General features: G+C 37.7%; 1 pseudogene; it reads right to left on the bottom strand.

The window, feature by feature from the left end:
• Positions 1–36,218: 36,218 nt before the first annotated feature.
• On the bottom strand, positions 36,219–68,177 carry LOC103351998 (ubiquitin-associated protein 2 pseudogene; annotated as a pseudogene).
• Positions 68,178–72,089: the final 3,912 nt, after the last annotated feature.

Here is a 72,089-nt window from a genome sequence, read left to right as displayed (position 1 = left end):
GGGGAGAGGACCAAAGGAATTTCTGATTTATAGTTGCTCACTCAGAACTATAGGTCACAACCTGCTAACAATTAACACTGAATTTGGGGGCAATCTTAATGGACTGAGGCCTGGACCTATGAGATATAATGTAACATCCATGTAGATAGTGTCAGAACTGAATTAAATTATAGGACATTCAGTTGGAATCTGATGGAGAATTGGTCATTGATTATCCATGTTTTGGGTAAAGAAGTGTTATGTGTAAGTGTGCCAGTAAAGAGAGAAAACCATTTGTTTTCTTCTTAAGACAGAGCTAGGAATATAGAAGACATACATTAAATAGTGATGATAATAATAAAAATGAATAAAGAGTTCAAAGGATTGGGTGAGAAATTGATATAATTATAAGTTTGAAGAGGGGAGTGAGCTTATGTGTAATCAGAGTGTCTGAGGAAGAAAACTAAAACTATGAAAAAGAACAAATATTCAAATATATTGTTCAATGAAATTCTACTGGAGAAAAGATCAAAGGTACATATAGAAAGAACTGTGTAAGGGACACTGTGTGTTTAAGACAAAGTTGAACCAGATGGTCAATTCTGGGAAATGTCCTAGTAAAGTTATTGGTTGTTAAAGATAGAGGAGGAAACATATGAGCAGTCAGACAGAAAGATCAAGTTATGTATAAGGAGAAAATAATTAAGCTAGCCTCTGATTTCTCCACAGAAAAATTCCCCTCCCAAAGATGGTGATGCAACATCTACAGGGTAGTCAAAGAGAAAAAAATGTGAGCCAGTGATTTATATCCAGTTAAACTGTCCTTCATGTATAAAGACAAGAGACAAATGGTTTTGAATTGACAAGATTACAAAGACTATTTTTTCTGTGAGCCTTGTTGGGAAAACTGAAAGGAGACCAATTTGAGGCAAAATAGTGATGACAAAGAAAATTAAACCAAAAGATAGGCAACAGACTTGGAATACATTTGACTGTATAACTAAGACCAAAACAAAAATGGGAACAGAGTGACAAAACAGAATATAAAATTATGTACCTTTCAATATGAGAATATATAATTCATACCAATAGGGAGGGTTATGGAAAGAATATAGAGGTAGAGTAAGTGCACTGATTGCCACATCTGTAGTAGATGGGGAAGAAAAAGAAGTCATTTAAATACAATAAGATAGAGTAATTGTTGAGACAAGAAATAGTTTTATGCATGGCTATGCAGAAGAAAATCCTGGAAAAGTTTATTATTGAATTAATTTTTATTGTAAAATAAGAACAAAGATTCCTTTACTATCTGCAAAGGTAAAGAGAGGTATATGACCAATTTCAAGAAAAGATTAAAGTTGGTTCAGAAAGCAAAACCAAACTGTTGTAGATATAAGAGATATCTGGTAAAATTTACCAGTAAATGCAAACAAACAAACAAAAAGGTAAAGGTCAGGTTCTTGTTATAAAACAAGGTAGAATTAATGCAAAAAAAAAAACATTTAAAAAGACAGATGGACACTTTAAAATAATAAGGGATGATATTCACATTTAAGGTAAAATATAGTTGTATATCTAGCCCCAAGGAACATAGTAAGAACATTCATAGATCAGAAATCATAGGAAACAAAAGGCGAAATGAACAAAAATATACTAGTAGTATGAGAATTCTCTTCCAGTCTATGTCAAATAAAAAGAACAAAAAAGTAAGGATATAGAAGAAGCAACTAATATAATTCATAGGTAACTTTTTATATATAGGATGTTTAACCTAAAAATAGAGAAGGGAAAACCATTTCAATAAACTCTACAACACTCACCGATACTGGTATAATACAAAATATGTCTAGAAATGTGTAAATCTTTTTCTATCTTCATCTAATAATTTTTGAGAGTCAAAGACGAAATACAAAATTGATCTAAATTTTTCTCTACAAATAAAACAAATATAATAAGAGAGATACATCATCAGTATGCAAGAGATATACCATGAAAGCAGTGCTCAGTGGAACATTCTGCACCATATATATATATATATATATATATATATATACACATATAGTTCCCCCAAACCAAATGCTGAAATGTTGAGTGTTTAGAAAGACCTGTGTGAGGTGGTTAAAAGACAGCCTGAGATGTCCTTGTCCCATATGGAAGAGCCTGGGTTTGAATCTTGGCTCTGCTGCAGGTTGTGACTCCCTGCTAATGCACATCCTGGAAGGCAGCAGGTGATGACCCAAGTCCTTGGGTCACTGCTACTCATGTGAGAGAGGTGGATTGAGTTCCAGACTCCTGGCTTAAGGCTGGTTCAGTTCTGTGTGTTGTCTTTTTTTTTTTTTTTTTTTTTTTTTTTTAGGAATCTGGGGAGTGAACCAGCCGATAGAAGATATTTTCTCTCTCTCCCTCCCTCCCTCCCTCCCTCTGCCTTTCAAATATAGTAATAAATAGGTGAAATTTTTAGAACATCTTGAAGGCCAAATATATGAAATAAGAAGGAACAGTACATGAGGTCAGAGAGGCAATGGCCGCAGGGGGGTACGATGGGGCAGGCATATCATATAGGGCCTCTAAGTTCTTTGGATTTGAGAAAGAAGCCATGCATGGGTCTGAGCAGAGGAGCATCATAATATCTGAGTTATGATTTAAATAGATAGTGTGGAAGGAAGGCAAAGGTGGAATCTGGGAGTCCAGTAGGGAGGATTATTGTAGTGATCTAGATAAAAGATGTTTATGGCTAGAAAACGGTTTTAGCACTGAGGGCAGTGAGAAGTGACCGGGTTTAAGCTGTTTTAAAGAGCCAATAGAATTTCCTACAGAATTGAGAATGGAGTATGAGAGAAAGAGAAGTCTAAAGAATGGATTCCAGGTTTTGGCATGGAATAGCTTCTGGTTGGTGACATTTGCCATTTATGGAGAAGGGGAAAACTGTAGCTTTTGTGGAATGGGAGAAGAAGGATATCAAGTTTAATTTGGAAGATGTCAAATTTGAAATGTCTGTTAGACATGAGTGGAGATTTTGAGTAGGCAGTTGGAAATATAAGTCTGGTCTTCAGAAGAGCTAACATTACCAACTTGGAAGTCTTAGCCATATAAATGGTATTTATTGGATAAATTCAGTAATGATGGAGGTAAAAAGGGTACCTGCACTTTTGGCAGCGTACCTGTACAACACTGGGGGCAGCATATGAGGGTTCAAGTGCTTGGGTCCCTCCCACCCATGTGGGAGACATGAATTGACTTCCTGGTTTCTGGCTTTGGCCTGGCCCAGTCAATCTCAATCTCAATCTCTCTCCCTCCTCTCTCTCCCCCTCTCTCTCCCCCTGTCTCTCCCTTCCTTCCCCTCTCTCTCCCTCCCTCCCTCCCTCTCAAGTAAATAAACTTTAAAAAAAAAAGCTATATTTTTTCTGTTATAGGATAGGCTTCGGACCCTTTTCACAATTACTCCTGTGAAAAATTTAGTCAATTCTCTATCCTAATGAACACAAATGCACACCATTGTGCTCATTGTTCATTCTGAATTGCTATGTGTTAGCTACAAAAAGGGGATAGATTCCCATTTCAATGAGCAAAGGGATTTGTACATGTATACAAGGTGATAATAATCTAAAGGAAGTTGCCTGTAAATTTACTTACCGTGTATATTTTCTCTGTAGATGTAATTAAGCTGTTAGAAAGAAATATTTTCTTTAATGTATCTATTAGCAAAATGTTAATGTACTTCCCAAGTATTCTGCTTGTTACTTCATTCACAACTTAAGTTAAAAGACGAAAGAGCAACAGATTAATATTGAAAATGTAAGAACCAGTTAAGGTAGACTCTCCTAAGACAGCTTATGGGAATATATGATATAAATACACTATGGATATTTGGATCTATTTTTCTGACTTCTACTGCCTACAAATCATTCTACTCAGGTTTTTTCTCTCTTTTCTTTTATCTACTCTGTTTCTCCCTCTCTTTGAATTGAAATTTGGAAAACTTAACATGGGAAAAAATTCCAGGATAAGATCCAGAGTGAAGGAGCCATCATGGGAGATTGTGTGTTCAGAATGTTTTACTAGACCTTGACAGTAAGATGATTATACTATCTTACATTTACTGCCTGTCTCTGATTAGAAACTAACAGTGTGCAGAGTTGTTAATCATTGTGTGATCAATCTAATAATTCAATTTAGTTCTTAAGGTGACTGAGAAAATGGATTATACTCAATTTCTTTTTCCTTATTGTCTTATAACATAATCAAGCCAGTTGTTATGTATAATAAAAGACAATGAAAATTGCCCAAAAGCATTGTCAGAAAAGTATTGTGAAAGCATGTCTCCACTGTAAGCAAACTGTCCTGTCATTTACAATATAAATACAAACAAAACAAGGAACACCATACATGCATCCATTCAATTACAGTTATGGAAATGACACTACGGTTTCCAGTATTTTTATTTTATGCAAATCTACTTATATACTTGTGATTTGGTAACTGAATGTGATGCTAACTTCTTTTGGTTTTTATGCCTAAATAATGGTTCTCATTTTTATGGGTAGTTCGATTTGTCATCTTTTGTAATGTAATATGAAACATCTAAATGCTATTTCCAGTGGATTTAATTTTCTGATAGCCATTATAAGTCTTTGAACGATATTATAAATTAAAAATAATTTCCTTTTAAAACTCAACATAGTATCTGTCAGAATAGCTTATTGGGTTCTCTTCTCTGTTCTCCCAAAAGATCATAATTACATCAAGAAAATATTTGTATTTAAATTAATTGCTCATATCACTAGGATCCAAGAAGGATGCAGTCAATTGTGTGTAAAATGAGGAGTTGTGAATGAATATACAAAATCCTCAAAAATATTGAAATGAAAAGAAATTTCTCTTCCAATTCAATTTTCCACAAACTTTTTGAAGTACCCTTCTATTAGAGTGTGGTCATGTACTAGAAATGACAACATGTGTTCAACAAGTGGCAAGAATTTGTCAAGACAGTGGTCCAAATGGAGCTCCCACTGCCCATATTTGGAGCATTTGGAGCATCAGAAAGAATAATAGGGCCGGCGCCGCGCCTCACTAGGCTAATCCTCTGCCTTGCGGCGCCGGCACACCAGGTTCTAGTCCCGGTCGGGGCGCCGGATTCTGTCCCGGCTGCCCCTCTTCCAGACCAGCTCTCTGCTGTGGCCAGGGAGTGCAGTGGAGGATGGCCCAAGTATTTGGGCCCTGCACCCCACAGGAGACCAGGAGAAGCACTTGGCTCCTACCTTTGAATCAGCGCAGTGCGCCGGCGCGGCGGCCATTGGAGGGTGAACCAACGGCAAAAGGAAGACCTTTCTCTCTGTCTCTCTCTCTCACTGTCCACTCTGCCTGTCAAAAAAAAAATAATAATAGAAAGAATAATGGTAGTAATATATTGTATCATAGTAAAGAAAAGGTAATCTATGAGTACATAATAAAACTGGAAAAGAGAGTGGGAGAAGAAGTTTTCTGTACAGATGATTGACTGCTAATAAATATACAAGGAATGACAGAAACAGAAAATTGCCATTTTACAACTACCAATATAATGATTGATTAAGGCAAGGATCATTAATGAATGTAAGGTTATTGGGAAATGAGAGACTCACAGAGTTTCAAAATATCACTTTGAATATGATTAATTTACAAAGGGAAAATGTACCTTTAAATTTGGCAAATCTAGGATTTATCATTTTAGGAACAGATTATATATTTTGGATAAGAACGCTATGTGAGTAATTTTACATATTTTTAGTCATGAGACTTGAGTAAATTGATAGAGAATTTTTTCATTTTAATAGCAGCTTTCTAAAAGAAAGTACTATTGTTTAGAGATCACATTTTATGGTTTTAAATGATGGATGAAAGCAAGAAAAAATTTAGGATACTGGTTCTTCTGGAGAAAAATGGCTGTTGTGATATAAAGAGTAAGCAGTTTCAAAGATACTAGTGATAATCATTAAACTGGGTAGTAAATGCATGTTTATTTTACTTTTTAAAGATTTTTTATTTGTTTGTTTATTTGAAAGGCAGAGTTAGAGAGAGAGAGATAGCAATAGCTTTCATCTGCTGGTTCACTCCCCAGATGGCTGCAATAGCTAGTGCTGGACCAGGACAAAACCAGGAGCCTAGAGCCTCATCCAGGTCTCCCCTGGGGGTGGCCATGGCCCTAGCTCTTGGGCTATCTGCTGCTGCTTTACCAGGTACAACAGCAGGGAGCTGGAATAGAAGTGGAGGAACTGGGACACAACGTGGTACCCATATGAGATGCTGGTATTGCAGGTGGCAGCTCAACCCACTACACCACAACACTGTCACATAATTTTATTTTTAAACTATATATATATATATATGTGTGTGCATGATGCATTTTTGATTTAAAAACAAATGGTAAGGAAATATCTAGCAGACAAATGCATAAAAAATAAAAGTAGGTAATAATTGTAAAGAATAATTCAGAGAGAAACTACCTTTTTCATGCATACATGGAAATTGGTAAAAATCTGCAATTTTAAAATCTATATTTTATACATATTTATAGCAATAGATTTTTATAAACTCAAAATGAAAATATGTTTTATATGAAACGTGATAATTATGCTGCCATTTAAAATAGATTTTAATAATTTAATACAAAATCTAAATTTGGTGGATCTATTATTAGCTATCAATCATCTATAAAGAATAGTTTTCCTTTCTGTCCTCTTTTTGTATATCACTATGGACTCATAGATTATTTTTCATTTAATATGTGATATTACCATCATTATTCTTTTTTATGTTCAAACTTTCTCTGAAGACGATAGCTTATAAATTTCTGTCTAGGTTGTAAAAAAGAAAATAAGGAAGCGTGCAACCAAAACAAGCCTCAATAAATATCCCAAAGTCAAAATTAAAATTATACAAGTCATTCTCTCTGATGACACAACACATTTAGACATTGATAATAATATAATCATTGGAATATCTACAAATGGATCATCAGGGTGGGAATTCAGTGCAGCAAATACTCACACAGTAGTTCTTGGATTTGAGTCCAAGATGTGTTCTCCATTCCAGCTTCCAAGGTGCTAATGTGCACATTGGGAGGCAGCAGGAGATGGCTCAGGTAGTTGGGCCCCTGCCCCCGTCATGGGAGACCAGGATTGAGAACTGGGCTCCTGGCATCAGCCTGGCCCAGTCCTATCTCTTTGCCTATCTATTACAGCCATTTGCAAAATGATCCAGAAGATGGAAGATCATCTTCCTGTTACTATCTTTCAAACAAATTAAATAAATAATATAAATCAAAGGAATCATTGTCATCATGCAACTATTAAAAATAAGGACAGAGTAAGAGAATATCAAAACAAAAAGTCCATAGCACTTATAAAATAACAGCAATGACAGCATGACTTATCAAAATGTACACAATATTACCAAATCTTCATATAGAAAAATATAAATGTCATACCCTTAAGTCCCAGTTAGTATTGCACACCCTGGGAGGCAGAAGGCGATGGCTCAAGAACTTGGATCCCTGCTACCCATGGAGGAGATCCAGATGGAATTCCTGGTTCCTCCTGGCTTCAGCCTGGTCCAGCCCCAGTTGTTGCAGGCATTTGAGGAGTGAACTAGAAGACAGAGGTTCTTTCTCTGTCTCTTTGCGTTTCCAATAAATAAAACAAAAATTTTCATGTAAAATTGGCTTTTTTCTCCTTTTCCTACTAGAATCAAGGAAAATTTTCCTCCATCTTCATCATGACATCCTGATAATTCTCCTAGAGCTAAAAGTCAAAAAAAGGGTAGGGGCACTATAAGACTCTGTCCCCTTAGAATCTTTAGCACTCAAATCTGTCCACACTGAGCATCTAGAAATTAGTCAATTACAGTTTAGATTTTTCTATACCAGTGTTTGTTCCCCCAGAGGACTTTGCTGCTGAACGTATGATCTGGTAAAATTGTGATTCTCCTTATCTTCCTGTCTCTCCCATTTTGTCGGCAGTGGCTTGCCCTATGAGCTCAATTCTCTGAAGGTTTCAGAGAAGTTGATGAATTTCATTTTCTTCATCTTTCTTTTTCTTTTTAAAGATTTATTCATTTACTTCAGAGAGAGAGAGAGAGAGAGAGAGAGAGAGATCAATCTTCCACTCATTGGTTCACTCAAGAAATGCCCACAATAGCCAGGGCTGGGACAGTCCAAAGCCAGGAACCTGGAACTCCATCTGGGTCCTGCATGTGTGTGGCAAGGGCCCAAGTACTGGGCCATCTTCTGCTGACTTTCTAGGTGCATTAGCAGGGAGATGAATCGGAAGTGGAGCAGCTGGGGCTTGAATATTGGTACTGCAATATGGGATAACGACATTGCAGGCAGCAGTTTAATGTGCTGCATCACAATGCCAGATCTTATATTTTTTCTTTTTTTTAACATTTATTTATTTGAAAGAGTTACACAGAGAGAGAAGGAGAGGCAGAGAAAGAGATCTTCCGTCTGCTGGTTCACTCCCCAATTGGCTGCAGTGGCCAGAGCTGCGCCGATCCAAAGCCAGAAGCCAGAAGCCAGGAGCTTCTTCCAGGTTTTCCATGTGGGTGCAGTGACCCAAGCACTTGGGCCATCCCCCACTCCTTTCCCAGGCCACAGCAGAGAGCCAGATTCGAACTGGTGTACATATGGGATGCCGGCACTGTGGGTGGTGGCTTTACCTGCTATGCTACAGTGCCAGCCCCCATATTTTTTCTTATTGTGAAGAAAATGTAACCACTTCCAAGCTCTTCATATGAATATAAAAAGGAGATTTTCACTATCACATTTATTATCATATTAGAGTTTTCCTGAAAAAATAGAAGTTTGTACACTTGACCCTATTTCAAAATAAAGATTAAAGTCAGATTCAGATGTCTATGGTAATAGACAGCCTCCTAGATTGTCCCTAATGATTCTCACTTCCTGGTATTCACATTTTTTGTAGACCCTTTGATAATTGAATGTTTTTTATCTGTGTAATCATTAGGTTATTGTAGACAAAAACAATGAATGAATTCTGAGGCTATTTCATTTAAGGCATTGTTGCTTCTATAATGTGCTCTTTGTTGAATCGATTACTTTGGGGAAAGGCAGCTGTCAAGTCAGAATCTCGAGGGAGAGATGTTGAGGGGGTTGCCATTGTGACACAGCAGGCTAAGCCGCTGCCTTTCATGCTGGCATCCCACATGAGCAGCTGGTTCAAGTCCTGGCTGCTTCACTTCTGATCCAGCTCCTTGCTAATGCACCTAAATATCAGAGAAAAAACCAAACATGTTTTCACTGTCTAGTGTGATCTACTAAAACTCTATACTGCAGTATATACTGCTTTATTTCACTTAATATCATGTCATATGAAATTTCTTAGACATTTTTCCTCATAAATGGGATTTGAGATGTTTCCCCTTGTATGTATATGCTATAATTTATTTAGCATCTTCATTTTCCTTGGATATTTACACTGATTCCAGTTCATTGCTAATGTAAATACTGCTACAATGAAATTTCTGCATGCAGATTTTTGTTTTCATTGTGATGTTTTATGTAGAATTCATTGAGAAAGCTACAACTAGAACTCCTTTAGTACAGATGCCTTCCACCTAGAAGTGGCTATGTGATCCACTTCTGTTTCATTTAATTTTTATTTATCTACTTTTAAATTTGAGAGTGAGAGAGAAAGAGAGAGAGGGAAGGAGAGGGAGAGCGCTGCCCCTTCTCTGCTGGTTCCCTCCTCAAATGGCTGGTAGCTGGGAAGCAGATCCAGGTTTCCCATGTAGGTGGCAAGGACTCAACTACTTGAGCCATTATCTGCTACCCTCAAAGGTGTACATTAGCAGGAAGTTGTAATTGGGAGCAGAGCTGGGATTAGAACTCAGATAGTCCGATATGGGATGTGGGTTTCCCAAGCAGTGTCATAATCACTGTGTCATACATCTACCCACATTTTTTAAAAAAAATATTTATTTATTTATTTGAGAGGCAAATGGATAAATGAAACACCCATCCATTGGCTAACTTCCCAAATGCCCATAACCACTGAAGCCATGAGCCAGAAATTCATTCTAGGTCTCCCACGTGGGTGACAGGGACTCGAGCATTTGAGCCATCAATGCTGTCTCCCAGGGAGTGCATTAACAGGAAATTGGAGTCAGGATTTCGAATGGGGACTCAAACCTAGGCAGCCAACTAAGGAATGCATGCATGCATTCTATCCAGCAATTTAACTGTTGGGCCAAACGCCTACCCCTTGTGATCCCCTTCTGAACAGTGAAATGGAGGCAGAAGCTGGTGGGTAAGAGCTATGTGGAATATTTTTAAGAGGGCAAGATTTCTTCTGGTATACCTTCTTTCCCAAAGCAAACTATGAGAATGATGGAAAGGTGAAGGACCTTCCTTTGCTCTTTAACTGTGCTGGAAGCATTCTCCTTCTTATGTTGTTCTGTGTGTGAATTCCCCCACCTAGCTTCTTTTCCTCTGAATAAAAATCTCAGGCCATCTAGTTTTCTTCTAAAAATCCTTAATCTGACCTCTAGAACAAAGTCAGTGACTTTGCTAGCTGCGTCTTACTTCCCTGAAGTCCACCACAAGGGTTCCCTAACTAATGGCCTTTTTGTGTTATCCTGTCCTGAACTTGGCCTGCATAATAGAGGAAGGGGAAAGTTAGAATGTGAGATGAATCAGTGTTGCTTAGTGGTTGACAGTATATTCTCTGGAGGCACAGAGGTTTTTATCTTAGCTCTGTCATCAGCAATTTTCTTAATCTCTCAGTTTCCTCATCTGTATAATGAGGAAATTAATAGCAGTCACTTCACAGGATTGTTAGAAGGGTTAAAGAAATTAATATTACTTATAAAACATACATATTAAATGCTACATGAATGTTTATAAAATCTTCTCTTCCTGTCTGATCTAATATCTCATTTTAAAAAAAAGAAGAAGGAGAAGGAGAAGAAAGGGAACAGCACCACTGTTTTTATCCCTGTTTCCATGGCTCCAGACATAGCAATTTTCCATTCTGGTGTTCTTAGTTTTTTTTGTTTGTTTGTTTGTTTCAGTTTTTATTCCATCTCACATCTAACAAGACTTCTACTCTTTGCTAATTCTCTGTCAAAAGACATATGATCTCCCCCCTCATGTTTATAAATGGATTTATGGAGCTCAACCATCAGAAATTCTCCTCTTTTTTTGATCAGTAACACACATTATGAATGGCTGAAGGAAGAGGGCTATTTTTTTTTCAAATGTTAATTTTATCTAGCCACATATGGTGAAATAGAACCTAGGCGATTCATATTTACACAAGATACTTTGTGAATGTTTCCCTGCCATTCCTAAAAAAGTTGATATTTTTAGTGTCTGTGATAGTGCCTACTTAATGAATAAGACCAGATTGAAAATCATTGCTAAGGTGTTTTAGGCTGTCACAATGAATGATATGAGAATATAGCACCACTTACCTAACCCATTGTGCCATTCAAGAAAAACAACAATAAAAATGAAATCAAATAGATAGAGGGGGGATACTCATCAAGACCGTTATTTTTTTTAATTTTTAAAGATTTATTTACTTTTTGAAAGGCAGAGTTACAGAGAGGCAGAGAGATAGGTCTTCCAACTGCTGGTTCACTCCCCAGATGGTCACAATGACTGGAGCTGAGCCAATATGAAGCCAGGAGCCAGGAGTCAGGAGCTTCTTCCAGGTCTCCCACATGGTTGCAGGGGCCCAAGGACTTGGGCCATCTTCTACTGCTTTCCCAGGCCATAGCAGAGAGCTGGATCAGAAGTGGAGCAGCCGGGACTCCAACTGGTGCCCATATAGGAAGCCTGCGCTGTAAGCAGCGGCTTTACTGCTATGCCACCATTGGTCCCAGCAGGACCATTCTTGACATTTGCATGATACAAAATTTTCCATCACAAATTATTAGAGAAAAGGTGAAATTTCTTGTGATTTGATAAAATTTTATCATTTTTAACAAATATGTAATTGGATGAATTCTGCTGCTCTTACTATATAGATATCTGCTCTGTTCTAGAGGATGAGTTTACCTATATGGCACATACTAGAATTTTTGTCTTTGTGGGTGATCTATCCTTAAAGTGTCACTAACAATAATGCCCTTTTAAAACATTTGAATCTTTAAAAATGGTGGGAGAGCAAAATTACCCCCTTAATCAATATGCCTCTTTTGTGAGTGGTACCCTTTCCTTTTTTGAAAAAAATTTCATTAGGAACAAACAAAAACAGAACCACAGATGACTGTGGTGTAAGATATTTAGGCTTCCATTTGGTAAAATCTAATTTTATCCATTCCCTCCTTGAAATCTTATATTCATTCATTCATTCAACAGATTTTTTGTTTTGTTTTTATTTATTTTAGAGGAGAGAAGGAGGTAGTGACAGTGGGGCAGGGTCAGGGGCTCTCCCATCCACTGGTTCACTACCCAATTGATTGCAACAGTTTCCCACTGGGGTGGCAAAGATCCAATTACTTGAGTCAATCCCCATTGTCTCCCAGGGTCTGCATTACTAGGCATCTGGGGTTGAAATTGGAACTTGGGATGCCATATAATATCACCATATGCTTATTAATAAATTCCCAATATTAATAAGCCTATGTGGGTTCTTGCCTAATATTCAGAGAAGAATTCTGAATACTGACATAAATGAATGAGGTAGCATAGTACATCTTTAAGCTTTTATTCAGTGTGAAAGATGCATAGGAGAGCAAGAGCCCTATCTATAGGAGAGAGGTAAATCTGGGTCCATACCAACTACCAGGAACCAGCCACATGGAAGAGCATCTAGGCCAAGAAGCATGGGGCGGGTGGCCTAAAGGCGCAGGGCCGCGCAGGTCCACACTGACAAAAGGCCAAAGAAAGGAAAGGGGCTGGACACAAGATGTCCCAGGCTTTTAATCGGCTTTCAAAGGAGAGTGATTAATTAACCTGATTGGCTGGTGGATGCACAGGTGTGGCCAGGTAGGGGCATGAGGTCACATAGGGGCATGGTGAAGGCATGGTCTTTCCAGCTCACAAACCTAATCAATTAACCTGTATGCCTGCCTGCATCAGGGTTAGGAGCCAGAGTCAAAAATTGAACCCAGGTACTTTGATGTAGGATTTGGTTGTCTTAACTGGTGTCTTAACTACTAGGTTAAATGCCTTTCCCATAATAATATTTTGTATTGGTTGTTTACCATGTGTAAAACACAGGGAAAATACAAAGAACAAAGATAGTTGTTATTTAGCTTTCATAACTTCTGTCCAGACACTTGGAAAAATTTCAAACATAATAATAAGACTTATATTTATGATGATATTTTTTTTTTCAAAAAGTAACATGTAGGGGCCGGCGCTGTGGCGCAGTGGGTTAACACCCTGGCCTGAAGCGTCGGCATCCCATATGGGCACTGGTTCTAGTCCTGGCTGCTCCTCTTCTGATCCAGCTCTCTGCTATGGCCTGGGAAAGCAGTGGAAGATGGCCCAAGTCCTTGGGCCCCTGCACCCGTGTGGGAGAACTGGAAGAAGCTCCTGGCTCCTGGCTTTGGATCGGCACAGCTTCAGCCGTTGCGGCCAATTGGGGAGTGAACCATTGGATGGAAGACCTCGTTCTCTCTGCCTCTCCTCTCTCTGTGTAACTCTGACTTTCAAATAAATAAATAAATCTTAAAAAAAAGTGACATGTATACTTTACTTTATTGGTAATTAAGAAAATTAATATGTAAAACAAAAATTTTCTTCAGGGATAAGTAATACATAAAATGTCTATATGCTATAATTAATCTAGCCATGGAATAGAGCAAATATGAACAGTTAAAAATAGTCTCCCAGTATGTTTAAATTTATTTCTGGTTATGCTTAGAAAGTTACCTATTTTAAATAATCAGTAGACCTCAGAAGTGCTAATGGTTTATATAAAGAGACCAAGAATAAAAATATAAGCATGTCATCAGTGGCACTTCTTTGTGCATATTCCTTAGGCTTAAGCAATACATAGGACAAAAACTTCCCCACAGCATGATTTTGAAATAAAGGAATTTTGAATAATCTAAGCCCAATTGATCTGTCCCTTCTTTCATGTCAAATACAGAGTGACAAGACACCTACATCCTGAAATCATCTTTCACCAAACTGACAGATTTAGTGGATCACATATTCTGAGTCTAAATGACCTATTTTTTTTCTTATGTTTTCTTTGGGATTTAGAAAGTGAATGTAATGTAACTACACATACTCACCTACCATTTTCAGGGCATAACAGGTCAATTGCCAGCAATTTTTTTTTTTTTTTTTTTGCAGGAAGCAATTGATAAACTCACAAAGTTTTTAAGACTATTTGAAAAAAAATCCTTTTTTACCTTTGTTTTGTTGTCTTTCTCCCTGTTTCTCACTTGTTCATACATTTCCTAATACCAAATTAACATGTGAAACATCATTGGTCAATTACAAATTTGTAGAGCCACAAAACTGAAGAAATCTTCCTGGAAAACAATAAATCCTGAAAAATTCAACTATACCAAACGCTTTTCCCATTCACCTTGCTGATAAGAAGGAATATTTATGAAGGACTTCTTAGACCATGAGACCTTTAGCACATCAATTCCATTGTATAAAGTTAGTATTCCAGTAATAGTCCGCTATTTCCAGGCATAGTGTTTCTAGAATCACCAAAAAAGCCCTTTGGAAAGGTTTATTTTGTTTTTTTACACTTTTTTTTTTCTGCTAACAAGGATGGTAACTAGTAAAACAAATCACTGTCCAGGATACTGTTTTATGTAACCCTTTGTTGGATATCTTCTTTTCAGACTGTAGTACAAGATAGTAAAGCTGGGATCCTGTAAATAGTTAATTTCTAAGGTGTCAGAGTAACAATGACAAAAAGGCTTAATAATACTGCAAATTAGCTGGTTTAAACATTTTCTAGAATAAATGCAGTTAGCTCCAAAGCAAAAATTTTTGACCTCTTCAAAAAATTCAACATTATCATTCTTAGACTTAAAACAATTAAGCATGTATATTTTTGTATCTATTTTTAAACTGATTTGTCATAGATGAATAAACACAGAAAGGAATCAGTTTCCACCATGGGGGAATAAGAGTTTGGAGGTACAAAATACTAGAAGTCCAAACACAAGGTCATTTCCTCAACAGGATTACTAAAAATGCCAATGATTTTCAGATCATTTCTGCAATCAATATTTGTATGCATAATGCTTTCTATACTAGTAGATCTCATAACTCAAGCCTCAGGGGCTGGTGTTGTAGCACAGTGTATTAAGGTGCTGCTTACAATACCTGCATCCTATATTGGAGTTCCAGTTCTTACTCAACTACTCCATTTCAGATCCTGCTTCCTGCTAATGTGCCTGGGAAGCAGCAGATGATGTTTCAAGTGCTTGGGCCCCTGACACCCATATGTGAGACCAGGATGGAGCTCATGGCTCTTGACTTCAACCTGACCCAGTCCTACCTGTTGTGGCCATTTAGAGAATAAACCAGCAGATGGAAGATTTCTCTCTCTCTCTCTGTCTCTCTCTGTCTCTGACTCTCATTCTTGCTCTCCCTTTCAAATACATAAATAGATATATACATACAGACAGACCTTGGAACATAGCATCACCTGGGATGTTGCAGATGCAGTGGTAACAAAATGCAAATTCTTAAGTCCCACCACAGAATTACTAAATCAGAAATCTGAGGTAGCATCGTGCAGTTGGTTTTAATAAGCCTTCAGGTGATTCTGATGCACACTAATGTATGATAGTCATTCTGGAATGTTGCATTTAATTTTCAGCGATTGTCAACATAACTCATCGTAGAATGAGTTTTTATATATTATATTCCGTATATTGTAAGGACATTACAAAGCTTAATGAACTGTAAAGAAAAATCAATTTCAACTTTAAGTGCATAATACAGGAACATAAGTATGCCTTTTCTCCTTACCTTTTTGAGTCTTTCCTCCTGCCTCTCCCACCTACTTCTAAACAGGAGATTATTTCAGATTATGTCACAGCTCCCAATAAAGTGAACAGCTGCCTATGTCAATCAAAGTAAAAGCCACTGTCTTTACAATAGCCTAGAAGTTCCTCCAGATCTGCTTTCCAACCCCTCCATTAATTCTCTGATTTCATCTTCTTTTGCACTTACCCTCAATTCCAACCCACCAGCCTTGTTACAGCTGTTCACGCTTGCCACACATACTCCCATCTCAGAGACTTGGCATTTGCTCTTCCCTCTGTGTGTCAATACACTTTCCTCAGATGTTTATATGGCTGATTTTATGTTTTTACCTTTCTTTGAGTCTTTGCTCTATTGTCACCTTCTTGATGATGCCTTTCCTGACCACCCTATCTAAAATTACAATATCCTCTATATCCTCTTGTCTCCCTTGCCTTCTATATTTTCCTCCTTGGTGCATATATCTATTCTTAGAATGTATTTTGCATAATTGAGACTTTATGAATGTTGATTAGCAACTTTGCATTTTCTCCTTCCCCTAGCATTCTGCTCTCTGATCATATGATTTTCAATAGTTTTAATAACATATCAGTGAAACCATATAGTCTTTGTCCTTCTATAACTTGTTTATTGCACTTAGCATGATATTCTTGTGTTTCATCCATGTTGCTGCAAATTGCAGGATTTCCTTCTTTTGAAGGGATGAATAATATACCACCTTGTGAATACCATGTTTCCTATTTCCATTCATCCTCTGAAGAACATTTAGATTGTTTCACAGCTTGACTATTATGAACGGTGCGATAATGAACATTGAAGTGCTAATCTCTCTTTGTTATCCTTACCCAATTTTTTCATAAATATCCAAACATGAGATTACAGGATCATATGGTAGTTCTATTTATAACTTTTGAGGAATCGCCATACTGCTTTCCAAAGAGGATGCAACATTTTGCATTCCTACCAACAGTGTACAAGGATCCCAAATTTCTCCACATCCTCACCAACACTTCTCCTTTTTCTTTTAATAATAGCCGTCCTATAGCAGGTATGAGGTGATATCTCATTTTGGTTTTGTTTGCCTTTCCCCTACGAATATTGATGTTGAGCATTTTTTCATGTACAGGTTGGCCATTTGTAAGTCTTCTTTGGAGAAATGGCTTTTCAAGTCTGCTGCTCCTCCGCACGCGGAGGAGCCGCACCGGACCGGGCGCTTGTTGTTCCCTTTTTTTACAAGTCCTTTCTATAGTAAAGTAAGAATAAGTAAACAGCAAACTCCCAAAGCAAGAATGAGTAGAGAGAAATGAGAAAGAACGAAGTAGCGAACTTCCCCGCGAACTCTCCAACGCACTCTCCAACCAACCCACACCACCATGCCGTCTCTCTCCTCCTATATAGTCCTCCTCCGCCAATCCCAACTCGGCTGCCCACACGCCGAGCACGCCGCTCTCCTCCAATCAGGAGCAGCTCCTGCAGCTTGTCAAGTTGGTGAGAGGCAGCTGGGTAGAAGCTGTTTACTCCTCTCCCAGCGCCATATTGTGGGAGAGCAGATGCATAGAATAAGTCTTAATTCCAGTGACAGTCTAGTCCGAGTTGCTCCCCACAAAGTCGTTAGTTCATTTTTTAAATTAAGGTATTAGGTTTGGGTTTTTGAGTTGTATGTGTTCCTTATGTGTTTTGGTAATTAAACCCTTATTTGATATATGGCTTGCAAATATTTTCTCCTACTCCATAGACTGCCTTTTTAACTATGTTCATGTATTTCCTTTACTGTCTAGAGCTTTTGGGTTGTTTGTGATTCCACATGTCTTTGTTTGCCTTTGTTCCTTGTGCTTTTGAGGTCATATCCACAAAATCCTTGCCAAGTTCAATGTCATGAATCATTTCCCCTCTGCTTTCTTCCAGACAATTTACAGTTTCAGTGTAAATTGTGTTTAAGTCTTTAATCAGTTTTTGGTTGCTTTTTGTGGACAGTGTAAGATAAGAGTCTGATTTTTTCTTTTACATGTGGATATCCACTTTCCCCTTTATTATTTGTTGAAGAAACTATGCTTTAGTCAGTTGTATTCTTAACATGGTTTAATTCTGCACTGTCTATTCTGTTCTACTGGTTTACATGTATTTATACCAGTGGCATGCTATTTTAATTATTGTAGTGTTATAATATATTTTGAGATCAGGAAGTATGATGCCTCCAGCTTTGTTCTCTATCAATATTGTTTTGAGTATTCAGAAGCTTTTATAGTTAATTTTTGTATTTTTTTTTCTATTCATGTAAAATAATATCATTAGTATTTTGATAGAGATTTCATTGATTGGCTGAATTTTGGGCATATTAACAATATTCCAATTCATATACATAGTATGTCTTTCCATTTGCTTGTGTAGTCTTTAAATACTTTCATCAATGCTTAGTACCTTTCACTATATAAATCTTTTACCTTCTTAGTTATATTTGCTACTAACTATTTTATTCTTTTTGTTACTACTGTAAATGTGAGAATTTCACTATTTCCTTTTCTGATAGTTTACTGCAAGTGTATAGAAATACAACTAACTTTTGTGTGTTTATTTGTACCCTGAAGCCCAACTTAATTCATTTATTAGTTCTAACATATTTTTTGTAAAGTTTTTAGGGTATTCTATGTATCAGAATATGTCATCATAAAAAGGGACAGTTATTATTTCTTTTCCAATTTGAATGTCTCTTTTTTTGTTTGTTTTCTTCTTGCCTTATATTTCTGACTAGGACTTCTAGTACTATATTGGATTGAAATAGTGAGAATGGACATCTTTGCCTTATTTCTAATCTTAGAAGAAAAGATTTCAATTTTCCCCTGTTGACTCTATGAGCTGTGGAGTTTTCAAATATGGCCTTTATTAGGTCGAGGTAATATCCTTCTATATCTACTTTGTTAAGAGTTGTTTTTTTTTATGAGAAGTTTTTGAATTTTGACAAATTCTTTTGCTGCATGTATTGACATGATTTTAGCCCTTCATTCTGATAATGTGGTTTATCACATTAATTGATTTTTGTATGTTGAACTACCTTTATATCTCAGGAGAAAATATCCTGGGATATTATCCTTTAAAGGGAGTGCTGAATTTGGGTTGCTAGCCTTTCTTGAGGATTTTTACACCTTTATTTGTCAGGGTTTTGGCCTTTAATTTGATTTACTTGTGATTTCTGGTTTTGGCATTGGGGTAATGTGTGTCTCATAAAAACGTGTTTTGAGATGTTCCTTCCTCTTCATTTTTTTTAAATCTTGAGAAAAATTGGCACTAATTCTTCCTTAAATGTTTTGTAGAATTCAATAGGGAAACCATCTGTACTGTACTTTTCTTTGTTGGGAGGTTCTTGATTACTGATTCAGATTTTTTACTGGTTATAGATATGTTCAAACTTTCTATATTTTCATAATTTAATCTTTATAAATTTCATATTTATAGAAATTTAGCCATTTTTTCTAGGTTATCCAGTGTATCGGTATAAGTAATTCTTCATGGTGGTCTCTGATGATCCTTTGTATTTCTCTGAAATCATTTATAATGTCCCTCTTTCATTTCTCATTTTATGTGAGTCTTCTGTCTTAACTTAGCTAAAGGTTTATCAATTTTATTTCTCTTCAAAAATCCATATTGTGGTTTTTTAATATTGCTTTCTTCTCTGTGTTTCCTTTATTTTTTTCTAACCTTTATTATTTTTTTTTCTTTTGCTAACTGGAATTAGTTTCTTCTTTTTCTACTTACTTCATGTATAATATTGGTTATATATTTGCAATCTGTTCTTTTTGGATTTATGTTTTATTATTCTAAATTTCTGTTATCTGAATGTTTATATCTCTTCAAACTTTAAATATTAAAATCCTAATCCCAAGCTGATAGTATAAGGAGGTGGGACTTTTGGGAGTGGTTGGATCATAGGGTTAGATTCCCTCACTAATATGATTAAAGGGCTCCTTTAAAAGTGAACTTATAGATCTCCTTCATGCTCACCCTTTCCACCATGTGATATTTCAGCACAAAGACACCATGTAGTAAATTGGCCCTCACCAAACTGAATCTGCCAGTGTCTTGATCTTGGACTTGTGGATTTCACTGTAGGAAGTCCATTGTTATTCTAACTACCATTCCTTTGTAGGTTATTGCTTTTCTTCTGTATTTTCATAAAATTTTTTTCATTCTTAATGTTCTGTAGATAGACTACAATATCTCTTAAGTATACATTTTATAAAAATTGTGCTTGATACATGTTAGATTCCTTGTATGTCTAGATTCATGCTTTTATCAGTTCTTGAATATTTTTATCCACTATTTCATTAGATATAGTTCTTCTCTATTTTTATATCTTTTCCTATGTTAGTTATTTATATCAGACCATCTCATTTTATCTTATATTTCTCTCTAGATTCACTCTAGAAAATATCTTGTCATTCATTATTTTTCTCTCCAGTTGCTTATAATCTCTAAAACCTATACAGTGAGTTTTACATTTAAACAATTATTTAGCAGGGCTGGCACTGGTGTAGTGGATAAAGCTACCTCCTGAAGTGCCAGTATCCCATATGGGCACTGGTTTGAGTCCTCCACTCCTGATATAGCTCTCTGCTTTGGCCTGGGAAAGTAGCAGAAGACTAAAGTACTTGGTCCCCTGTACCTGCCTGGGCGACCCGGAGGAAGTTCTTCGTCCCTGGCTTCAGATTGGCCCAACTCCAGCCATTGTGGCCATTTGGGGAATGAACTAGCAGATGGAAGACTCTCTCTCACTCTCTCTTTCTGCTTCTCTGTAACTCTGCCTTTCAAATAAATAAATAAATCTTAAAAAATTATTTATCTATGTTAAAAGTTATATTTACTAGCAATTTTTATAGTCTTTTGATGCTTTCTCATTTTTATATGGTGTTTTACGTACCCTGAATGCAATTTCCTAATAAATAATGAAAATGAAAGTTTATCACTGACAGACTATTTAGAAAGAAACTTCTAAAGGAGTTTCTCAGGCAAAGGAAAATAATCTCAGAAGTAATGTCTGATAAGAAAAAGTGAACGCAAGATACAGAAAGCAATCTCTCTCTCTCTTGCACACACACACACACACAGACACATAGAGAGATATCTTCTTAAAATAATAATATCCATGTGTGAAGTTAAAAAGAAGAGAACTGGAATACTGAAAAACAATATTGTATTAGCCAAGAGGAAGTGATTGAGATTACAATGTTTTAACATGCTTAAGGTTTTGATGTTGATTTATTTTATTTTTTTAGCGTTAAGCAGGAGGAAAGGAAAGAACAAAGATTATAGAAATAAGTCTAAGTTCAATTATTTCAGTAAGTCACAATAAATGTTGGTGATTTAAGCTCACTCATTAGAAGACTAGAGAGTCAGATTGGTTTGAAAAGTGAAAATGCTATTCATAAATGATAATCCTAACACATGAAAGATAGAAAGTTTAAGAGGAAAATATATAAAATATATAAAATTACAGATAAATGCCATAAATAAAAGATAAATACTAACTGAACTAACAAATATTAAATAAGGTTGGTATGGATATATTAATAACAGGAAAAAGTACTTTAAAATAAAATATTAATGAATAAATTAATGTGTTAATAAAATATTAATGAATAAAGATGGTCACTTCATGATGAATAAGGAATTATATGTATATCACTAATAAAATTATAAAGCTATGAAGTGAAATGGACAGAAATCCCAGGAAGAATAAGCAAAAAAACATCATTATAGTTCACTATTTCAACAGACTTCTCCCAACTGATATATTAAGGAGTCAGAGTTTAATAAAATTATGGAAGATTTGAACAACATAACTGATGTATTTTATTTAATGGATGTATATATAATATATGTATAATCCTACATCCAACAATAGAGGATATACCCTGTATTCTTGATCTTAGACAGAAAGACCTAGAAGCGATTATACCCTGTATTCTTAAGAATACAAAAACCATTTATAAAAATCAAACGTATATTAAACCATAAAGAAACTGTTAAACATTTTAAAGAGCGATATCATGCAGATTAATTTCTCATGATAATGAAATTAAATTGTATTATGAAAACAGAGGAAGAAATGATATTGATACTTTCAGAAATTTGAACATTGCAAATCACTCATGGAACAAAAATTATCACTGAAATTTAAAATACTTAGAAATAAATAAGAATAATATTACAACCACAACTCTTGAAAGCAGTAAAAGGGTTACTTCAATTTTCCAGTCTTTAAAGCTACAATTTTTAGGCCATCTTCATATTTATTCTAACTTTTACATCTTTGCTAGTGGTAATCACTTCCCCTCCTTCAAATTTTTTTTTAAATTTGAATTTTCTAAAGTTCACCCCTAGTTTCACCTTGTTTGTAAATTTTTAGCATTCTTTCTTTGGTAATTGTTTCTCATATAAATTTGTATTTCAAACTAGTTTGTAAGGTTGTTGAGTGGCCATAAACCTGGCTTTATTTCATTTATACATGCTACGTTTCCCATAGCATGAGGCTAAGCACCTCCCCACAGCCCCTGCCACCTCTGCCTATTTGTGATAAAAAAAAAACCAAAGGCTTTTTGAATGATTTATAAAATCATTTGATGCCTTGCAATGAACTCTCTTTCCAGAAGTGTTGAAAACATTATATCATGGAAATATATTGCTGCAATAGTCCACAGACTTTCTATTCTGCTCTGTTCCTCTTCAAAATGAGACTTTTAACATAGAAAACTACTCATTCTTTGCAGCCAAGATCTTCATTTGAATATAACATCTGTATCTCTTGTTAAATATAGCACTAGCAACTTTAGTTTTCTGGAGGGGCATGGGGTGTGAAAATGTGTGGTTTCAAGAAAAACATAGCCAGCATCAGAATAAGCAAAACCAAGCCTTTAATCAGTTAATATTTTGCATATTTTATAATTTCATTTGGTATACTAATAGTGGACCAACATTCTCGACAGGTGGAAGTGCTTGAGGGTCATTGAGCACTGACTTTTCATAAAGTAGCACAATTACAGAAACACTAGTGTTAAATAATCAAGAGCTGATTTACTATGAAAATACGCAATGAGTTTAGCAGTGCTCCAAAATTGTGTATCACTTTGATAGAAATAGTGGATTCACAATGAGTAAATGCCAATTTATTACAAGGCAAATTATTATACTTTATACACTAGTCAGTTATCCATCTCTCTATTAAATATACATGGGAGCACAGGGGCATGCAGAATTAGGCCTCCGAAAGGTAGTTGTTTTCTCTCTGACACAGTAACTGAAAGAGAAACTGAACAGATCCCGTGTCTTTTTTTTTTTTTTTTTTTTTTTGTCTCATTAGATGTTTTGGTTTTTAAGGTTTGGCTTTTGTAATCTTATTCAAAAAGTGGTATAAAATGGCGGAAAATACTTCTAGATAGCTAATAATCTATCTTTGATATTGATAAAACAAACAAGTAGGAATGCAGTCACGGTAGTCAGTAGCTTATAATACATTCTTTCAAAAGGATAGAGGGATCAATACTTTCCAGATTAGGAAAGACAAAATGGATGAGAAAAGAAAAAGTATTTTCATGTTTTTGAAAGGACATTACAAAACTGGGGATTAAAATATTAAAATAACATGATGGTGGCTTCAGACTGATGGAAGTAATATTGATTCAACATAACATGACTTGTCGAAAACATCTCCTAAAGCAGCAGCTTTTGACATCTTTTGGACCAGGGAGAGACCGTTTTTTTATAAGCAAAAAAATCACTGTGATTGAAGGAGCTTTAAGAAAATCTATAAAACAATATATTTTGGGGTATTCTAAATCTTTTTCTGTATTTTGGCTTATAGTTGTCTCTGAAATACATTTTGCCTTTCTTGTGTAGGAACCCAACTAAATATAATTCTAATGCAATGCTAAGGAGAGAAAACAAACTGTAAAGCAATCAGAAAATAAGTTACTAAAATTCCAGATCCCTTTTGCCTTCTGGCAGTGTTTTGTTTTCTGTAGCCTACCTTAAATTGTAGGGTAAGAAAAGATAAATAAACCACTTCAGTGTTAGCTGAAGCCTGAAATAAGCAGGGTTAATTTCTCCACTGAACTTGTTGTCTTGATTACAAGAGAGGAGAAAACTTGATTTAAAAGTGTATGACAGGGTCTTCAAAAATTCTTAGAAAAATACCTTTTAATTCTATTTTCCAATAACTTTTTGAAGTATTCTCATATAAAGATTTTGCATGTGAGAAATTTCCAAAAATATAACATTTCACACACGTGCACACGCACGCACCCACACATCATTTAAATAGGAGACTTTTTATTCTTTTCAATGTTCAGACAAGAAAAATAGCTAGGTTGGAAAAGCCTGGTAAATACTAGAAATGTAAAGTACCAATTGTTTTGAAACAGGTAACTTGTATAATGTATTTTCCAAAGAAGTTATTTTTAAAAAAGAGGTAGGAACCCCTATACAGATAAAAACTAATAATGGCCCAGCGTATACTTCCAACTCTTTTAAGCACTTCTGTACTAACTTCCACATCTCTCATCACCAGGATTCCTTATAATCCCCAGGGACAAGGTATTGTGGAACGAGCACATGCCACATTAAAAAATTATTTACAAAAAATAAAAAAGGGGGAATACGGGACCATGGCATATTCCCCACAAAAATGGCTATCACATGCTCTTTTCATTTTAAATTTTCTAATACTGGATAATCAAGGGAAAACTGCAGCTGATCGTCACTGGCATCCTGAAACCAAAAGACAACAAGTCTACATGAAGTGGAAAGACCCTCTAACTGCTCAAAAATGGTATGGACCTGACCCTGTTTTAATATGGGAACGTGGACATGTTTTTATATTCTTGCAAAAAGAAAATGAAGTACAATGGTTACCTGAGCGACTGGTGCGGCAAACAATGTCACGAAGCAGCCCCTTGATCTTCATTATGATAACATTGCTGATCGGGATCCCCCTGAAGATGAATGAAGCTTGCTGGCTCACATCAAGCCAAGCCTAGGCCATGGACTCTGTTGGTGCGCACCAGTAGTTCTAAATTGTTCATGTACTTATGATAATGGAATTAAAACAGCAGGGTTTGTACAATGGGTAAGGAACAATCAAACCTTGTTCTGTATTGGGAGGGTTATAGTTGAAAATCAATGGCTTAATGTGACTGATCAATCAAAAAGGGAGAATACTGATTTTAGCATAATCAAAACTGGTCACATTGACAGACTCCGGTATACCTTTGTCAGTTCTGGAAAAGAGGCCTGGTTGATGTATTCGTCTAAACTGTTAAAGTGACTCTTATGGTCAATTCCTCCTTCTCTGTCTCCTGCCCTTTTGTCTGTGCCTCCCCTGTATATTTCAATGCCATTTGGTACCGTTTGGTCTGAGATTTTAAAGTTGCATTCACAGCTTCACCCCCGAGCCAAAAAGGATGGCATTGAATTCCAATGACGGGTAAGACTCGGTCTCCATGTACCAACCTCAGACAGGAGCCTCAGAGAATGTCTGGGGTGTCCAATGACCGGTAGGACAAGAAGAGACACAGGCAACCTAAGACAGGAACAATGCCTCAAAAAATAAAAAAGGGGGAAATGTGGGCAGCCACAGGTAGTCGCTCTCTTTGTGTACACTTAAACATATGAATGGAGACTTCCTGGCACAGACAATTGGGCTAGGGAGATTCCCGGAAGAGGCAGGAAGAACCTAAACCTCTCAGGAGAGATAATATAGATAATCAGTCACACCTGAAACCTGCATTTATCACCTAAGTGTTTTATTGTAACCTTAAAGGCCTTTTTGATATGTAAATCTTTTGTGCTCCTTCTTGTAAACAACTGGTCATGTTTAAATACTATAGGATTTGTTCTATAAACAAGCCTTGATCAGGAAAAAAAAAAAAGAGGTAGAAATGAAAATTGTGAAGAAACAGCAAGTATGGCATTATCCCAATGGATACTGTTTCAGCAGGGCCCATGGGAGTAGAGGTGTGGGTAGGAGGTATATCAGTTACCCCATTAGGCAATGATCCCCTGCAGCAATGAACCATAAAACCTCATTGCCATGCACTTATTTATTGCCTACATGCCAATAATGGTTTTCTAGGGCTTTGGTTAATAATGCTTGGGTTCTCTCCCATGTCTGGGATTTGGCTATATGTCCACTCATTGAACTGGGTTGGAATGACTAGGGCCACTTAGTTCTGTTCCACAAATCTCTCTTCATTCTGCAGGTTATTTCAAGCACGCTCTGATAAGAGTGGAAGAGAAAGAAGAGAGAGAGAATGTATACCCAGTCATGCAATGATTCACACGACCTCTCATTTTGCTTTTGCTAATATTCCAAAAGAAGGCATACGGTGAAGCCCAGTCAGAGTAATGGACCCAAAACAATAACGTGGCAAAAGGGCATAGGCAGAAGGAGAGACACAGCTATTTTTATAATCCGTCTTTGAGTTTCTCGAAAGAAGATTCCACCCTATCCTCAACTTTGTAACTCAAAAGCAGTCTGACCTCTACAGTGATTAAGCTTCCATAGCCTCAGAGTTTTTGTTTGTTTTTATGTTCATTAAATTATGCTAGGTTAAGTTACAGTAACTGAAAACCCTTAAAATCTTTGCTGCAGGTAGGGTCATGCTGAGGTGCTTGGGGATCTGAGCTGACAGAAGCTCTGACTCAACACCTGCTTCCACGATTGCTGAGGAGCCAAGAAACTGGAAAAGTAACAAAATGCACAGTGGCTACGAAGACCTCATCCAAAAAGTAACCCATGGTCTTTCAGCTCATATTTCATTGTTTAGAGTTAAGTCACATGGCCTCAACTGAACCCAAAGGGTCAAGGATCTAATGTAGTGATCTAGTCCTGCCATGTGCCAGAAAGGGGAGAAACATAACACGTGTGAATAACTCTAACTATACAGTTCGCCCTCAAGTGAAAGGCTCATGAGTGTATTCTTAGTTACTAAGTTACAAGCATGTCAGTTGAATTGTTTTGTTTATAGGCAACTTAGAAGAATATGATTTATTTTATAGTGTGAAATGTTTAACATATTGAGGAATATCTGAAAAAAGTATCAATTCATTATTTTAATTGCCTTTTGGAAAGGACAGGTAGGTCAGCCAACCCACAGTGGAAATACTTAAACAATTTTCAGAGGTGAGACTATTAAAAGTCAAGTTCTAATTAGCTAAATCTGCAGAAAATGACTTTTTTTGGCCTATAAAATTTTTCAAACATAATTTGATTGAGTTCAGGATACCTGGGATTAAAATTGATGTTTCTGTTTCAAGTTCCCATATAACAAACACTGAGCTGTGACCTTTTAAAGAAGAAAAAATTAATATACACATATCAAGGAAGTGGAAAGAAAATCATCTGAAGGCCATATTTCTATATTGGAGAGACTTTCAAATTATTAACTGAAGTAGATATTGTTATTTTAAACAGGTTGCTCTTGCGATCAAATCTAAAGCTCCACTGCCTCTTATTTTCCCCAAAAAAAGATCATTCAATGGAGTTGTTTCTTAAAAGCAAGGCAAAATAAAGTAGCACATTTTGAAAATATCCTCATGATAAACAGGAAAATGAAACCAAAGAAATGTGCACTCCACGTCTTATTATTATTGTAGCATCTGTGATTAGCTGAAAACTATCACTGAGTGTACTGTATGTGCATGTTTGTGTTTCTTAAAAAGAAGGTGATGGCCTGCAGCTCACAGATAACACAAATAGCATGTGATGCAGTAGTTGCTAAGGGCAACCACACAACGTTTCTGTCATTTCTTTATCCCTAAATGGCCAAACCTAATGATGTTCCCAATAACATAAAATCTGTGAATCTGCCCTTAGAAGTTTGACAGGTTACAGTCTATAATGATTATTGTGTGTGTGTGCTGTGGCGGGCGGGGTGAGAAGAGGCGGAGGGGTGAGACATTGGAAATGAGTGGACGTAAAATTCATTGCTTTAGGCTGAGCAAATTTGTATGTGCACCATATTAAATTCCTACTCAATGCCTAACAGACCAAAAATGTGAATACATATCGAATAATCCAAGAAGATTGATTTAGCATATGATATTGCTACCTTTTATGTCCAAATTTCCATAATGTGGTTGGGTAAATAGTAACATATGAATTTGAAACTTTGTTTTAAAAATTCTAAAAATCAAAAAATTACTCTGGGTAATGATAACCTGAGAAGCACTCAGCAGCGAATAGTGGCAGCTAAGGAAATCAAATATTTTTATCCACAGTTGTTTGAGTTTAATAGAGAGCCGTATAATGGAATCCAACAGGAATCTCTTGTTTTTTAAAATAGAAGAGGAGATGAAGAAACAAACTTACAACTAATTTTCATAGAAGAATGTGTTTCATAGAAAATAGCATTCATGGTACATGTAATTACATTAAGGCTACACACAGATGCTTCTTAATTGAGGTGAAGATTCAATTCCACCTGCCAAGATTTCAAAGTTTTTTGTGTTGTCCTTTGTTTTGAGAATGATGTTGCTATTGTTGCTTTATTTGGATTCTGCCACAGGGTCCATAATAAAAAAGTGAATGGGTTCAAAGAGGAACAATGACTGAAGGGCCTTCCTGTCACTTTGGCAGAATTAACATTGTCTCTGTAGCTATGGCCCTTCAGAGTTCTAGTACAGCACCAAATCCTTAGTAATATAATAGCATGAATAAAGAAAAGAAAATTCCTCCATGAAGTTAGCTTCGACTTGTATTGGATCTATAGTGGACTATTTGCTTTCAAAATTTTCATTTATTACTATATAAAAAGTTTTACCAGAAAAGGATAGAACTTCAATGTTCAAACCTAAGTATGCTTCTAGGTCTCAGAATATTATTATCTAAATAATAAAAATTATTTCTAAGTACATTTTTGCTTGCCAGTCACAAAGTTAAAGATGAGTGAGTACATGTATGTGCACAAATATACATATGTGTGTGGGTTAGTTTGTTTCTATCTGGACATAGGAAAACAGTTTTCTCTGTTCAGTTCTCTGAACACAAAAATTTCTGGCATTACTATTATGACTCATGAAGCAAGAAGAAGAATGAATAGATCTTTAGATACAATAGGATTTTTTAAGGGAATGAATGGAAAATGATGTAGACTCAGGGGATGTTGTTTTATGAGAAATAGAAGAAGAGTAAAACTGATAAGAGTAGAAGGACAAAATTTCTTTGATTTCTTAAATATTTATTTTCTTTATTTTCATCTACTTTAAAGGCTAAGAGAGAGAGAGAGAGAGAGAGAGAGAGAAAGAAAGAAAGAAAGAAAGAGAGATCTTCTAACTACCGGGTCACTCTCCAAATATCTGACAGGAGCAAGGAACTTCATCCAGGTTCCCTATGTGGGTGGCAGTGACCCAAGCCCTTGAGTCATCATCATCTGCTACCACCCACAGTGCACATTAGCAGGAAGCTGGATCTGAAGCAGAGGAGTTTGGGACTTGAAGCAGGCACTCTGATATGGGATGCTGGCATCCCACATGGTGGCTTAAGCAGTTGTGTCATAATGCCTGCTTCTTAGTTGATTTTTTTCACGCTTCTGTTTTAAGAACTTTATCATTTTCTGAATACTTAGCCAGTTCTTACCTATCAGTAACCACTACCAGCTAAAGTGTAACTTCTGAAATACCTACAATGTAGTTCATCAAAAACAATGAATGTAAACATACATGAACACATTGGCATACATGAGTGTGTTTATGTTCTACATGTGTAGTTTTCAAGGTAAAGAGTATTCCATTCCATACATATTCATAAAGATGATAATGGAAGTTTGAATGGTGGAAATGTTCATATCTGGAATGAGTGTTTGGCTCAACAGTTGAGCCATCACTTGGCTACCGCATCCCAAATGGGAGTGCCTGAGTTTGCATTCCAGCTCTGCTTCCCAGCTTCCCATTTCAGCTTCCTGCTAATGTGCACCAAGAGGCGGCCATTATGACTTTAAGTATTAGGGTCCCTGCCACCCATGTGAGAGACCAAATTTAGTTCCAGCTACTAGCTTCGGGTTAACCCATCCCTGGATATTGCAGGTACTTGGGTAGTGCAACAGTGGGTGGAAAATCTCTGTCTTTCAAATTAATCAGTCAATTAAAAAAAGATAAATGACCATATCCTGGTGGTACTAGCCGAAGAGGCTTCTGCAGGAGGTTAAGTCTCTGATAGAATTTGGGGGCAACAAATAAGTTTGATTTGGCAGAGAAGTAGAGGCTAAAGACTTTATAGTCATAAGCGAATAACATTCCGTGCTGAGGAGAAAGAGCAACTGCATTTGACAATAGCACAGGGGAATAAGCAGTGTGCAGTGGAAAAATGGTGAATGGGCTCAATGGGAACAATAGCTGAAGTATCTCCTGTCACTTTGGCAACATCGCTGTTGTCTCTGTAGCTATCAACCCTCACCTGGTGGCAAAGGAGTCCTCATAGGACTAAAGAAAATTTCTGAACTACACTGACCCTTGGAGGCCATGAGGATGTATTGGTTCTCTTTTGTTGCATCAGGATCTTCTAAGTGACATACCAGTGCTTAGAGATCTGAAAGAACACTTACTAAATAAAACCCCAAGTGCCATGACAGAGTTAATGTACCTTTGAACCTTTTGGTAGAGTCTTCATAAGAATCTTGTCTATAGAGAAAAGCAACAAAACAAGGCTCTGTAAGTACAATTGATTTTTTCATAATTCAGCCTAAAGAGATGTCTAGGTAGAGTTTTTATGAAAAGAATTGTATTTCAAATCAATAGCTAATATATATTTTTGAATTTTTATTAATTTATTTGAGAAAGAGGGAGGAAGGGAGAGAGCGAGCATGACAGACAGACCCACACACAGAAAGAGAGAGAGTGAGCTTCCACTGGTCACTCTGCAAATGCCTATACAACAACAGGGAAGCCAGAGCTGGGGGCCAGGAACTCAAACCAGGTGTCCCATATGTGCGTCAGGAACCCAATTACTTGATCCATCATTGCTGCTTCCCAGGGCATGCATTGGCAGGAAGCCTGAGTCAGGAAATGGAGCCAGGAGTCAAATCCAAGCACTCTGATGTGTGATGTGGGTGTCCTAACTGACAGTTTAAGCACTCAGCTACCCACCCTATCCCCTGACCTCTATACTTGCTTCAGAAAGAAGACAGACACCTCATTGTTGCGGTCCCTCTGCCTGATGATATCCTATACAAAATAATCGCAGTGCTAATCAGGCTGGGTCTGCTGGTCTGGCTCCATAGCTGCAGCTATCAGCAGCACACAGCAGGGCCTGACAACTCCCATACTGACAGCCCCTCCCAGAAAAAAGCTTACCAATTAACCTTTACTCACATTGGATCGAAGAGTGACATTCATTATTTTAATGAAAACAGGAAGAAAGGGCACTACTGAAATATCCAAAACTAACCCATTATTCTGTTGCATGTTCTGCTTAGCAATGTACAAAAAGCAAGATCAGGGTCAGAAAGACAGTAGACTGGGAGTGAAGGATGAATAAAGAACAGGCAGCCCCCATCCCCCTGTTCCCCGCCAACTATCTCTGAAAGCTTTAGTAACTCTTTGCCAGAGAAGAGAGTAGATGTTGCTTGTATGTTGGGACGAAGCTCTTTCAAGGGACTGAAGGAACCCTTTTCTGTAACTTCTGTTTGTGGTAGCCCATGTTCTGTTCCCTGCAGATGTTTAGCTTTGGTATTACTCTGCATCGTCACTTGGAACTGAACTCACACCCTTTGGAGCAAAAGTTCCTTTACTGATACATCTGACAGAGTCAATGGGAGAGATTTAAGTTCACGGAAATGTGTCTAATGAAAAGCTACACGTGGCTTTCAAAATTTTTTACACCACAATAACTTACCTTTTCTGAAAGATTTTTTACTTATTTGCAAGGCAGAGTTGCTAGAGCACTAGAGAGAGAGACAGAGAGACAGAAACAGAGAGACAGAGACAGATCTTGTATCTGCTGATTCATTCCCCAAATGGCCACAACAGCCTGGAACTCTATCCAACTCTCCCACGTGGGTGGCCGAAACTCAGATACTTGGACCATCTTTCTCTGCTTTCCCAGGTGCATTAGCAGGGAACTAGATCATAAGTGGGGCAGCTAGGACTTAAAGTGGCACCCATATGGGATGCAGGTGGTGGCTTAACTCACCACACTACAATGCTGGACATTAATCTAATCTTATAATTCCATTCCATTTTTCCATAAACTTTTTGAGGTTTCCTCATGGATATGCTTTTCCTTTGTTCAAGAATATGGCTGAAATAAACTGAAATGTTCCTTATAGATATCATAGTCCTCTTCATTCATGCTTAAGGAATCAAAAATATGCACTGAACCACTTGTATAGCAGACATTTAGTGAGAGCATGCTATATGCCAGAAACCATGCTACATATAGTGGATATAACCAAATATTAGATGGAAGTCCTAGCTTTTGAGAAATTTGCTGTTTAAAATAAAGGGGGATGGGGCAGGCAATGTGGCATAGCAGGTAAAGCCGTGCATCCTGCAGTGCTGGCATCCCATATGGGCACTGGTTCGAGTCCCAGCAGCTCCACTTCCAATCCAGCTCTCTGCTATGGCCTGGGAAAGCAGTAGAAGATGGCCCAAGTCCTTGGGCCCCTGCACCCACGTGGGAGACCTGGAAGAAGCTCCTGGCTCTTGGTTTCGGATATGCACAGCTCCAGCTGTTATGGCCAACTGGAGAGTGAACCAGCGGATGGAAGATCTCTCTCTCTCTCTCTGCCTCTCTTCTCTCTGTGTAACTGTGACTTTAAAATAAATAAATAAAATCTTAAAAAGAAAGATGTGAAGTGGTACTAAATTTAAAAAAAATCTTGGGGGATGGGGGTTATGCTGTTAATATTGCTTTTCTTTACAGCTGTTACAAATGCTTCATACAGGCAAGCCCAGCACAGCCTGCGAGGATGTTCAGTTTCTTCAGCTCTAGTTGAAAGCCCACTTATGTAAGGATACCAGTACACACCACTGGTTTTTGAAGTCCTGGAAATTCACTTCAAATATGAGTCCAAATCATTAAAAAAAAAGTCATTGGAGTTGGAGGCATCTGAAGGCTCAAGGTAAATCTAAACTATAGACCTCCTAGCTAGAAGTTTAATGCCTTGGTTTGTTATATTAATTTTTCATGCATTATTTCAGGTTATACTTTTCAATTAAACATAACCAGTGCATACAGACTAATTAGCAGGTGCATAAAAGAAATCTGCTGTGTCACAATCCAGCTCAGTTTAACCTTTTCAGACATTGAACCTTATTTCTCTCATATACAGAGAAGTAGAGAAACTTTCTTTGGGTACAGTCCCAGAATCTGCCCTGGAGCCCAGCCCAGACTCAATTCTTATTGTAAAGCCGAGCTGTGATCAGTGGTCTATACATTGTGACATGTCTGCACACTTCCCTATACATTTCTGGGAGACACATGTCATCATGCGGGCAGGGTGCCATCTCGTTGTTTCCATGTCTGCAATGGGGCTACTAGGCATTGCAGAAAGGAGTAATCAGCTCAGTTCCAAAGTAGGGGAGAGGAGACACATTTCCCTGCCCTTCTCTTCTTGCTTTCCTGTAAGTCTAGATGAGACCTAGTTTTATGAGGGCCTCCTCTCAAATCCACTCGCATAGAAAATCAGTCAGCTGCATTTTTAGGCCTACTCTTAAAACAGGATTTCTGGACAATAAGTAATTTAGGTATGCTTGGAATATTTGGAATTTGCTGACTACCTGGTCTCTTGTCATTCAAACCAAATGGGATTTGATCTTTAACCCATATTTTCAACAGAATGGATTTGAAGTGACTCTTTTATGCATAACATACAAGGTCAGAATGTGAATTTATACTCAGAACCATAGTTCATCTCAGGGATTTCGCACTGTAAGTTCATTTTGATAACCCTGCCAATGAGATTTCTTTTTTAACTGGTTGCAGCCTAGTGCTTATGAGTGCAAACATTACAGATGGTCTGTGGGTTCAAATCGCAGTCCCCACTTGTTAGCTGTGACTTAGTGTGAGTTGCCTAACCTCTCTGTGCTTTAGTCTCTGTATTTATAAATTGGATATTTATTTGTTTTTGACCACTATAATCTAAGTTCCTCAAGGAATCTTTGTTTTATTTACTATTTCCCCAATGTTTTCCACAGTGCCTGTTATAGGGTAGATGCATAATATTTGTTGAATGAAGAAAATTTAATTCTTGGGTTATTATGAGGATTGAATAATGAACACAGAGAGGATAGTATCTGGCGCACTATAAACCCTCAGTTGTGCTCAGCATTGTGGCACAATGAGTTAAGCTGTCCTCTATGATGCCAGCATCCCATATGACTGCCAGCAAGTCCCAGCTACTCCACTTCCAATCCTGGTCCCTGATGATGTGCCTGGGAAAGAGCTGAAGATGGGCCCCTGCCACCCACGTAGGAGATCTAGATGGAATTCTAGGCTCCTGGCTTTGCTTGGTCCAGCCTTGGCTGTGTGGCAATCTGGGGAGTGAACTAGCGGATGGAAAAATCTCTCTTTCTCCCCGCTCCCGTCCCCATCTCTCCCTTTCTCTCTGTAACTCTGACTTTCAAATAAATAAATAAATATTTAAAAAAAATCTTCAGTAAACATTAAGCTACTATTATTATCATGATTGGATTCTCAAATGTGAATATGAATGAGCAGGCTTCCCCATCTGCTAAATTTGGGAGCTAGTTATAAAATCATCATGGGTTTATGAGGCCATGCCAGGAGGGGTGTGCTGCAGTGGCCCTGCAAGCTGCCTGCTATTTAACCTCTCTCCTCATTCTCCTTTCCCCTTTTCCTTCAAATTAGAGGGGTTTTGTTTCCATACAAAAAGTAATGTAGGTGTGCTGTAAAGTTTTTTTTTTTTTGTAATTTCTTAAAATCATAAACATTAACATTTGTCTAGAATCCAATCATTATTTTATGCATTGTCATCCATCTTTTGCCTACGAGTGTATACACACAAACACATTCTGGTCTATATAAAAATGTGTCTCTATATAGATCTATACATATACACAGACACTAAATATGGAACACACTATACATATTTTATTGTTTTATTTTTAAAAATTTTGGGTTAATTTATAACATTTGCACCTATTTTGGAGTTCAGTGCAACATTTGAAGAGATATACACAGCAAAAACCATTCAAACCAGTTAGACAGCCTTTCTTTTTCTTTTCTAAAGATTTATTTTATTTATCTGAAAGGCAGAGAGAGAAGAAGATGAGAAGAAGAGAGAGAGATCTATCTGATGATTCACTCCCCAAATGGCCACAATGGCCAGGAGCCAGGAGCTTCTTCTGGGTCTCCCGGATGGGTGCAGGGGCCCAGGAGTCCAGGTACTTGAGCCATCTGCTGCTGCTTTCCCAGGTCATTAGCAGGGAGTTTCTGTGCCACAGCGCTGGCCACTACAGCCTCCCCCCCCCCTCAGAAGTTTATTAGGTAGAGTTTGGGCACGGTAAAAGCCCTGAAACAGTCACCCCTGGCTTAGCATAACTGGACTAGGAACCTTTGCTTGGTGACATGCTCTCATTGAGATGAAAGCTCTGATTTTTACAGGGGAGCTGCCTGGCTCAATGTCTCAGAGCCCCAGCTCAGACTGCTTTTAAAAAGGTCAACCAGAGAGAGGCAAGTCCCCAAGAGAGGGGACTAGACCTGGCCCGATGCAGAAGCCCCTGCTCGAGATGAAAACCAACAGGCTGCCCAGGTTTTTGTTAGGTTCCACAGAAGGAGACCAAGGGGACCAAGACCCCTAACAGAAAGACCAGTTTCTCGAAGACAGGGGTATGAAGGAATGACAGAGGGAAAGACTCAGCGGTTTATAAGGGAGAGAGATCAGTCGTGATTCCTCATTGGTATCTGACCTGGAAACCCAAACTGCATTGAACCAGACCTTCCTGGCTACCCCTGGCACCCTACTGGGCAGGGGAGCTATGTGGAAGGTCTAAATTAAGCAGGACAGAGGGTGCTTGAATGAGAGAGCAAAGCAGGCTATGCAGCTGCATTGCTCTCCCAGGTTCTATCACGTTTACAAATACACACACAAATACATTACATACAATAGTGAGTCTGGGTGGCAGGCTCCCCACAGGGGGCCTGGCTGACCCAGTTACACGTCTCAGGAGTTCTAGGAAGGGGCACTGTGCTCCCAGATGAGTGCTCCATGTGTTCTCTCTCGCCCAGGGAAGCCCTACCCCAGCCCACCGGTCCTCAGGTTCAGTTTGTCCAGTTTGGAGAATTGCCATAGGTGGGTTTGGAGGCTTGAGACTTGGGCTGCAGGGAGCTGGGCTGGCTGAGCCGCTCTGGGCATCCTGCGGAAGCTGGTGGTGCAGCAGCTGAGTGTGGGGCAGCTGCTGGAGCGGCAAGATGTGCAGGAAAGGTGGGGTGGATAGCCAGGGGCTGCCCCAGGGGCTAGGAGCCAGGGAGAGCCTAAGGCAGGCTGAAAGGTGGAGGGGTCCCTGCATGAAATCCCTGCTTGTCAAACGCCTTGTTGTAGACAGAAGCAGTCATATCAGGGAGGCCAGTGGTGCTTGGAGACACTGATTTCCCTTTGCCAGACCCAGAACCCCCAGACTTGCTGTGATCCTGTGGTGATCCACCATAGCCAGCCTTATAGTGTAGTCTCCCGCCGCTGTCCCCTAGGCCAAGTCGGCGTAACCTGTGCTGTAGCTATGCTGGCCACAACCACCAGCTTGCTGGAAGTGGGTGCTGGGATGCTGAGCTTCACACCATGCTGTTTGGCTGATGCTGGAGGGACAAACATGGTGGGCCCATGGTGGGCACGGGGCACGCCTGTGTAGGGAGAGGCAAGTATAGCTGTAGCCAGGTGGTAGCGCAGGATTCGCAGAAGGTCTGGGACTGGCCCTGCTGGGGATGATGATCGGGTAGTCAGGAAGCAGTCCTCCAGGGCCCAGGAGGTACTGGCTGTGCACAGCGGCGGCATCCCCTGGGGCAAATGCCCAGGCGCTGCTGGGCGTGGTCACAGTGGTCCCACCCAGGCAGAGGCTGTTGGCTGTGTTCATGCCACTGGGCAGGCTGACTCCTGGGGCTGTGGCACTTGAGGAAGATGTGGCTGCCGTTGAGTAGGTGGCTGGGGCAATGTAGTCTTTCCATTTCCTTACCTTTTCTGCGCATTTGGAGCCTCTCAGCTCTGTTCTGGTTCTTTGTACACAATAAGACACATGATTGTGAACTGCAGTTACCCCACTGTTCTGCAGAATGCTCAGACTTGTTACTTCTCTTCAATTGTATTTTGGTACTTTTAATATTTCACTTAAATATCTTTTCGTGTTGATATGATTGATAATATATAACTCTTTTATTATTGAAGTTATTTTTTGGAGAATTCCATTAGCACCATGGACAATAAGAGATGTAGATATCCTGAGTTCAAAGTGACTCTCTGGAAAGGCATAGAAACCCCAGGAAGCAATGTTTTCTAAGAGTTAGATGCATCTGGGGCTGGTGCCATGGTGCAGTAGTAGGTTAAGCCTCTGCCTGCGGCACCGTCATCGCATATGGGCGCTGGTTCGAGTATTGGCTGCTCCACTTCAAATCCAACTCTCTTCTATGGCCTGGGAGAGCAGTGGAAGATGGCCCAAGTGCTTGGGCCTCTGTACTCGCATGAGAGACCTGGAAGAAGCTCCTGGATCCTGGCTTCAGCCTGGTCCAGCACCCCCAGGCATTTTGCAGCCATTTGGGAAGTGAACCAGTGGATGGAAGACCTTTCTCTTTGTCTCTCTCTCTCTGTCTGTCTATAACTTTACCTCTTAAATAAATAAATAAATCTTAAAAAAAGAGTTAGATGTATCTCCAAATTATTCCTGGAAGATGAAACTGTTTAAAAATGATTTTGAATTCCTCATCCTCTGGTTTTAGCAGTTACTCTCTACAATAAGCTTTCTGAAACAAACATTTTTTTTATTTACAGGTAGAGTTATACACAGTGAGAGAGAAAGAGAGAGAGAGAGAGACAGAGACAGAGACAGAGAGACAGACAGAAAAGTCTTCCTTCCAGTGGTTCACCCCCCCAAATGGCCGCTGTGGCTGGTGCTGCGCCAATCAGAAGCCAGGAGCCAGGTGCTTCTTCCTGGTCTCCCATGCAGGTGGGTACAGGGCCCAAGGACTTGGGCCATCTTCCACTGCCTTCCCAGGCCACAGCAGAGAGCTGACCTGGAAGAGGAGCAGCTGGGACCAGAACCCGGCACCCACATGGGATGCCGGTGCCGCAGGTGGAGGATCAACCAAGTGAGCCAAGGCGCCGGCCCATGTGTTTTGATTCCATTGTGTTACTGATTTATATTGAGGACACACTACATGCCAAGTGTAGTGCTAGATGATTTATGATTTTTCATACTAATCCTTCTAGCAGTACTTAGACAAACCTATTGTTATCTCTCTTAGAGAAGAGCAGAGAGAATTATCTGTATTTGGAAGCACTGTGGGTGATGGAAAAGTGGGTAAGATATACACTGCTTACCCTAACAGTATATTAGCTAACTCTTGGGGCCATTGATTTGAACAAGAAAATGCATGTGATGTACTATGTATCATACCAGAGATGTAGTAAATGCTCAATAAATTTTATCAATGATGAGAATGAGAAGGAAGATCATGGTATTGCAGGAGTAACATTGAAAAGGTAGGACAAGGCCAGAGCATGCTACTTGAAAGCAAGGAATCGATTGAAATGTCATTTCAGTCTCTTTTCCTTGTGGAGCAGTTATAGTATTTCCATTAGGAGAGATATCCATGGTCGATATTATCAATACTAGATATAATAGGAAGAGGAAATTCTTATGCTTCTAAACTATGTGATGAGTTTGGGAAATGTTTTCCCCACTTACAAGTGAAGGTCAAAATTTAACTTTTAAAAAATTCTTAATTTTTTCCAATATATTAGTTTACATATTATGACTATTTTTTTCATGTTCAATTTTAATAAGGTGGAGATTTGAGAATAGAGTTAATTATAAAGAAACACACATTTATTACCATATTGTAACACTCTAGGTAGTGGTTAATTAAAGATTCAATTTTTTAAATTAGCATATTATACTTAGTGATTCCAGACAAAAGGGAAGATGCAGAGTTTAGAGGAAAGAGAATCAAGCTTGAAGTTCAGAAACCTTAAACAGAAAATAACTTGATGAACTTGAGTAAGTTATTCAGCATTTCAGAGTTTCAATTTCTTTCTCTTTTTAAAGTATTTATTAATTTGAAAAAGTTACAGAGGGGAAGAGACAGAGACACAGAGAGAGGCCCTCCATCAGTTGATACATTCCCCAAAAGGCCATAATAGCCAGGGCTGGGCCAGGCAGACGCCAGGAGGCTAGATCTCCATCCAGGTCTACCATGTGAGTGGCAGGGTCCCAAGTACTTGGGCCATCTTCCACAGCTTTCCCAAGTGCATTAACAGGTAGCTGGCTCAGAAGTGGAGTATCTGGGCCTCAAATCACTACTCACATGGAAGGCCAGCATCACAGTCAGTAGCTTAACCCACTATGTCACATCACCAGCCCCAGAATTTCCTATTCCAAAATTTTAAAAAGGTAGTCTATAAGAGCATTGTTGCATATTTATACTTCACTTCTTGGTAATCATTTATTTTCTTTTTTTATGATCCTTATAATTATCTTACAATGTGTTAGGCAGGCATTGTTACACTCATTTAACACACAAAGAAACTGAAATTCAGAAAGATTAAATGGATGCCCAATGTCACATAGCTAACATGCATTACATTTAAGACTCAAAATTCTGTTTGCTATTTCACATAGAATATTCTCTTTGCATTACATATTGAAATTTTCTAAGAAGCAGAATGATAAATGGAAGACAGACCTGGCTTCTAAGTCCAGCTCTCTCACTAAGAAGCTGCATGATATTGTGCAAGTTACATTGTTTCTCTGAGCCATCTTTTTCTTATTCATAAAGAGAGAAATGATTAATTTTACAAGATATCTTCAGAGTATGCATCATCACCATTTTCCTAAATAAGCAGAGAAAAATAAACTGCTTTGTTCAACATTGCACAGTAAGTGGTAGAGAGAAACTGCTTCTGTTTCCAGAATGATGCAACTTTTCTAGCAAGGGGTAATTATCGACATGGTTCAAAAGACTAAGGAAAGAAATGAATGTATCTCTTACCTGCTAAGATGCATATTGAAATCCACCCCCTCAGTGTAATAACAGGTAAAGAGGAGAAATTCCCTACTGTCCATGATTTACTATAATCCCCATCCTAGGAAATCCTCTACTATATGATGACAAGGGTGATAGAATACTCCAATTAGTCTACAGAACAGTGGTTCTCACCAACATTTTTCTAGGGGCCATGTGCGAGTGTCTGAAAAGGAGGAAGTTATTCTAGGTAATTATGTGTGTTTCATGGGTGGTGTGCTTCATTCCCGCACTTAGAAGTAGTGGTGATGCTGCTGATAATGGAGATGATTGCTAATGAATAATCCATGCATGGTGTTGAATTGGCACCCACAAGGCAAACTTTTTAAGGAGTTATACTCTGTATTTAATTAGCTTTTCATCTGAGCACATACTGTGCATTCTCTATGCCTCGCAAACCACCCCTTGATGACACGTGCACCGAACCTTCTCCTCATCCTTCATATCTCAGTTCTATAATGGCTCTCCTCCAGGAAACCTTCCCTAAGGTTTTCACCAGTTTGCCTCTTTAGTGGAAATCTGTTGTTTTTACCAGCACAACAAAGACTTTGCTTCTGGGAAATACAGCTTGGTTTTCTTTGAAAGAACTTATTTTCCCCCATGTATGCAGTGTTGATAAGGTTATCAATCAAGGCCATCTCCTCTTCCAGAACCAAGTAATGGGAATATGACCTGCACTAGGCCATGTTGACTCTCTCTCAGAGCATCATTGCAGAGATGGAAACCTGCCAATTCATCTGAAGGTCCTGTCCATTAATCCCTGCTCCCTGCATCCCTGAAGCCACTCTGCTTCTTGTTTCTCACATTCCTGATCTATCAGCCATTTCTTCTTTACAGTGAGTTGCCCCATATCCTGACAACACTTTTCATCTTTGTTTATGTTAGCCTAAGTAGATTCTGGTTGCTTGTAACTGAAGAACCTAATCATACAAGGGGTTTTTGAAAAGTTGATGCATATTATGAAGAACGTATGAATGAATTTCAAACTTTTTTTGCCACAAAAACCACATCTTTCAATTCCATTTCATATGATCTTTTGAAGTACCCTCAAACATCCTTATTGTATGGTCTCCTTAATAACTCTTAATTTATTTTGTGAGTATATATTTTTGTTGATTAGTTGATTTATATATATCACTGCCGGTAAGTTGTAAGCTCCAGGAAGACAAAATTATATCCCCAATTCATAAAATGCTATTTAGCCACTTTCTAGAAACTTCATAAAATTCTGTTTCATTTGATGAATGAATGGAGTTTCAAGCTCTCACTGTTCTCTACTGTTTTTCAGTATGGGGTCCTCACCAGCACATGTCACTAGAATTGCTCTCCTAATACTTCATGTTTGGAGCCTTTACTTTTTCTCAGTCTCTGGCATTCTCCCTCTCCATCCTTATCCCCCCCCCCACTGTCTGTCTGTCTGTCTCTCTCTCTCACTCTCCCCCCCCTCTATTTTCTCCTCCCTCCTCCCACCCCCTTCCCCAAACTTCAACTACACTGATGTCCACACAGGATTGGATTTATTCCTTATCATAAAACTTCTCTTCAACATTCTTTTACTTTCAGAAGAAAATCAAAAGCCTTTCAGGATCTTACGTCTGATTGCCTCTGTCGTCACAGGTTGCGCCCTATTGTATTTTTGACTCTGAACATGCAGACATTTTTCAGTTCCTAGTTGCTTCAGGCTCTCTCCCATCACTGTACTTTTGAACAAACTGTCATCTCTTCCTGCAATGAATTCTGTTGCTCTCTCTCCCCTTCAGTCTTCAGTCCTAGAGTTTCTTTCTCCATAAAGCTTCTTTCTCCCACCACCATGTCCACCTTCACTCAATATTGGGCTAGGTTAGATGACCTGCCTTTGGGCTCCCAAAGCTCCTTCTGTACAACTCTTCTCTTACATTTATGTTTTATTTATTTTTAAGCGTTTTTTTAATTTTTTTTACTTATTTGACAGGCAGAATGACAGAGAGGGAGGGAGGCAGGGAGGGAGAGAGAGAGAGATGGCCCATCTACTGGTTTACTCCCCAAATGGCCTCAATGGCCAAGGCTGGGCCAGCACAAAGCCAGTAGCCTGGAACTGCATCCAGGGGTCCCACATTGGTGGCAGGGACCCAAGCACTTAGACTATCCTCTGCTACCTCCCAGGCGTATTAGCAGGGAGCTGGATCAGAAGTAGAGCAGCCAGGACTCAAACTAGCACTCCAATATGAGATGTTAGCAGTGCAGGTTACAGCCTGATTCTCTTCACCACAATCCTGCTTCCCTTTTTAAGGTTTCAGTTGTTCTATCTTCCCCCTTTAAGCTGAGCCTCTCAAGGACAGAGATCATAACTCTCATCTGCATATCTTCAGAATCCAGCATAATACCAAGAATATAGAAAGTGTTCTCTATAAATGTTTACATTAAAAATAGACAAGATAAAGTGTTGAAGAGTAGATGCTTAGCCTAGTGATTCAGATGCTCACATGTCATGTTTAAGTAGCAGGGCTCGATTCCCAGCTCTGGCTCCTGATTCCAGCCTTTTTTTTTAAAAAAAAAAGATTTATTTATTTACTTGAAAGTCAGAGTAACACAGAGAGAGAAGAGAAGAGAAGAGAAGAGAGAGAGAGAGAGAGAGAGAGAGAGAGGTCTTCCATCTGCTGGTTTACTCCCCAATTGGCTGCAATAGCCGGACCTGTGCCGATCTGAAGCCAGGAGCCAGGAGCTTCTTCTGGGTCTCCCACATGGGTGCAGGGGCCAAGGACTTGGGCCATCTTCCACTGCCTTCCCAGGCTACAGCAGAGAGCTGGTTAGGAAGTGGAGCAGCCGGGTCTCAAACCTGCACCCATATGGGATACCAGCACTGCAGGAGGCAGCTTAACCTGCTATGCCACAGTGCTGGCCACTCCAGCTTCTTGCTAATGCATACTGGGAGACATTAGGTGATGGTCAGACAGTTTGGTTCCTTCCACCCAGATCAGGGCCTAGTCCAGCCTCTGAAATTATGGCCATTTAGGGAGTGAATCAGCAGATGGGAGTTCTCTCTCTCTCTTTCTCTGTCTCTATCAAATAAGTAAATATGATTTTAAGATTGAATGATTCCACTAGCTGAACTCTCCAGTGCAATTTTAACCTATACTTTTTTCTTATAGGACTTACTGATTTCAACTTTACATTGTTAATATCTATGTACATGTGTTATTTCTACTGTTTTTATTCTTTAAAGATAGAGTTTGTCTTCTCCTATATATGTTATGTAGCATCTGACATTATTTCCCATCCTACCAGAGTTGTATAACAATTACCCATTGAAAAAGTGATGAGTCAACCCATGTTAAATAATGATGGTTCAGTGTATTAAAACGTGTGTTTGAAATATTTACAATTCATAAAAAGCTTTACGGTGACAATGACTTATTTCTAACAGAATGAACTCAAAACATGGAACTTTGGGTTAAGATGGAAAAGAATGTATGAGAAGCCTTTCTTGACGCATCTTCGGTTTTATTACTTGAACAACTAAAATTTCACCTTAAATAAATATAGCAAGACTTGAAGTTATATAGTTTTCTGAAATACTGAGTCATTTAGTAGTATGCAGAAATGAAGATCTACAATATGTTGGTAGATACTTTCTAGGATAACACTGATTCCTCATGTATTTGAATGACATCATGAAAGGAAAAAAAAAAGTATCTTTTTCAGAATGTTTGGGTATATATACTTAGTTCTTTTAAAAAATATCATAAGAGAGGAACGAAAAGGACAAGCCCAAGACTGCAGAGATACATTTAAACATTCAATCATAAGCAGCTGAATCTTTGTGTCAGGTTCCAGGTTTGGTTGGTTAGACAATGAGGTTAGTATAATGTCAGATGAATCAGCAAATTGGCCAAACAGTATTGAGGTTAGGCAATATATGGGATTAGGTACATTTGTTTATAATGTAGTGTTTTTGCTTATGTAAATCTTTCGTGAATTCTACTTGAATAAGAAAAATTTCGGTAAGATGTAAGATTAAAATGGAAATGGAAAGAAAGAAAATCTAGTAGCTTGTACTTGAGTCTTGCTTTTAATAAATATTAAAATAATACCATCAGAGGCATGCTAGCTAAGCAAGATCAAATTTAATGGAAATCTGATTCTTATTCCTCTTTTTTACTAAAGGCTAATATTTGATATACCTAAGTCTAATAATCACCCTATGTATAATATTATTAGTGGGTATGATTTGAAATGAGAGGAACCAGGTAGTGTTTTTGAAGATACATTTTATGTCCATGATAGTGCCCATACCATTGTTGATGAATGATGAATGATTCAATACACCTGTTTACCTCCACGAAGTGGTGTTAGTCTCACATACCTCTCCCCCCCCCCAACCAAACTGCCTTTTCAAAAGCAACCGGAGTCTCCAAAGACATTTCTCTGTCTCCTCCCCTCCCCTCCTCCCCTCCCCTCTCTTCTCCTCCCCTCCCCTCCTCCCCTCCCCTCTCTTCTCCTCCCCTCCCTCTCCCCACCCTCCCCCTCCCCCTCCCTCTCTCATGCATTGGTTCAGGAGGAACATGGATTGAGAATCAGGGGAAATTGGAGTTTACCTCTATAAAAGATACCTTTGAAAAAAAATCATGGGGCTGGCACTGTGGTGCAGCAGATTAATGCCCTGACCTGAATTGCTGGCATCCCATATGGGTGCCGGTCCAAGCCCCGGCTGTGCCTCTTCTGATCCAGCTCTCTGCTATGGCCTGGGAAAGCAGTAGAAAATGGCCTAAGTCCTTGGGCCCCTTCACCCAAGTGGGAGATCTGGAAGAAGGTCCTGGCTCCTGGCTTCGGATCGGCACAGCTCCAGCCATTGCAGCCACTTGGGGAGTGAACCATCGGATGGAAGACCTCTCTCTCTCTCTCTTTCTGCCTCTCCTCTCTCTGTGTAACTCTGACTTTCAAATAAATAAATAAATCTTTAAGAAAAAATACTCCTGTTTAAAAAAAAGAAAAAAGCATGGCAAAACTCTGACTTTCAAATAAATAAATAAATCTTTAAGAAAAAATACTCCTGTTTAAAAAAAAAGAAAAAAGCATGGCAATCCTTCCAGGAATATATTTAGTTCTGAATCTCAAAAACTTGTTTGATAACTGCCGTGATCTGGCTATGTTTGCCTTCAGAGGCTCATGTGTTGAGAGCTTGGTCCTTGGTGTGGCATTGTTGGGAAGTGGAGCCTTAAGAGGTGGGGTCTAGTGGCAAGTCCTTAAGCCAAATGGAGGCAGTGTCCTCAGAAGGAATTATAGGACTGAGTTTTCTCTCTGGCTTCCTGGTTGGCAATGTCATTACTCCCTTACATGAGCTCCTTCTGTTGCCATCTTCCATGAGGAAATGTAGACAGGGGGGTTCTTGCTAGAGACTACTATGATGTTCGGACTTTCAACTTCCAAAACTGTGAGTTAAGTAAACTTCCTTTATCAAAATTAGGCTTCTTCAGGTATTTTGTTATGGTAGTGAAAAACAGACTAATAAAACAACATAGCCATTTTTCATTTTCATAGCTGAACATTATGAGAAACAATTGCAAAGACATTGACCATCATATTTTAGCTAAAATTCACCACATGTAGGAAATGATGGATAATATTTATGAAGTTTAATCTGTTTAAAGAAGAGACTTAGGAGGTAAAATATAAGCAAATATACTGTATATTGCTCTGACAACATTTATGCAGGATACATATATATGTATTATATATACATATTTTATTGAAGAATTTCAATTTACTGTGTGCCATTGTAGAAAACACCAAAACTATTCAAGAAGTTGTTGGAAGACATTTGTCATGGTCAGCTTATCACAGAGTTTAGATTTTTGTCTCTGTTGTCTTCCAATTCTAAGACCAAATGATTTTGTGAGTGACTAGAAAGCTCAGTTTCTTTCAATTTTCATATTCTGTTTCAGCTGCAGATGTGCTTCCACATGAAGGCAGAGGAGATGCCTCCTCAATGGTCTTATTTAAGGAGAATCACTCTTCCCCATCCCTAGCATTTGCTATTAGGTCTTGTGGCAATATATGAGCATGAACTTTAGAGACGGAGAGACCTAATTGTGAATCCTAGCGTTAGTTCTCACATCTGTGTGATTTCAGGCAACTTTCTTAGGTGCTATGAGATTCAGTTTGCTCATCTATAAACTGTGGATTTTAAGGCTTAGAGTTAAAACATCTGAAGCAGCTTCTATTTTGCTTAGCTTTCCCTAGGCACAGAACAGAAGATGGTCATTATTAATTCTTTGTATTACACTATTGTTTTTCCATGAGTTCTCTGTCAAAATTCATGCAGTCCTGAAAGTGACACATTCAGATGTTATCAGCCATTATCACTATAGTCCAAGTAAATGAGTTAATATGGTTGAACCCAGAGCAGGTAAATTTTGCAAGGTAGAATGTTGGAGCTAGGACAAAGTAGCTGGGAGACTAGGTACCGAAAGGTCAGGTGAGGTCTGTTGAAAATAAATATTGCTCATAGCCATCTCTGATCAACTTCTTTAAAATCTGGTCAACTAGAAAAAAGAGAGGCTTAAAAATACATAGCAACTGAGAAAACACAGACACCAATCCATCAGAACAGAAGTCAGCAATTTTACTAGGAGAGTTTCCTGGATGAACACACTTCCCAAATTTGGTATATCCTCTCCCTTTAGTTAGAGGATCCTAGGGAAGTCAGGAGCTTTGGGACGAAGGAATAGGAATCTTGTGGCAGTGCATAGCACTTGATGGGGTGAGGGACAGCAGCCATTTATTGACTAGTAGGAGGTAGTTGAATATTTTAACAACTTCTCTGATGGTATAGGTATGCATCAGCTGAATACAAGCCCTAGCCCCAGGACTAAACAGGAGAGAGACAAAGAAGGGGACTAAAAAGATGAACAGCATTGCAAAACACCCATCATTTAAGTAACAGAGTGAAATCAGGATATATTAATCCCTGTATTATAATTTATACTTAAATCCTGAAGATGAAGTATACAATGTTTTCTAGACAAACTGAATTTGATAACTTTAAGTAGTTCCCCCTCAGGGAGGCCACACCTCACTATCTTTCACTTTGTTAATTTTTTTTTTAAACCCTCATGATATCTTCAAAGGAATAGGAAGCTTTCATTTACATTTTTAAATGTTATGTCCCTGGTTGACACACCATAATGCAACTCCCCATGCACCAAAATCGCTTTGACAAATGGAAATTTAAATGGTAAGAGCCTTTTAGCAGAAATCCACAGTTTTCATAATTCCCTATAGTGCATGTATTGTACATTTTTTAAATAAGATATGTGCCACCACAGGCAAGGTTAGATTGCCCTTATCTTATAGAGCTGAGCAGAGTTTCCATTTTTTTGAATAGTATCAGATAAGCACTCTGCAAAGGCCCTACAACATTTAATTCAGTGGTAGTATTTCCCTAGATGTGTAACTACACGCAGGGCACAACAGGTTGAAAAAACTGAAACCGGATTGAAAAAAACCCACTCTGGTTGAATTTCTATATATTTTTTTTTGCAGCTGATATCACCACCTGGAGGGTTCAAATAGGTAATAAACCTATTTGAGCAAAGGCATAGCAAATGCCTATGTACGGAGAAAAGAGCTCAGTAAGGGAGCCCACAGGGTTGAAGGCAATTCTCATGTAGCAAAATCCCACTTAAAACAAACCTCTCCTTTCTCTTGGGATCTCCTGTAATCCTGGGATTAGATGGATCAGTACTGGCAGTGGTTGCTCTTTGCTCAGAGAATTTGCTCAGGTTGTATGGGGCTCATTCTGTTTTCCTTCAAATTTCAAAATCGAATGTTGAGAACATTTTCCTTATTAATGAATTTCTCAAACTGGTCTTTGATCCATGATTCTACTTTGCATTCTCCAGGGGCAAATCTGAACCATCTCCCAAAGCCTTAATTTCATCAGTTTCGGATGAACAATGCAAATTTTGTCCCTAGTCTCTCTCATCTACCAGTCTTTGGGCTTTTCTGGGACAAGAAAAAGGCTCATTTTTCTTTTGTATTTTTCCATTTTGGCATAGTGCCAATTATTATAAGTAAATATCAAATATGTATAGAATTAATGAATGATTGAATAAATGGTATAAAGTACTGAAGAATATGGCTAGCAGGTAAGAGTTCACTTTCTTGTTTGTTACTGTACAAAATTATACTGGGTAATCTACAGAGACACTCATTTATAAACTTCTGGGAAAAACTTAAACATTGACTTTAATCTGTAAAGACATAGATAGCCCTTTAGCTTTTCCAAATGTCACCTTTCTTTCAAAGTTCTTTTGTGGAAAAAGTGGGACAAATGAGAATGTTGTTCTCTTCCTGTAATTGACATTTTGAGACAAAGGCATCATATCTTCCCAAAGGATTCTTGACTTTGGAAACTCCTTGCTTTCCTGACTGCTAAAGCTTTGGTTTATTGACCTGTTGCGGGGTCTATCAATGTTAATTTTACTTACGTGGGGTAACCAGGAAGTATATTCTTTTCATGTGTTAATGCTTATATATATATTGTGTGTGTGAGTGTGTGTGTGTGTGTGGTGTGTGTGTGTGTTTCTTCAATACAAAGAAGTATAAACTATTGTAATGGGGATTTCTCAAATATGTAAGCTATAAATATAGTACATTAAGCAGAAATAAATGCTATGCATTTTTCATAAATTCAAAACATCTGAGAGGAAGATTTGAATTATAAATGCTACTTTTTAGTTCCATTTTAAACCTCCAAGAGACCTACAACATTTAACTCTCATCACATTCTTCTAAGATGGAGTAGTAGGAAGATATTAAAAAGTGTCTCTGTTCCACCTTCTAAGATCATTACTTTATTTTCCAGAAGTGTATCCAATTCTGGTAAGACAGATGTGTCCCATTGATCTTAGAAATATGTTGTTCCATGGCTGCAATTTCTTTCTCTGAACTCATCTTCTGGTATTTTAAATTTATCACCAATTGGCTGGTGCAGTGTGGTTTTCAGTTGCTGAAAATTTAGAGTCCATTACAAAAGTGAGGTTTGGAGTAATTTCCTGGACTATGTTTGGTGCCAACATCCCCACAAACTGATTTTTTGTCACTGTTTTGGCTGCCTATCTCAGTAGGAATATTTGTCTTTTTATTTGCATGGATCTGATACAATGGATGCTATGTATAGATATCCTTTGTCAAGATTATAATCATCTATTTTGTGAGAGAAATTTGAGACTGAAACATTAAAACATACCTGAAAAAAATCAGCATTAGAAATCAGAGTTCATTCTGTTCAAGGGCTTCATCTGTTCCTAGGTCTTAAAGCGAGGTAACGATTGCTGTTGTCATGGGAATCTGGGTCATGGAGAACAAAACTCAAACTCATTTTATAACAGGATAAGAAAAAATGCCTGAAACAAATTATTCATTTCCCTATCCTCACAATCATAGGACTGGTGGTCTAGCCCCAAACAACAAATCATCTTTAACAGATGAAAACTCAGAAGACACCTCCTTCAAAAAAAAAAAAAAAGCTAATAATCCAATGACATGTTAAGTATGGTTACTTTTTATTTTTTTCATTTTCATTTATTTATTTGAAAGACAGAGAAAAAAACTGATAGAAAGCTCCCATCCATTGGTTCACTCCCCAAATGCCTGAAAAACTGGGAGTGAGTCAGGCCAAATCCAAGAGCAGGGAACTCCATTCAGGTCTTCCACGTTGGCGTGTAGGGGACCCAAGTACGTCAGACATCACCTGCTACTTCATAGGGTCTGCATTAGCAGGAAACTAAAGTCGGGAACTGGAGTTGGCAATTGAATCCAGGTCCTCAGATGTGGGATTTGTGTGTCTTAACCACTAGGCTAAATGTCTGCCCCAAAAGATTAATTTGTATTAGTGACAAAGTCCCTTATGAAAGCTGAGATTAACCTGGAAAACAACAGTGTCCTCCTCTAGTTTGTTTTACTACCATTTTAGTTATAGGGTAAAGATCAAAGGGCATTTGGAAGAATGGTTTACTCTGCTGTTCTTGCTGAAGCCAGGTAAACTCAAGTTGGTTCTCAGAGTGTCCAATAAAAATGCCCTCTTTACAGTAAAAAAAAAAAAAAAAGAAAAAAGAAAAAAGAAAAGAAAAAAAGAAAACTCTGTACCTCTCCATGCTTTTCTAGGGCTGAACTTATTTCTGATTTGCTTTTCAAAGTGTTTGGGCCTGTGAGAAACCCCACCACTATTCAGTGAGTTTGAGGATATCATCAATATACACACGTTATTTAACACCTTTTCTATTTTTGATGGATGTACTGTAACTGTTTTCCTTGCACTAAATTGGATACTAAAATAAATAAGTTCCTATATACAAGAAAATTTGTGTGCATGCTTACATATCTTATGTTCTGTATTTTATTATACCAAAACATCTGAAAAAATCAATTTCTTCTTCACCTGCCTATCAAGCACTGGATTAAGGATTTATAAGAATTGATGACAGCACTTGCAAAGCCAGAGCACTCCCTGACTGTTCCTCTCCCTTCAGTTCTTTCAGAGCAAAGCCAGAATACTGATTTAGATTTTTTTTTTTTAGTTCTGTGAAGGAAATGTACTTTTAAATGTTTCCTTTAAAATGTGAATGTGATTATCATTATTGTACAAATGTATGTGGCATTACTGGCATATTTAAGTTTCAGCACATACTGCACACTCTTGATTTAGAAACTTAAATAGTTTATTTTTTAAGAGCTTTCCATTTCACCTTTAAGCTTGTGTTACATAAGCTTAATGGACTCACTCAGCTTCGTGATGGAGAGAATCCACCAGGTGAATAGCAGTAAGCTCATGAGCTTCGAAGGGCTTATTTTGCCAGACTGCAACTCCAGCTTACTGTTTGGAGTTGCACTATTCTGCATGTGCTGATTTTAACACCGCAAAGCTCTGATAATATTTATTGCAGAAGGAAAATGTCTTTTGCCTCAGCCTCCCCCTTTCTTTTTGCATAAATACAGTAAGTTGAGCTTTAACTAAGGTGATGCCTGAATTAAAGTGACAAATCCAAATGCCTGAAATTTAGGATTGCATTTATGGATTTCATCTACAGTATATCAGCATCAAAATGTCAGAGACAGTAAGTCACAGCCAGGAGAAGTTTCTATGGATTTTGGAACTTTCAGTTCATGTCATTGTGTGTTATCTAGCGCTGGTCAGAGCAGCAGGACTGATGGGTATGGTGAGACTTAAATTCAGTACTTAAATATTGCTTCAAACTAGAGATTTACTGTGGCACATGAGAGGAATAAAGCATATCTTTAAGAGGCATGTGTGTGTATATATATTTTTCAAAGAAAGAGAAAAGGATAAAAGCTACTAAGATAGGTTGAAACAGAATCCATTTTAGAAAAAAATATATAAATAAATAGTCTGTGATTTGAGGAATTAAATGCCATTTGGTAGCATTTCTCCTATTTCTTAGGAGAAATATTAATGAGATGTTTTTTCTTTGTGTCTCTGAAGGAAAACAAAAAGATAGCTATTCAGCTTTGATTCTCTTAAATCCAATTATTCCTTACATGGTTTTAAAATATTTCTGCCTCTCTCATGTCGCTGAATGTCCTCAACAAACATTTGGAACCCGAACTCTATCAAATGTCCATCCAGACTCTTCCAAGTGTATATTCTGAGAAGATATTTCTGGCAATACAAAGTCTGCAAATTGTGCTTTGGTTTTCAAAATAGCATTTAAAATTGTTTCCTTTTATGAGGGATCACACTTGGTGAGCAAAATTTGTAGCAAACACTTATTCAGCAAGTCATTGTGGATTGAGACTCTAGGATCACATATTCAAGTCAGATCCATGGCGGCCTTTAAGGGAAGAGCTCTGTAAAGTGGTCACGTGGAGCAGGCTGATACTGTGCTGCGGCCCTGCGTGAGTGAGGACAACTGGCAGTAATCAGTAATGTCGCCACGGTCAATATTGTTTTGGGTTCTGGCAACTATTTCACTTCATTCTTCTTGGAACTGTGAAAATAACGTTGGAAACAAAGTGGACAAACCCTAGATAAGTGTCTTGGATCTTCCTTGCCAAAATGGTGCCGAAGAGTGGTCAGTATTTCATTGCAACATTCCATTCCATTCTTATGGCCCTACAGGTTCTTTTTTTATTTTTTGACAGGCAGAGTGGACAGTGAGAGAGAGAGACAGAGAGAAAGGTCTTCCTTTTGCCGTTGCTTCACCCTCCAGTGGCCGCCGCGGCCAGCGTGCTGCGGCCAGCGCACTGCGCTGATCCGATGGCAGGAGCCAAGTACTTCTCCTGGTCTCCCATGGGATGCAGGGCCCAAGCACTTGGGCCACCCTCCACTGCAGTCCCTGGCCACAGCAGAGAGCTGGCCTGGAAGAGGGGCAACCGGGACAGAATCCGGCACCCCAACCGGGACTAGAACCCGGTGTGCCGGCGGCGCCGGCCAACCCCTACAGGTTCTTGATCTTACTTTCCCTTTCTTTTTCATCTCCTCTTTCTACATAATGGCAATAGAGGAATTTCATTTCATTCTACAAGCTTAAGTATTTCTAGACTCACTATATCATAAAAACTGTAAAGCAGAACCAAGTAGCACTGAGCAAACTCCCACTGCCCCCAAAATAATCTGAATTTAATTGGGATCTTATTTCAAAAAGAAAAGCTTTGTAGAAAGCAGTGAAGGGACAAGAGATATCTTGCAAATGTAAACCTTCAAAACTCATATGGTAGTTACGAGGAAAAGAGGATGGATTGCTACAGAGAAGGGAAACTTCAATAAAAGGATGAAAAAGGGAACCAGGAAATGGGGACAGAGGAAATGAAAGGAAGACTACAGACATCAAAGGATATTCATCTCTCTGACTTGAAAAGGGGTAAATTGCACTCATGAATCAAAACACTTAGTGCTTAGTATTAAAACTTCCACCAAAATATACAAAATGATGCACATAATTTTTAAGATAAAAAATGAGGCGAAGCATAAGTTGAAAATTTTTCAGAAATTAAGTAGCAATATATAGCCTTTCAAAATACAGCATATTGGCTTGGCTGCTTTTGCTGGAATAAGAATGTTTGTTCACTATGTGCATTTAAATGACATGCATGTGTTTGGCATGCCGAAACACCAGTCTGTGCATTAGAACAGAGTGAAAACTTGAAAGTAAATTAAAATTTGAAGATCTTCTTCCAGATATTTTCCTTAAACTACACTTTACATAGCAGTATACACCTGATCATGAACTCTGGAATATGCAGAGCCTGATCAAGTTTGCAAAAGCCATGGATAGGCTTGTAATAGTACATGAGATGTCCATATTTCTTGCATTCAAATAAATAAAGCAAGTACAATATGCTACACCTGTAGACATGACATAAGCTAACAAAGCACATTCTTTTACGTGATTCTCATAGACATCCTCTTGGATTTTCAGGACTATTTATACTTTTTCTCTCCTAAAGATAAAGAAACTGAAGCTCAGAAGGTTTATATGACTTGCCCAACCCTAAGCTTAGAAAGTTGTAACTGAAACACATATCACCTGATTCCAAGTCCAATATTTTTTACATCTACTACACTGCTCCCAAAATTATGGGAATCATAATTTATTAAGTCATATTCAGTGTGGTCATCCATAAATCATAGCTGAAGATTTAGAACAGAATCCAGATGATACCCAACACTCAAATAAATTTTAATTTTCTCTCGAAGGTCACTACATTTCTGAATTCATTGTATACCAGGCATCTTATTCTTCTTTATTCTAGCTCCTAGCAGTAGTCTGTCCTGGGTATATAATAGGTGTTCAATAAATACTGATTTATTCAATTACTACTCAAAAAACTTATAATTAAAGTTCAAACTAATGTTTCTAATATTTCTATTTACCTTTTGAATTGATGAAGATACTCTAGAATTAAAGGATACAGAATGTTAAAACTGTGCATAAAATATATCAATTTTATTGATATGCTCTTTTGCAATGATGTGCTATAAGCTTTCTTCTCTTAAATTCAGCAAGTTTCTTATGCATTCACGAATATAATTACAAAGTACTACAGATATATTTCAAAACTTATTAGCTGATTTTGATCATAAAATGAAAACTTATTAAAATTCCATTTGGAAATAAATATTTCTATGACAAGTATATGTGACATATGAAAGGTAAGAAGAAAGGTAGAGATTGAGAGCAAGAGTTTATATATGTGTACATTCATTTTTCTCCAAAAATGCATTAAGAACTAATAAACTCAGATTCAGGACCGTAAGACTTTTCTCTTTTGTTTTAAATTAGGGACACCTATAATTGTAATCATTTTTCATGAAATGTAGTATTAGCAAGATTCAAAATATTAAATCTGAAACAAAAAACATTGATGTGAAAGGAAGCAATCTGCAAATGGGACTGTGCAGTTTTTATATCATGTGACATTTGGATTTATGCTCATTGAATGTATGACTATTAAATGAAACAGAAGCCAAAACATCTCAAAATAGTTATGTTTGTTAACTAAAGAAAGTCCAAGGAAACTGTGGCTTTTAGTGTCATAGAAGAGAAATATTGCAAAATCTTGTCTAAGTCTAGCGTTTCTCCTAAGACAGAAGCAAAACAAAACATAAACCTGCTGTAAATTAATACATGAATTAATTCTGAGCTGCTGTTTCAAAAACTTGGCAACTCTTGTCACTTCTCTAGGTATCACATCTTATTATTAGGAAGCTACATGTTATAATATATGTTTTTAATTTAGTTTTAAAAATTATTTTTATTTGAAAGAGAGAGAGAGAGAATGTTTCTTGGGGCTTGCATTGTGGTATAGCGGGTAAAGCTGCTGCCTGCAATGCCAGCATTCCATATGGACACTGGCAAGTTCCGACTGCTCCACTTCCAATTCCGCTTCTTGCTAATGTGCCTGGGAAAATCAGTGGAAGATGGACCAAGTGCTTGGGTCCCTGCCACCCACATGGGAGATCCAGCTGAAGCTCTTGGCTCCTGGCTTTGGTCTGGCCCAGCCCTGGCCATTGCTGCCATCAGGGGAATGAACCAGCAGATGGAAGATCAATTGATATGTCTTTCAGATTTATTATATTTATATGGAAGGCAGAGTTACAGAGGGAGGCAGGGGGAGCGAGAGAGAGAGAGAAAGAGAGAGAGAGAGAATCTTCCATTCAATGGTTCACTCCAACTGCCAGGGCTGAGCCAGGCAAAAGCCAGGAGCCAGGAACTTCATCCAAGTTTTCCATGTGTGTGCAGGGGCCCAAAGCACTTGGGCCACCTTCCACTGCTTCTCGCAGACCATTAGCAAGGAGCAGGTTTGGAAGTGGAGCATCTAAGACTCAAACCAATACGTATATGGGATGCTGGCATTGTAGGCAGTGACTTTACCTGTTATGTCACAATGCTGGCCCCTAATTTTTCTTTTAAAAAATTTTTAGCTTGGGGCTGACATTGTGGAGCAGCAGGTTTTAAGCTATCTCTTGCCATGCCAGTGTCCCATAACAGAGTGCAGATTTGGATCACTGATGCTTTACTTGTGATACAACTTCCTGCTGATACACCTGGAAAGCAGCAAATGATGGCCCAGTGATTGAGCTCTTGCCAGCTATGTGGGAGACCTGATGGAGTTCTTGGCTCTTGTCTTTGGTCTGGAGCAGTCCTGACTGCTGTGGCCATTTGGGGAGTGAACTAATGGATGTAAGATCTTCCTCTGTCTCTCACTCTGGGTCTACCACTCTCTTTCTCTGTCACTCTGGCTTTCAAATAAATAAATTTTAAAATCATTTTAATTGATACTCATATGGCATATATATCATAAGTATTTTTGTTTATTTTATTTACTTGAAAGGCTGTGGTGTTGGGAGAAGGAAGAGTGAGGGTTAGAGAGTAAGAGTGAGAGAGAGAGCGAAATATTAGTCAATCTTACATCCACAGGTTCACTCTGTAAATACCTGTAACAGCTCTGGCTGGACCAGGCCAAAGTCAAGAGCCTATAACTCTGTCCTGGTCTCCCACATGGTTGGCCTGGACCCAAATACTTAAGCCATTATTTGCTGCCTTTCTAGGGTGTGCTTTAACAGAAATTTGTATTTGAAATTGAGTAGTTAGGACTCTTAAACCAGGAACTCTGAAATGGGATGTGGGTGTCCCACGTGGCACCTTAGCCTGCTGTGCCAAATGCCTGACCTTTGATGAGTATTTTTAAATAAATAAGCTATATCAAGAGGGAATAAATTTGAAAGTAGAGGAATGTTTCACAGATATCCAGAGATCTCAAATATCCAAAATAGTGCTGAAAGAAAATTACTCTTACAGTGAGCCTTCGTGAAACAAGTAGAAACGGAATATTAGTGAAGAACCCATAGCTGATCATACCTTATACTGCAATTGGATGGCTTGTCAACAGAGAATAGATTTTATGGGTTGCTAAAAGTCCATCTTCCAAGTGCAATATCTGAAAAACACAAGTCATGAGGGAAGGACAGAGAAGAAAGAAAGGAAACCAATGGTGGGGACTGAAGAGCAGACTGACCCTGAAGAAGGTCAGTAGCAATAAGATGAGCGATGTTGTGTGTTGTTGCATGCTCTGTAGTCTTTTGAGTTAAACAGCCATTGTGTTTTCAACAGTTCTCAGGAGACCCATAAACTCTAAAGGTACACCAATACACTCTGGTGGGGACAGAAATGTGTATGTATGTTTTCTTGGTATGTATGGGAGTGTAGAGAACCATCTACATTTCAATAGTCCCTAGATATGTCACTGTTTCCCGTCATAAGCATATCAGCCATGGGGTATTATTTTCCCAGACTGGAGAGTTATAGTTTTAATGAAAGAGCAAACTATGCTGCATTATAATAGGTCTAAGAAATAGCAGATGATGTTTGCAATGTTGCTGACAAGTCAAAAAGAAGCTTAGAGCAACAGTAAAGATTTCTGCAAGGTAAAACAATGGATTAAGAGAAGGCTTCTTTAGATTTTGATTCAACAATCAATTTTTCAGAAAGGCAGTCATTTTATACCCCACAGGAGATCAGACTGCTGAACACTCTTTTATTCTATTTTTATGAAAAAGTGGAAAATAACCAAATTTCAGTCTAATAATAGCAGTTTTTCAAGACAATGTGTTCTTGGATTCAGTATTTATATAAATGTATGTAGTAGCTGGTATGTATCCATGTATCTGGTAATTAGAAATCCAAGTAATTAGGAAGGTATTAAGTTTTAGACAATTTGATAGAGTAGAATATTTTACACATGTATCCATCTATAAAAACAATTTTTTATTAAAGTTTAAACAAAAACTTAGAAACAAGTTATTTCTCACTCTGCATAATGCCACATATACTGTTTTCAGTTGAATAGGAAATAGTAAAAGTTGCGTGTTTTAGGGAACAATGAGAGGTATACACCTATTTTAGCCTACCATCATAATCTGGTGAGTCACTAAGTGAAAAAGCTGATTCAAAAAATCAAAGTGCAGGGACTTGATCACAAGGTATCAGGGAAAAGCACTATTATATAGCTACTCTGAAGGGTGAAACACTGTAGTGTTACCTAACAAGTTTTTGCAAGTACTATTATCTTAGCAACAAATTCTCTTACATTAAGCCATTCAAGATGTATCTCAGTGTATTCTTCATTAATTAGTCTTAAGAATTGTCTCATTTGTTGCCATGCTTTTCAACACAATTTTTTTTTCATAAAAGGATAGGTAGTTTCTACATTCCATTTTCATATGTGGGCATTATTTCAGATTACTTTCAAGCAAAGGGAAAATTCATAATTTACACTAGGGTGATTTCCACCGTTGTCACAGGATTTAAAACCTTGTGTGGGTAACATTTCAAACAAACTGATGGCACATAATTCAAATAAGTACAGTGGGAATAAATGTTACAGATAAACATGTGACTAGGGTCAGTGTCAAATGGTAGCAGAAAGGTATTCAAACAGGTTATTTTGATTCTGTCGTCTTCCTTATAGTGGAGGTGGGGTAGCCTGTGAACAGAAGGGACTAGAAGGCAATTTTCAAGAGCTAGCAAACTTTTATAACTACCCATATCATTAGTTCTCATCTTTATTGTCATAACGGAAGGTGAAGTACACCTGTCTAGAAGAGGGCTATAATGTTTTAAAACACTGCTATTAATTCTTCTTTTTGCTTGATTTTGTGTTTCCTTTTACAAATAAATAAAGTGGAAAATTTAATGATGAAGTATGGATGACTGCTGATACCAATAAATAAAACAAATGAAGTATGGATGACTTCTAGTACCCCGACATTTTGAACCTAGCTTATTTTCCAATAGTTCAATAAATTCTAATTAATCTTATCTAGATTATTCTCAGAACCCAATCCTTAAACTTTCAAAACCATCCACTGAAAGTAATAATGCAATTTTTTATGTGCTCATTCATTTAACACTTGTGCTATACTTTATTTGGTCTTGAGCCCTGGAGTTTAAATGTCTTTAATGTTTTAATCATCCACTCTTTATTGACATACTTTTAGATTCCTTTCCTGATAGTTTTAAGAAATATGTGTCCCTGAGGCATCTCAACCTCTCTCTTCTTCCATTTAAATAAGTTCAGACATGAAAAGAAATTAGAGATGGATAACTAATAAAATTTTCAGATAAATTGTGAGTAATTCTTACCTCAGGTGCAGTGTTTTCTGTGAGTGGTCAGAATCCATTAAGACAAATAGAGTGATAGTAATATTTTCTGCCAAGACAAGATAAAAGTATTCTGGAATCTTATTTGGTTAACATGACTGATGTATGATTTGTCAAACGAAGCAGACAGAAGGATGTCTCTGGAATTGAAGTAAAAAAGAAAAATATATGCTTTAGATGGCTGAAAATGTCTGAGCAGTTTGGAAACATGGACTACCGCTAGTCTATAAAGTCCATGAGAGCAAGGGCTGATTTTTAAGTGCTATAGTTCCTGACCTAACATCATGTCTGTTGTGGTCTGAATTGTGGTGTCTCCCTGCAAATTCATATGTTGTAACCTAGCCTCCATTGCAGTAATATTAGGAGGTGGGTTAGAAGGGATAAGTGCCTTTATAAAAGAGATTGACCATCTACCATGTGATGTCGCACCAACAAGGTGCCCCCTGTGAAGCCGAGAGCAGCCCTTACCAAACACTGAATCTGCTGGCATCCTGATCTTGGACTTCGCAGCTTCCAGAAATGTGAGGAATAAATTTCTGCTGTTTAGAAATTATCATCCAACCCAAGCTGATACATTATAGTGGCCCAGGTGGACTAAGAAAATATCTGTTATAAAGTAGGTGCTCATTAATTATATATTGTTGAACAACCAAGGAAATGTTTGATAAGCTACTTACTCTCTCTTAAGTGACATTTCCAAAGTTGTATTTTTGAGAGACAAATGAGCACTGAAATCTTTTTGTCAAGTTAACAAGGACATTCCAATGTGTCCTGAAGACCTACAGTGCATCACTTAGATCTGGAGCTTCTAGACTTATAACATGTAGGCGTCATTTTTGAAAATATAAGGCACCATTCCAAATATTTTGGAAATGGTAAAGGAAGCAAAAGAGTAGGTTTCTTTCCAAAAGGGAAAACAGCATTAAGCACAAATTTTTATCTCCAACATGCTCAGTTACTACAGTTTACAGTTGAGTATAAAATTGAGAAAATGTTTTAGCTTTCCTCTATTATAAATATGTGTTTGAACATAATAGGAATTTATATCCACAGACTCATTAACACTTTTCTAAGACTTTTTAAAGTTTGGCCATTTTTAAATGCAAAATGTTATTTGATGTTTAGATGAAAAAAGGTCTTTTGTGGGAAAAACATTTTACTAAAAGTTGTTACTTTTCTCTTAGTAAAATAAACATTGACAGACTATTGGTTAGTGTATTAAAGGATGTTTTATTGATAGGTCAGCAATGTTGAAATGTGTAAAAATGTAAATATTTACATAATGAATACATTGTTATTCATTTCTTCCTTAACGTTTGTGGGTGATCCTGTGCCTGGCTGGGAGACTGCCTGCCTAGCCCTTACAGGAGGTAAGAGGGCATGGCACACTATGCCTCCCGGGAAAGACCCGGTCTCCAGCTCAGCACACTGAGACCAACCCATGACCTGACTGCTGGTAAGTAGCAGAGGCCCCAGGCACATTTTCCCCACCCCTGCTTCCTGTTGAGGGCTTTTTAATTGTCAACCAGGTAAACAGCTTCCGGGTGTGGTTCAGACCCTTGAAGACCACCTAAAAGGCTATGTAGACTGTGTGACCTTCAAGCTGATTGGAGAAAGATAGAGGTGCTAGTATCAGCTTTATCCTGTAGAATCCTGAACTAGCTACTCCTCTTTGCCTGCCCTTTAAAAGCCTGTGCCTGATTGTTAATAAATGGACATGTTCACCAAAACTGTCTCTGGTGCTTCTTGTTGAAGAACGCTATTGACCCACCATCCCAACAATGTGGGCCTCGCAGGACGAGCCCACAAACGTTCATTTTGATTTCTGCAGTAGTAAGCAAAATTCTAAAATGTCCCCCATGATCCTTGCCCCCTTGTATTACTTCCTATATCATTCTCTTTCCATGAGGGCAGGAGGACCCTCTGACTTGCTCCCAACAAATAGAATATGACAAAGGTAATGGAGATGTCATTCCCATCATCACATTATCTTATCATAACAGACTTGACAGAGACTCTCCTTATGGCTTTGAAGGCACAAACTGCCATGTTGAAGGTCACTTGGCAATGGCCTCTGGGATGTGAGGTCAGCCTCCAAATGACAGCTAGCAAAAAGATGGAGCCCTAGGTCATATGGCCACAAAGAGATAAATTCTGCCAACAGTCTAATTGGGCTTGGTTGTGGATCCTTTACTAGTCAAGCCTTTCATATCTTGATCACAACCTTGTGAAACCCTGAGCAGAAGACCCAGTTGTAAGCCATGCCTGAGTTCCTGACTCACAGAATCAGAAATAATAAATGTGCCTTGCTTTTAACCCTTAAATTGCCAAGCTATATTTTATAGCAAAAGTTAACTAATCTAATGAAATCACTAGTGATGTTATAATCAAGATATTCTTGTTTTTTAATTGACATTAATGACCTAAAACAGAGTTGCAAACTTATTTTGTAAAGAGTCATGTCAAAATCTTTGCAGACCATATATAGGGTTTGTAACCTTTAAAAAAAATTTAAATCTGTTCTTTGCTCACTGACAATATACAAACAGGCAATAGGCTAGAGTTGGTCCATGAGACATGGACTGTTAAATTCCTGATCTAAATGATTAAGAAAATTTAATCTGGAGATGGCATTGTGTTGCGGTGGGTTAAATCACCACCAGTGCAGCCAACATCCCATTTTGCACTGGTTTGAGTCCTGGCTGCACCACTTGGGGAAGATGGCCTAAGTGCTTGGGCCCTTGCCATCGATGTGAAAGACAGATGCAATTCTAGGCTCCTGGCTTCAGTTTGGACCAGCCCTGGCTATTGTGGCCATTTGCGGAGTAAATCAGCAGATAGAAGAACTTCTCTCTCTCTCTCTCTAGCCCTGCCTTTCAAGTAAATAAATCTATTAAAAAGGGAAATTAAATTAAAATAAATTGATAAGAAATTATTTTAAAAAGAAAATTTAAACTTATTTATTAATCTGTGTGTCTTTTTATAAAGTTGTACATTAAACACCAAAATATAATGGATTAATGTATTTTTCATATGTATTTTCAAAACATTTCCATTTAAAATATTTCAGATTAGCTTGTAAATTAAAGCACAAAATGCAAATAGAAATCAATAATACCAAAATTTTGAATAAAAATCTTTCCTGCAACTTTCTTTCTGAACCTTCATCAGAACCTCCTTGAATGTCCATTATTTATTAAGTCTTTTCAAGGCCTTTTAGTTATTTTTTTTTCCTACCAGGATCCTTAAAACTCTTCTAACCTCTATAACATACCCAATTTCAAAGCCACTTCTATATTTTTAGCCATATGTTAGAGCAACACTATACTTACAGTATCAAACATGGTATTAGTCTCCTTGGGCTGTCATGATAGTACCATGAATTGGGTGGGTTAAACTACAGAAATTTATTTGGTCACAGTTCTGGAAGTCCAAACTCAAGGTGTCAACTGGGTTGGTTTCTTCAGATGGCTCTGAGGGAAGAACCTGGACAAGGCTTCTCTCCTTGGCTTTTTTATAGGAATTTTTTTCTTTATTATATTTTAATTAGTCTATTAGCATGTGAAGGTAATTCACTCAAAGAGGACCTTGTCAGGAAAAGCACATTTTAAACAACAAGAAACCAGGGGAAACATTGAGCATAGCTACTATTTTTGGCAGGAGCCTTTTTTTTTTTCTTTTTTTTCCCCCTCCCTCAATCCCTCTCCTTCTTTACCTGCTTTTTTTTTTCTTTAACTTTTGCAAAGACATAATTGCAACCCACCTCGATGGCCACTTTCTCCTTGTTTCTTCACTCTGGCCTCCCTTTATGTTTACCTGTGTCCAGATTTCTTTTTTATAAGAGCATTAGTCATATTGGATCAGGGTCCACTCAAATGAACTTATTTTAAGTTAATTTCCTCTGTAAACAATCTATCTCCATATAAGATCACATTTTGAGGTTTTATGGATTAAAACATCAACATAAGAATTTTATAGGATATAATTTAAACTGTAACAATATAAACATAAAATTTCTGCTGAAAAATTTGAAAATAAGTTGCAGACATGATTCTTTATAGCTAAATATTCTTCTAAAAGCTAGGACATTTTCTTACATAATCACAGTAAAATAATCGAATAACAGAAAAATTATCATTAATACTATACAATTATCTAATAACTTTCCACAAGAGAATTCCCCCTGTTTCACAGTTATGCATTTTGTTGCCATTTTCAATACCATTTCTACCATCTGGATTCTGCCCTCATAAAAGTAGTGACATTCCTCTAGTGAGAGTCATCTACAACCACACTGTTGTTAAATCCAATGGATTGTTTCTGTTGTCTATATACATAAAGCAGACTTGACATATTCCTATAGTGTGTTCTCAATAAATGCATATAAAGTGAATTAATCTAATTTGCTATCATAGCATAATTTGCCACCTATGCTCCTATAATTTTCTATTTTCTTGAATCAAAGTTAAGAGAATGGAGAGGGGTATCTTTTTATTTTTCAATATACTCCTCCTCAATCTCCTTCTAGATTTCTTTTGAAATGTATCTACTAAGGAAAGACTTTTGGCATAATGATTAAAATGTCACTTCCAACACCCACATCCCATATAAGAGTGTCATGTTTGAGATCTAGATCCTCTTCTAGTTACAGCTTCCTGCTAATGCACACCCTGGGAGGCAACAATGATGGATCACATATTTCCTGGGTAGATTTCCTGGCTCCCAACTTCAACTATTGTGGGCATTTGAGGAGTGAGCCACTGGATGGAAATTCTCTCTCTCTCTCTCTCTTTCTCTCTCTCTCCTCTCTCCCCTCTCCCCTGCCCACCTTGGTTTTCTTCCTTTGCTTCTCTGACCCTCAAATAAATAAATTTCTAAATTAAGCATTGTTGTTACTCAGGTATTCATTGTCTTTCTTTTTTTTAATTTTTATTTTATTTGAGAGGTAGAGTTACAGACAGTGAGAGGGAGAGATGGAGAGAAAGGTCTTCCTTCCATTGGTTCACTCCCCAAATGGCCACAGCAGCTGAAGCTGCGTCCATCCAAAGCCAGGATCCAGGTGCTTCTTCCTGGTCTCCCACATGGGTGCAGGGGCCCAAGGACGTGGGCCATCTTCTACTGCTTTCCCAGGCCACAGCGGAGAGCTGGATTGGAAGTGGAGCAGCCGGGACTTGAACTGGCACCCATATGGGATGTCGGCACCACAGGCAGAGGATTAACCTACTTCGTCAGGGCACCAGCCCCTCATTGTCTCTTTCTAGCTAGATCAGAATATTCTCTTACCTTTAGCTATCAACAAGTGCCTCTGGGCTTTCAATTCTTTATCTCCAACTCAGATTTCTTTTCTGATATGAGGATTCATATATAAAACTCCCTTCCATGTGATGTCAAACTAGCAACTTATATAAACTGAGATGGACGCCCAATTCCCTCTCCTGAATTGACTCTTCCTCCTTCATTTTCAGTCTCATTTCCCTGAGGTAGGATTCCTGATGTCATTTTTCACTAATCCTTTTCCTTCGCACAAATCCAAGTTATAAGTCTCTCAAACATTTCTTGAGTTTGTCTTTTCCTTGTTATTGCTATGACCACTGTTTAATTTAGACTCTTACTGTTTTACTTATATTATGGTAAGGACTTCATATTCAACTTTATTCCTGTACTTGCTGTCCTGAATCCACCCTTTACCCTCTTGCCCAGTTTAATTTAAAAAGAATAATAAACCTAGTCATGATACTCCTTTATTTTAAACCCTTCAGTATCTCCCTAGTTGCTCTCAGGATGAAATTTACTCTCTCAGTATGGCATTTAAATCCCTAGTTACTTTTTTAGTCTCATTAGTCAATACTTTCCCCTTGTACTCTATAATCCAGCAGTACTGAATTACATACTAATACACCATCCACCAGTTCAGTAGCCTGGATCAGTTGACATTATTATGTAGCACTCATCACAATGTTTCATAATTTCCTATAGTTAAAATCATCAGGTCATCTATGTATCTTTGTCATTTAATTCTGTGTCTAATACATACTGGAACCTCTCTATATGTTAAAGGAAAGCATTACGCTTATATTTCAATACCTCCTCATTCTTCTATCAATGGATATGTGACTAGTAATAATAATAATACAAATGTAACACATGTATGTGTATGCAACCATGCATCACTTACTGATAGAGAAATGTTCTGAGAAATGTGCCATTAGATAAGGTTGTCATTGAGCGATTATCATAGAGTATATTTACACAACTCTATATGGTATATGTTATTTGCTTGCCGTATCATCTTGCTGGAATCAAGGCACGTGGTAAACACAAGATGGCTGAGGCATCTGCCCACTTAACACAGTGTACTATTTTACAATAAACTTTTTTCAAAATCAGGAATACACTCTAAAATAATAATAAAGAGTATTAGGGCCAGCACTGTGGCATAGATGTAAAGCCTCCACCTGCAGTGCTGGCATCCCATATGGGCGCTAGTTCTAGTCCCGGCTGCTCCACTTCAGATCCAGCTCTCTGCTATGTCCTGGGAAAGCAGTGGAAGATGGCCCAAGTCCTTGGGCCCCTGCACCCGCATGGGAGACCCAGAAGAAACTCCTGGCTCCTGGCTTTGGATCGGCACAGCTCCAGCAGTTGCGTCCATCTGGGGAATAAACCAGCAGATAGAAGACCTCTCTCTCTCTCTGTCGCTGCCTCTCCGTAACTCTGCCTTCCAAATTAAAAAAAAAGTATGTAATATAATAAGGATATACACTGGTAATATATTCTTTTATTATCAAGTATTGCATATTGCACACAATGGTATATGCACACTTTTATGTGCCTGGCAGCACAACAGGTTTATTTCCACTGAAATCACCACAAATACGTGAGAAATGCATTATGCTAATGTTTTGACAACTTTCATATCACTAGGCAATAGGAATTTTTTAGGTCTATTATGATCTTTGGGATCACAATTGTAAATATGGTTTAATGTTGAGCAAAACATTTTTATGTAGTGCACAATAATATAAGGTATACACATGTGCATAATGACTTGCTATAGGCCAGGCAGTATTCAAAGTGTTTTATATATGGTAACTCATTTAATCCTTACAACAAATCATGTATCCCCATTTTTCAGAAACTACAGCACAGAGGTTTCATATGAATTGTCCAGGAGCACATAATCAATAAGTAGTAGAGGTAGTATTCAAACAAGCAGTCTGTCTGTAGAGCTCATAATAAGTCCTTAAGAAGAGAAAAAGTATATTTTATGGATTATCTATATTACATCCTCAAGTCCTAAATTCTTGATATTTGAAAATATATTCTTCTCTTCTAGACTTATATAGAGCAAACTTTAGTATAAAAATTAACCTTTGATTTACTAATTTATATTGTTGTTATTCAGATCTTAATTGTTCTTTTCTAGGTTTTTGTTTTATTCTTCAGCTGCCTCTGATCTTTTCGATGTTCTTCATAACGTCTCTCATTTTATATATGACCCAGGTCAATTACCATACACAGTAACTTTGAAAATTCACAAATCCGAGCTGTCATGGTTTCCAGGATTGAGGCTTACTTTAGTTATTATTAAAGCTAATCTTTTCTGCTTTTCAGCTTTCCTATTGCTTAACTCAGAAGAAATTATTACAAACTTGTCTTTGTTTTGAACCTTGTCCTAGTCAGCTCACACTGCCATAACAAACTTCCATAGACTGGGTGTCTTACTCAGCAGAATTTATTCCCACGTATCTAAAAGCTAAAAGATTGTAGGAAGGTGGGTTTCATTCTGAAGCCTCTTTTCTTAGCTTACAGGCAACTGCCATCTTGCTGTGTGTTCAGATGACTTCTTCTTTGTACATGCACAGTTTCCTCTCTCTACCTGTATCTCCACCGCTCCCTCTTCTTGTATAGGTACTAATCCCACCATGAAGGCCCATCCTCATTGCTTCATCTAAACCCAATTGCGTCTCAAAAGCACCATATCCGAGTACCACTACAATGGGAGTCATGGCTTCAACATACGAATTTGGAGAGGAGGGTGACACATGCACTGTAGAAAACTTGAAGATGAAAATGAAGTAATGAATAATAACATTAATGGGTTATGTAGGTACCCAAATGTCCTAAAATAATTTAAGTTTTAAAAAACCATGTCATCTTCTAATGGTAGTATTTCCTCCATGGCAACTGCAAATTATAGTCTCCCAGGTAATAACCCAGAATTGTCATTTCTGAGAAATGGTTGTTAGATATGCATCAACTTTAAGATCAATGACTATATCTCTTGAAAGTTTTACAGCTACTTACACAGTGTCTCACTATTTGAAATTCAATTGCTGTCACTTGCCCCAATTCCTTCTCTAATCTGAGTTGTCTATAGCTCAAACCAATTGTCCAGCAGGGACATGTATCAACAACCAGAAATATACTCTACACTTGGAAATTTTGAACCTGCAGCAGAGTCATAAATTCCATTGAATTTTCTTTTAAGAACATTGCTGTGGCCGCCATTTCTGATGTAAACACAAGATTAAATTTTTTCACCAGGACACCAAGTTTTAAGCTTGCATACTGATAAGTAATCGACTAAAAAGTTCACTGTCATTTGAAACACCATTAATGTTCTTCCATAACACAGTTTAAATGTACTAATAAAACTGAAGATTCCTATAAAACATGGGGAATGGGCTAAATATGCATGGCTTTAAACCCAAACAGGCTGCCTGATTGAATGAATAGAATTTGTGTAACTCTGAAAAACACATTCTGTAAGAACTGCAATCCACATATCTGTTGTTTTAAGTCCCTTGATATAATAAAGTCTGCTTTATGATTTCTATTTTATTTCAAAGAAGAGGTAGATTGCTGATTTTTTAATGACAATGAACTGTTCCAAAATATATTCTAGACAGCAAATGTTACATGTTGCTTTGCTTTCTAGACCTAGGCTCATACATGTGATGTGCAGAAAAGGCTTTTTTATATGTGTAGTTTTAGCAGTTCTGCTACATTTGTAGTTCATAGAATTAGAGTTTTTCCTTTTTTCTGTTTTCAACTTTATCTTTTCCTTTCACTACTGATTTTGCTTTGACATAGAAGAAGTTAATAGTGACTAGACTGCTCAGTTCCTTCCTTGCTCTTCTATTAGTCTTTGAAAAGCATTGTGTGGATAGTCTCTCTTTGTGTTGATTTGGGAGGAATTTACATGCTCTTGAATAATGAACTCCTATGACTGAACCTACGCACTCTTCAGGACAGCGAATACATTCTGTATTACTTCTGAAACCCATGAGAACGTCTGACTCTGGCAGTTCTTACAGGCAAGGGCTGTCATTGTTTTATCCCTACATACACTTACCAAAATGTGGGTACTTAAAAAAAAAAAAAGCAGCGGCATGTATGTGCTTACTCAGAGAAAACAAATTGGCTTTTCTCACCTAAGCAAGTGACCTTGATATTTATAGTTGCTGTCTGGATTAGATTCTTTTAGTAAAAGCAAAAAATAAAAGGTGTTCTTTATAGCTTAATCTATTTGAGTTGTCATCTTCTCCATGCTCTCTACATCTTTGTGGGGATAAATTGCTTTGTTCTCTGATGTCAAACTTTCCTGGACCCATTTTTTTTTTAGTGATCTTCATGGAATTCTAAATATCTCCTGATTCTCAAATATGTGCATAATTCTCCAGTCCATATCCAAAATATGAAAGAAAAATGTCACTGGACTTGTTCTCACAACAAATAAAACATGCACATATTTGTTGGGGAGAAAGAAGTAATGAATTTTAAAAATACCATCAAATCTTGAAGGAGTCATGTTTTACAAATATAATAACCAAATATTATTTATCATTTTGTTGTTTTGATTTCTTTGTTTTCAGGGCCTTGAAGTTCAGAGTCAACCTAAAAAGTTAGAATAAGTCTTTGAAAACTGTTTCCAAAATCACCCCAGGGAAGGCGTTGAGTCATAGAGAACACACCTTTTCACCTTTTCATGAATCAGGATAAGTCAGTTTGACTGATTCACTGTCTGACCACTGGGCAAAGTATAAATCATGTAGGAAAATGTCAGTTGAAATGTTAGTGCACTTTAAGGTCATCTGTTGAATTTTTAGTGTGTATCTATATCATCTTCAAAAATCCTGGCACTAAAACACAGTGGTAAAGCAATAAACATTTACTCTTCATTATCAGTCTTTAGACACAGATAAGGTGCATCATATTCAAATCATGAAACAATCAATGTGGCAAAAATTAATACATGGAACAAGGAAATGGAATTTAGTGATGTCTTTTCATCAGATGGAAATCAATTTAGCACAGATAAAAATCCCTACTTTCCCCTAAAGCAAACAAATATGCAAAAGGCAATTTTTTAAAAGGCAATTTTGCACCCTGGTGACAACTAACTGAGCACCAAAGGGGAAAGCTGTTGAAGTGAAATGGACACTATGAGAAACAGTGACTTGATCAGCTCCTGTCCTGACAGTTGATGTACAATGTAATAGTTTATCCATTTTAGTATTTTTTTTGTTCTAGTACTATTGGTTGAACTCTGTAATTAACACACAATTATTCTTAGGTGTTTAAATTTTAACTGAAAAGCGATCCCCATTAGGAATTTGGGAAACATTATGCTGAGTGAAATAAGCCAGTCCCAAAGGGACAAATATCATATGTTCTCCCTGATCAGGGACAACTAACCGAGCACCAAAAAGGAAACCTGTTAAAGTGAAATGAACACTATGAGAAACGGTGACTTGATCAGCCCTTGCCCTGACTGTTGATGAACAACTTAATATGTTATCCCTCTTAGTATTTTTTTGTTCTACTTAATACTTTTGGTTGAATACTGTAATCAATACATAGTTATTCTTAAGTGTTGAAGCTTAACTGAAAAGTGATTTCTGTTAAATATAAGAGTGGGAATAAGAGAGGGAAGAGATGTGCAATTTGGAACATGCTCAAGCTGACTTGCCCCAAACGGTAGAATTAGAAACATACCAGGGGATTCGAATTCAATCCCATTGAGGTGGCATGTACCAATGCCATCTCACTAGTCCCAGTGATCAATTTCTGTTCACAATTGATCATAAAGATAGGACTAAGAGCCAAAGGGATCACACAAATAAGACTAGTGTCTGCAAATACTAGCTGATAGAATCAAAAAGGGAGAGAACAATCCAACATGGGAAGTGAGATACACAGCAGACTCATAGAATGGCAGATGTCCTAAACAGCACTCTGGCCTCAGAATCAGCCCTTAAGGCATGCGGATCCGGCTGAAAAGCCCATGAGAGTATTTCAGGCATGGAAAGCCAAGACACTCTGGCAAAAAAAAAAAAAAAAAAAAAAAGACCTAAATGAAAGATCTCCACGAGTGACATCCCAGTGGAAAGAACAGGTCATCAAAGAAGGAGGTATCTTTCTCTGAAGGGAGGAGAGAACTTCCACTTTGACTACGACCTTGTCTAAATATGATCAGAGTTGGTGAACTCAGGGGGCTTCCATAGCCTTGGCAACTCATGACAAGAGCCTAGGGTGATTACTGATGCCATAAACAAGAGTGTCAATTTGTTAAGTCAACAACAGGAGTCACTGTGCACTTACTCCTCATGTAGGATCTCTGTCCTTAATGTGCTGTACATTGTGATTTAATGCTATAACTAGTACTCAAACAGTATTTTTCACTTTGTGTTTCTATGTGGGTGCAAACTGTTGAAATCTTTACTTAATATATGCTAAACTGATCTTCTGTATATAAAGAGAATTGAAAATGAATCTTGATGTGAATGGAAGGGGAGAGGGAGCGGGAAAGGGGAGGGTTGCGGGTGGGAGGGAAGTTATGGTGGGGGGGAAGCCATTGTAATCTATAAGATGTTCTTTGGAAATTTATATCCATTAAATAAAAGTTAAAAAAATCTAAAATCAAAGTAAACCCTTAATTAATAAAAAAAAAGATACAACACTGATTGAAATTAGCATTATCTTTTCTCTGTGGCCTGATGGTGATTTTTTTTCCAACAATAACAAAAAAAATGATAAAAAATGTTGAAAGCAAGATATAAAAGTAATGTTAGTTACTTAAGGAGTCACTTTTTTCTGATAATGATGGCCTGGACACTTTGTTAATCTAGGAAATTTATCACAATTTAGTAGCAATTCAGAAGAAAGTATCCCAAATGTTTGCTATATCATCAATAAGTATCCATATCAAAAATATGCTACCACACTATATTTAGTCAATAGTGCTTGTAATGAATGGAAAGCAGATTAGTAAGGCAATCTGAAATATTTTCCAAAAAATTCCTCAAATAAACTCTACATTATTCCATCTTATAAAAATATGAAAACATGAGGCAGAGATTATATGGGTTGTAATTAATATCCAAATGAAATAGCAACTCAACATGGTAAAGAAAAACAGAAGCAATTATTATAGCTAACATTGTGGAAAATTGAGTATGTATATGGTAGTACCTAAACATTCTACAAAAGCAAATTTAAGGAGCAATTACACCAATTTATCAAGCATTTGCTGTACTGCTATATACAATATGTTATGCACTATTAAATGTCATTAAAATATAGCAGTTCAAAACATTTGGGCCTTAGCAAGACTCCCAACTTTAAAAATACATTAAAGTAACAATAAAAACCAATTATAAACTGGTTGGCTATTATCCTGAAGTCATTAAGGTAGAAAATCTACTCTTGTTAAAATAAGAAATGAACCTCTGCTATCTATTGACTAGCACCACCACTCAAATGCAACTTCCATGAGTGAGAGGACTTTGTGGCACTCTTCACTGTATCCCCATCATTTAGATGAATTCCTGGTGCATAACAGGTACATAACCAATATATTTTAAATGAAGATACATATTTAGAATTAGCAATTTTTAAAATTTTTATTAATATGAAGAGAACAGATTTCATAGGTATAGTTCTAAGAAGATAACTCTGTTTCCCTCCCTCCCTTAAGCTCCCTCACTCCTTCTTTTTTTGTTAATTTTTTTTAATTTTTACAAAAGCATAATTTTAATCTGCTCTATAATCACAGGCTTAATACACCACTAACCATTACATTCAACAGGCAAAAAGTAGAAAGGCCACAATTCGGCAGGAGTATAAACAAGAGCTAAAAATAACAGCCAAATCAGAAGATGTTCATTTCATTTCTATACATTTTTTGTATTCTATATTATCTACCACATATCAGGGAAAACATATTTGTCTTTTGAGTAAT

Source organism: Oryctolagus cuniculus, chromosome X, assembly GCF_051225735.1.
Source record: "Oryctolagus cuniculus isolate XC-2025 breed Fujian yellow rabbit chromosome X, ASM5122573v1, whole genome shotgun sequence".
Classification (NCBI taxonomy): Eukaryota; Metazoa; Chordata; class Mammalia; order Lagomorpha; family Leporidae; genus Oryctolagus; species Oryctolagus cuniculus.
This window is presented reverse-complemented; position numbering and strand designations above follow the sequence as displayed.